This window comes from Triticum urartu, chromosome 1 (genome assembly GCF_003073215.2).
Source record: "Triticum urartu cultivar G1812 chromosome 1, Tu2.1, whole genome shotgun sequence".
NCBI lineage: Eukaryota > Viridiplantae > Streptophyta > Magnoliopsida > Poales > Poaceae > Triticum > Triticum urartu.
In genome coordinates, this window is record NC_053022.1 from 375,951,390 (window position 1) to 376,023,478 (window position 72,089).

Genomic DNA, 72,089 nt, shown 5'->3' on the forward strand with positions numbered 1-72,089 from the left:
TTATTTTGAAAGTTCTATTTAGTTAATTATTTTTGCAGATGATTAATAGATAAATTCCTCACGTCCAGCAATTTATTTTAGAATTTTTTGGGGTTCCAGATCTTGCGCTAGCTATAGATTACTACAGACTGTTCTGTTTTTGACAGATTCTGTTTTTCGTGTGTTGTTTGCTTATTTTGATGAATCTATGGCTAGTAAAATAGTTTATAAACCATAGAGAAGTTGGAATACAGTAGGTATAACACCAATATAAATAAATAATGATTTAATTACAGTACCTTGAAGTGTTCTTTTATTTTCTTTCGCTAACGGAGCTCACGAGATTTTCTACTTTAAGTTTTGTGTTGTGAAGTTTTCAAGTTTTGGGTAAAGATTTGATGGATTATGGAACAAGGAGTGGCAAGAGCCTAAGCTTGGGGATGCCCATGGAACACCCAAGATAATCTAAGTACACCTAAAAGCCAAAGCTTGGGGATGCCCCGGAAGGCATCCCCTCTTTCGTCTACTTCTATCGGTAATTTTACTTGGAGCTATATTTTTATTCACCACATGATATGTGTTTTACTTGCAGCGTCTTGTATTATTTGAGTCTTTAATTTTTAGTTTACCACAATAATCCTTGATTTACACATCTTTTGAGAGAGCCATACATGATTTGGAATTTTTTAGAATACTCTATGTGCTTCGCTTATATCTTTTGAGTTATGTAATTTTGCTCTAGTACTTCACTTATATCTTTTAGAGCACGGTGGTGGATTTGTTTTATAAAAACTATTGATCTCTCATGCTTCACTTAGATTATTTTGAGAGCCTTAATAGGATGGTAATTTTCTTAAAATCCTAATATGCTAGGTATTCAAGAATAATAAAATTCTCTTATGAGTGTGTTGAATACTATGAGAAGTTTGATACTTGATAATTGTTTTGAGATATAAAGATGGTGATATTAAAGTTGTGATAGTTGAGTAGTTGTGAATTTGAGAAATATACTTGTGTTGAAGCTTGTGATTCCCGTAGCATGCACGTATGGTGAACCATTATGTGATGAAGTCGGAGCATGATTTATTTATTGATTGTCTTCCTTATGAGTGGCGGTCAGGGACGAGCGATGGTCTTTTCCTACCAATCTATCCCCCTAGGAGCATGCTCGTAATACTTTGCTTTGATAACTTGTAGATTTTTGCAATAAGTATATGAGTTCTTTATGACTAATGTTGAGTCCACGGATTATACGCACTCTCACCCTTCCATCTTTGCTAGCCTCTCTAATATCGCGCACCTTTCGCTGGTATCATACAACCACCATATACCTTCCTCAAAACAGCCACCATACCTACCTATTATGGCATTTCCATAGCCATTCCGAGATATATTGCCATGCAACTTTCCAACGTTCCACTCCATCATTGTCATATTGCTTAGCATGATCATGTAGTTGACATCGTATTTGTGGCAAAGCCACCGTTCGTAATCCTTTCATACATGTCACTCTTGATTCATTGCATATCCCGGTACACCCCCGGAGGCATTCATATAGAGTCATATTTTGTTCTAAGTATTGAGTTGTAATTGTTGAGTTGTAAGAAAAATAAAAAATGTGATGATCATCATTTTTAGAGCATTGTCCCAAGTGAGGAAAGGATGATGGAGACTATGATTCCCCCACAAGTCGGGATAAGACTCCGGATGAAAAAAAAAGAGGCCATAAAAAAGGAGAAGGCCCAAAAAATGAGAGAAAAAGAGAGAAGGGACAATGTTACTATCCTTTTACCACACTAGTGCTTCAAAGTAGCACCATGATCTTCATGATAGAGAGTCTCTCATTCTGTCACTTTCATATACTAGTGGGAATTTTTCATTATAGAACTTGGCTTGTATATTCCAATGATGGGCTTCCTCAAAATGCCCTAGGTCTTCGTGAGCAAGCGAATTGGATGCACACCCACTTAGTTTCTTTTGTTGAGCTTTCATATACTTATAGCTCTAGTGCATCCGTTGCATGGCAATCCCTACTCACTCACATTGATATCTATTGATGGGCATCTCCATAGCCCGTTGATATGCCTAGTTGATGTGAGACTATCTTCTCCCTTTTTGTCTTCTCCACAACCACCATTCTATTCCACATATAGTGCTATATCCATGGCTCACGCTCATGTATTGCGTGAAGATCGAAAAAGTTTTAAAAATGTCAAAAGTATGAAACAATTGCTTGGCTTGTCATCGGGGTTGTGCATGATTTAAATACTTTGTTTGGTGAAGATAGAGCATAGCCAGACTATATGATTTTGTAGGGATAACTTTCTTTGGCCATGTTATTTTGAGAAGACATAATTGCTTTGTTAGTATGCTTGAAGTATTATTATTTTTATGTTAACATTAAACTTTTGTCTTGAATATTTCGGATCTGAATATTCATACCACAATTAAGAAGAATTACACTAAAATTATGCCAAGTAGCACTCCGCATCAAAAATTCTGTTTTTATCATTTACCTACTCGAGGACGAGCAGGAATTAAGCTTGGGGATGCTTGATACCTCTCCAACGTATCTATAATTTTTGATTGCTCCATGCTATATTATCTACTGTTTTGGACATTATTGGGCTTTATTATCCACTTTTATATTATTTTTGTGACTAACCTATTAACCGAAGGCCTAGCCCAGAATTGCTGTTTTTTGCCTGTTTTAGGGTTTTGAAGAAAAGGAATATCAAATGGAGTCCAAACGGAACGAAACCTTCAGGAACGTGATTTTCTCAACAAACAAGACCCGGGAGACTTGGACCCTACGTCAAGACACGAAAGAGGAGGCCACGAGGTAGGGGGCACGCCCACCCCCACCAGGCGCGCCCTCCACCCTCGTGGCCCCCCTGTAGCTCCACCGACGTACACCTTCCTCCTATATATACCTACATACCCCCAAACGATCAGATATGGAGCCAAAACCCTAATCCCACCGCCACAACTTTCTGTATCCACGAGATCCCATCTTGGGGCCTGTTCCGGAGCTCCGTCGGAGGGGGCATCGATCACAGAGGGCTTCTACATCAAAACCTTAGCCTCTCTGATGAAGTGTGAGTAGTTTACCTCAGACCTACGGGTCCATAGTTAGTAGCTAGATGGCTTCTTCTCTCTTTTTGGATCTCAATACAACGTTCTCCCCCTCTCTTGTGGAGAACTATTCGATGTAATCTTCTTTTTTGCGGTGTGTTTGTTGAGACCGATGAATTGTGGGTTTATGATCAAGTTTATCTATGAACAATATTTGAATCTTCTCTGAATTCTTTTATGTATGATTGGTTATCTTTGCAAGTCTCTTTGAATTATCAGTTTGGTTTGGCCTACTAGATTGATCTTTCTTGCAATGGGAGAAGTGCTTAGCTTTGGGTTCAAACTTGTGGTGTCCTTTCCCAGTGACAGTAGGGGCAGCAAGGAACGTATTGTATTGTTGCCATCGAGGATAACAAGATGGGGTTTTCTTGATATTGCATGAGTCTATCCCTCTACATCATGTCATCTTGCTTAAGGTGTTACTTTGTTTTTAACTTAATACTCTAGATGCATGCTGGATAGCGGTCGATGAGTGGAGTAATAGTAGTAGATGCAGGCAGGAGTCGGTCTACTTGTCTCGGACATGATGCCTATATACATGATCATACCTAGATATTCTCATAACTATGCTCAATTCTGTCAATTGCTCAACACTAATTTGTTCACCCACCGTAGAATACTTATGCTCTCGAGAGAAGCCACTAGTGAAACCTATGGCCCCGGGGTCTATCTTCATCATATTAATCTCCTACTACTTAGTTATTTCCTTTGCTTTTTACTTTGCCTTTATTTTACTTTGCATCTTTATCACAAAAATACCAAAAATATTATCTTATCATATCTATCAGATTTCACTCTCGTAAGTGGCCGTGTAGGGATTGACAGCCCCTATTCGCGTTGGTTGCGATGATTTATTTGTTTTGTGCAGGTACTAGGGACTTGCGCGTAGCCTCCTACTGGATTGATACCTTGGTTCTCAAAAACTGAGGGAAATACTTACGCTACTTTGCTGCAGCATCCCTTCCTCTTCGGGGAAAACCAACGCAGTGCTCAAGAGGTAGCATGCCTTAAGCAAGATGACATGATGTAGAGGGATAAACTCATGCAATATGATGAAAATCCCATCTTGTTATCCTCGATGGCAACAATACAATACGTGCCTTGCTGCCCCTACTGTCACTGGGAAAGGACACCGCAAGATTGAACCCAAAGCTAAGCACTTCTCCCATTGCAAGAAAGATCAATCTAGTAGGCCAAACCAAACTGATAATTCGAAGAGACTTGCAAATATAACCAATCATACATAAAAGAATTCAGAGAAGATTCAAATATTGTTCATAGATAGACTTGATCATAAACCCACAATTCATCGATCTTAACAAACACACCGCAAAAAGAAGATTACATCGAATAGATCTCCACAAGAGAGGGGGAGAACATTGTATTAAGATCCAAAAAGAGAGAAGAAGCCATCTAGCTAATAACTATGGACCCGTAGGTCTGAGGTGAACTACTCACACTTCATTGGAGGGGCTATGGTGTTGATGTAGAAGCCCTCCGTGATGGATACCCCCTCCGGCGGAGCTCCGGAACAGGCCCCGAGATGGGATCTCGTGGATACAGAAAGTTGCGACGGTGGAATTAGGGTTTTGGCTCCGTATCCGATCATTTGGGGGTACGTAGGTATATATAGGAGGAAGGAGTACGTCGGTGGAGCAACAAGGGGGCCACGAGGGTGGAGGGCACGCCTGGGGGGTAGGCGCAGGCGCGCCCCCTACCTCGTGGCCTCCTCCTTTGTTTCTTGACGTAGGGTCCAAGTCTCCTGGATCATGTTCGGTGAGAAAATCATGTTCCCGAAGGTTTCATTCCGTTTGGACTCCGTTTGATATTCCTTTTCTTTGAAACCCTAAAATAGAAAAAAAAAACAATTCTGGGTTGGGCCTCTGGTTAATAGGTTAGTCCCAAAAATAATATAAAAGTGGATAATAAAGCCCAATAATATCCAAACAGTAGATAATATAGCATGGAGCAATCAAAAATTATAGATACGTTGGAGACGTATCACAATACAAAGTGGCATTGTACTTTTTTGTCAAATTTGAGACCAGTTTTGATGTAATCTTTATCTAATTACAGACGGGAGATTATTAATAATTGGGAACCAATATCCCAAACGGATTATTTATTCGAACCGTGAGCGTTAGACCAACAATGGATATGTGGCATGCTTCAGTTAAGCAATAAAGCGGCAACATTAATCATCCAAATAGAAAAACAATATATGTGCCGCCACGCGACCCGTGTGGCGTGCGAGCAGGCGTGAGTTGACGGGACGCATGCGTGAAGTCCGCCGCGCAGGCAGACGGGGAGGCGTGCGTGCAGGTGTGTGAATTGACGGAGGCGTGCTCGCTGTGCAGTGTCATCTGGAGGCGTGCGAGTAGCTGTGTGAAACTTTGGTAGGCATGCTAGCAGTCCGGTGCGCAGGCTCACCAGGAGGCGAGCCATCGGTTTGACCTCCGCCCGCCTCTCTCCCATAACTCCCACTACTCCATATTAATGGTGCGCCCGAGCAGCCGTACCCCCCATCCTCTCTACGCACACACAATCCTCTCTCTCCGCTTGCATCCTCGACGCCGCTCTCAGTCCTCAAAACCGTCAGTGTATGAGGATGCCGCCGAAGCGCCCCATCGGAGGGAGTGGCAACGCCGGGGCTGCTAATGCACTGGAGCACGGCGTGGAGATGGCGACAGAGGTTGCCGTCACCGCCGGCGAGTTATCGCTGCACCCTGACGTCGTCGACGGCGTCGAGCTTCCATAGCCGAAGGCGGAGTTCCACACCGACTCCGATGACCACTCCGGCGATGACTCCGACGACCACTCCGGCGATGATTCCGACGACCACTCCGGCGACGACTCCGACGACGACGGACAGCTGGTTAGTCATCTATACCCATTTATGTGTCAAATAGATCATAGGGTTTCTCTGGTTACTCCTGCCTCCCCCTTTTTGTAATAGAAATCATGTGGTTATGTTCTCCCAATCCATGAAATCTGAGTAAGTTTCACTAGAGCTGTGTAGCGTATTGATTGTTTGAATGGTACAGGTCTGTGTAAATGATTGCTGCTAATAATCCGACTAGGGTTAGTGTTCGTGCTAATAATTCCTAGCCAGGACTTGACAATTGATTTTGAATGACCTACCTATGTTTGTGCCATTATTTTCTTCAAGATTGGACTGTACATTGACGACTGTGCTTAAAAATCGAACCATAATCTCTGGATATGTATAAATAAATAGTCATAAATTCCAAAACCTACTTCACGGCATGTAATCAGTGATTTGATGCCAAATTTATTTTACTATTTGTATAGGTGCTGTCTGACGATGTGGACGGCGAGGATGAAGATGCCCAGAGGAGGTATAAGAGGCGAATCCTTTGGGAGCTTTATGCAAGAATGCATAATAGGCGTATTAGGACCTGGAACAACGGCTATGGATGCCCATTTTGCCACCACAAGATTCATGACGCGTATCTAAGTGTTCTGGCGCAAGCAAGAGGACGGGCCATTGGCTCCTTCAAGCAGAAGTATTCTCGCAGGGTGGCGCACGGCGCGTATGCCGAGTACCTGGAGAAGCTTCAAGATCGTGTCGGCCGCATGTGAGATGAGATGTGGGATGGATCAAACTATGTACGCTTGAGTATGCTTAATGACGGTTGAACTATGTACTTATGGTTGAACTATGCTTATGTACGTGTACGCTTATTGTTTATGTCTAAGTATGTTAAATATTTTGCCAAATTTTGGTAAAAAATATAACGGGGGACCAATAAACCAGGATGGAGGTAGTACGTCAATCACACACGGTTCCCAAAATTGGAACCGTGTGCAATGACTTTCATTTTTCCTGCTACGTCAATCACACACGGTTCGCTCTAGCAAACCGTCGCCCCCAAAATTCTTTGTGGGACAGAAAACCTTCACCACCCAATTCAAAAAAGAAAAAAGAAAACCCTCACCATCCCCATGTCATAAAAACCCTCACCCCGCCCGCCACCCCCTCGGCCCCTCTGGTACGTTCCCCATTCACACCTGCACAAGCTCCTCCGCGTCTATGCCATGGCACCGCCTATCGTGGCGGTAAATACTTAGCTCGGCGCCTGTCGCCGCCGTCAGGCTGCTGGCAAAGCCCACTGCATTTCGCCACTTCCGCTTGCCGCCGTCTATCGCCATCGACTTTCTCGACGCTGCTCACGGTCGACCCAGCTCCGCTTGGTTGGGGAATCTGCCGTACTGAGGGTTCTTTCTCATGGACGACAAGGTAACTAATTTAACGAGATATTATCTCATCTCTTATCTCAGTTCATCTGCCTCCTTTAATCACCTGGCGGAAATCGCCATGAATTCATTTTTATTCGAGATGATTTGAGGGTTTTCTTTCATTCGTAGAATGTACAGTGCGCCGACACTTCAGGACTTGGCGACCGCCGCCAGAGATTCCATCTCATCGTACCAGATAACTTGAGGACGCACGCGGTATGTTCAATTTCACCCTAAATCGGTTGGCATGGCCTGCTTTCCTGAACACATTCTAAATATTGCTACATTTGGATAAAAGGTGCCACATGCACCATATACGTCAAAGGGGATTTTCCCCCTCTTCTTTCTGTATTAGGCAAATTAATGATGTATTGTTCTTTCGATTACTCTCATATTTCCATGACATCATGTTTACCCTATCTGTTTAATTATAGAATTTTGTCCTTCAATTTCAACTGATGTACAGTTCTTCCAATTTGGGCCCATATTTGCATGTTACCATATTTTCTTTAACAATCCTACCATTTTCTGCAGGACATCCCTCTCTATGCAACAGATTATGTAGTGCACAATTTTTCCCTTTACATACAGCAATGCTCCACGAATGTCGTACTGCACACAAATCATGGATTTACAATCGTTGCTACTGTAAGACTTGATGAACGTGGTGACTCCTATTTTTGCACTGGCTTTTGGAATGAAATTGCAAAGTTTTATGTACTGAAAGCTGGCACTAAAATTGCACTGCACATAGAAGGGCCTGGTCATGAGATATATGCTAACTTCCCCGACAAAATCATCCGTCCAGACTTTGTTTGGAGTAAGTTTTCTTTTCAATTATCTGCATATGTTGACTTACCCAGCAATGTCAAATGAATTGTGTAGTATTTAAGCAACCAATTGTTATTCCCTTTTCTTACTATATCCCTACCTAATAACTTCTGGTTACCAATACACTTTTCTATTGCCATGTTTTAACTAAATATTCCCTGTACTCCCATTTCTATCACAAAGCGCCGCTGACAAGGAGACTTCGGAGGTGGAGAATGGGGCTGCCAACAAGCGGAGGCGGGGCGAGCTAGAACCGCAAGCGACTCCAACAGGCCTAGACTTAATTAGTAGCCTCCCCGATGATATGTTGAGAGTCATCATCTCCCTCCTCCAAATCAAATATGGGGCGCGGACAACCCTCCTTTCCCGGCGGTGGCGCCCCCTATGGAACTCCAGCCCTGTCGACCTCATCGACACCCACGAGCTCTGCCATGGCTATCGCAAAAGCTTGGATGCGTTCTCCAAGATTCTTGGCAGTCACCTTGGCCCAACCAAAGGCCTTAGAATGGGCAAGTTACGTTCCAACAGCAAGGACCGAGCCAAGCTTGACGACTGGTTCCGAGCCCCCGCCCTAGATCAGCTCGAGGAGCTCACTTTTGAGGATGGGCATATGCGGTCCCTGCCAACGTCCACACTCCGCCTCGCGCCCATGCTGCGCGTCGCCAAGTTCAGGAACTACCATTTCTCACCCGTTAATGACACACTTGCTCTTATTCTACCACGACTGAAGCACCTCGAGCTCCGTCGCCATCTGCCTCTCAAAGGGTGACATGGAGCGCCTGCCCCTCTCTGGTACTTCTTTCGCCCAATATTTTTTATATATTCTGAAACGTGCTCCTGTGAAATTTCAGGACTTTTGGAGATGTGCAGAATAGGTCTCTAACATTTGCTCCTTTTCCAGCCCAGAATTCCAGTTGTCGGCATTCTCCCTCTTCATGTAAACCTTATAAAATAAGAGAGAATAGGCATAAGTATTGTGACATAATGTGTAATAACAGCCCATAATGCAATAAATATTGATATAAAAGCATGATGCAAAATGGACGTATCAACTCCCCCAAGCTTAGACCTCGCTTGTCCTCAAGCGGAAGCCGATATCGAAAAATATGTCCACAGGTTTAGAGATAGAGGTGTCGATAAAATAAAATACGGACATGAGGGCATCATGATCATTAATATAACAGCAACATATATATATATATATATTGTCATATGATCTCTTATGCTAAAGTATCAATTCATTCACAGTTTCAAGTATGAATTATAAACTTCATTGAAAACTAACAAACTATAATCTCAGTCATTGAAGCAATTGCAATTTATCATAACATCAGAAAGAGTCAATATAAGAGCTTTTCAGCAAGTCCACATACTCAACTATCATTTAGTCTTTCACAATTGCTAACACTCACACAATACTTATGGGTATGAAGTTTTAATCGGATACAGAGAAAGATAGGGGCTTATAGTTTTTCCTCCCAACCTTTTACCTCAAGGGTAATGTCAACAATAATAGTTCATGAAAACTCACATCCAATTAGCTATGTATATCAGGATCTTTCCAACACATTGTGCTTGCCAAAGGATAAAATGTAAAAAGGAAAGGTGAAAATCACCATGACTCTTGTATGAAGTATAAGACAAGAATAAAAGAAAGGCCCTTCACAGAGGGAAGCAGAGGTTGTCATGTGCTTTTATGGTTGAATGCACAAAATCTTAATGCGAAAGAACGTCATATTGCCACTTGTGATATGGACCTTTATTATGCAGTCCATCGCTTTTATTTCTTCCACATCACAAGATCGTACAAAGCTTATTTTCTCCACACTAATAAGTCATACATATTTAGAGTGCAATTTTTATTGCTTGCAACGATGACAACTTACTTGAAGGATCTTACACGATCCATAGGTAGATATGGTGGACACTTATGGCAAAACTGGGTTTAAGGATATTTGGAAGCACAAGTAGTATCTCTACTTGGTGCAAAGAATTTGGCTAGCATGAGAGGGAAAGGCAACCTCAACATGTTGAATGATCCATGACAATATAATTTATTTCGGATATAAGAAAAACATAAGCCATTAAGTTGTCTTCCTTTTCTAACATCAACTCTTTAGCATGTCATATTTTAATGAGTGCTCACAATCATAAAAGATGTCCAAGATAGTATATTTATATGTGAAAACCTCTCTTTCTTTATTACTTCTTATTAATTCCAACGATGACCAAAACTATGTTTGTCAACTTTCAACAACTTTTATTCATCATACTCTTTATATGTGAAGTCATTACTCTCCATAAGATCCATATGATCTCTTTATTTCTTTTTATTCTTTCTCTTCTCTTTTATTTTTATACCCTCAAGATCATCGCAAGATGGCAAAGCCCTTGACTCATCACTAATCTTTATTATATATAGCTCACGGACTCGATTACATAGAAGGATCATAAAGCAAAACTCAAAACTAGATCATACTAAAACTTTATTCTACTAGATCAAGATATTACCAAAAGGATCGAACTAAGAAAACGGTAAAGATAAAAGTGTGATGGTGAGACGATACCGGGCACTCCCCCAAGCTTGGCAGTTGCCAAGGGGAGTGCCCATACCCATGTGTTTATGTCTCTTTCTTCGGGGGTGGTGATGTGATATTCTTGGCGATGATGCCCCTTAGGATATGATTCTCTTCTTCGAGCTTATTCACTTGCTGCTTGAGGTCCATTATTTCTTTATGGAGCTTGCCCGTGACGGCTACAGCTCCTTTCACCCAAGGATGTTGCATAGCTGCGGGAGAACAAGTAACACTCTTTTTCATATTTTCATAAGAAAGAAATCTAACATTGGAAGGGATGACCGAGTTTGGAATAGTTGAGCTCTGTAGCTCCCCCATCGTGAATCCGGCTCGGAAACAAGAAGTAACTTCTTGATCTTCCTCCATGGCATCTATCATTTTCAAGTCGACCTCCATCTCTTCCTTAGTTGATGGCCCAAAGTGGTCAACATCGCTGTTTGCTCTTGGCCCCGGTATCGGATGAGACACCCGACTCTCCCTGACTAACTCTTGAGAAGACATCTTGCTCTAGATCTGCAGCAGAAACAACTCGAAACAAAAACAGAGGATATTTGTGTGGTACAATGGTCAAAACCTCCGGGAGATTATATAATGAAGTTTTACCAACCAAAAGAAGTATCGTGCAATAAAACGGAGTCCGGAGGGCACACGAGGTGCCCACGAGGTAGGGGGCGCGCCCTCCACCCTTGTGGAAGCCTCGTGGCTTTCCCAGACTGCTTCTTATTTCCCTATTTTCTTAAATATTCCAAAACGGGGGAAAATTGCTATTAGAACTGTTTTGGAGTCGGTTTACTTACCGTACCTCATACCTATTCCTTTTCGGAGTCTGAAACGTTCTGGAAAGTGTCCTTTATCTATTCCTCCGGGGTTACGGTTTCAATAACATTAGTTTCAACATTTATGGGGTTACCTGAGATATAATGTTTGATTCTTTGATCGTTCACCACCCTCGGATTTGTGCCTTCGAAGTTGTTGATTTTTATAGCACCGGAACGATAGACCTCCTCAATGACGTAAGGGCCTTCCCATTTAGAAAGGAGTTTGCCTGCAAAGAATCTTAAACAAGAGTTGTATAACAATACATAATCACCTACATTAAACTCACCTTTTTGTATCCTTTTGTCATGCCATCTTTTAACCTTTTCTTTAAACAGTTTGGCATTCTCATAGGCCTGGGTTCTCCATTCATCAAGTGAGCTAATGTCAAAAAGCCTCTTCTCACTGGCAAGTTTGAAATCATAATTGAGCTCTTTAATGGCCCAATATGTCTTATGTTCTAGTTCTAGAGGTAAGTGACATGCTTTTCCGTAAACCATTTTATATGGAGACATACCCATAGGATTTTTGTATGCAATTCTATAAGCCCATAATGCATTTTCAAGTTTCTTGGACCAATTCTTTCTAGATCTATTAACAGTCTTTTGCAAAATTAATTTAAGCTCTCTATTACTCAGTTCTACTTGACCACTAGACTGTGGGTGATATGGAGATGCAATTCTATGATTAACATCATATTTAGCAAGCATTTTACGAAAGGCGCCATGAATAAAATGTGAACCACCATCAGTCATTAAGTATCTAGGGACTCCAAACCTTAGAAAAATAACTTTTTTAAGCATCTTAATAGAGGTGTTATGATCAGCACTACTAGTTGGAATAGCTTCTACCCACTTAGTAACATAATCAACGACAACTAAAATATGTGTATACCCATTAGAGGAAGGAAACGGTCCCATATAATCAGAGCCCCAAAAATCAAATGGTTCAATAACAAGTGAATAATACATAGGCATTTCTTGACGTCTACTAATGTTACCAATTCTTTGACATTCATCACAAGATAAGACAAACTTACGGGAATCTTTGAAGAGAGTAGGCCAATAAAAACCGGATTGCAATACCTTATGTGCAGTTCTATCTCCAACATGGTGTCCTCCATAAGCCTCAGAGTGACACTTGCATAGGATCTGTTCATGTTCATGCTCGGGTACACAACGTCTAATAACACCATCTACTCCTTCTTTATAAAGGTGTGGGTCATCCCAAAAGTAATGTCTTAAGTTATAGAAGAACTTTTTCTTTTGCTGGTATGTGAAACTAGGTGGTATAAATTTAGCAACAATATAATTAGCATAATCAGCATACCATGGAGCAGTACAAGAAGCATTTATGAAAGCTAATTGTTCATCAGGAAAGCTATCATCAATAGGTAGTGGGTCATCAAGAACATTCTCTAACCTAGACAAGTTGTCTGCAACGGGGTTCTCAGCTCCCTTTCTATCAAGAATATGCAAATCAAATTCTTGAAGCAAGAGAACCCATCTAATAAGTCTAGGTTTAGCATCTTTCTTTTCCATAAGATATTTAATAGCAGCATGATTAGTGTGAACAGTTACTTTAGAATCAACAATATAAGGTTTGAACTTATCACAATCAAATACAACTGCTAAAAATTCTTTTTCAGTAGTAGCGTAATTTCTCTGGGCACTGTCTAGAGTTTTACTAGCATATTGGATAACATTTAATTTATTATCAACTCTTTGTCCTAGAACAGCACCTACAACATAATCACTAGCATCCCACATAATTTCAAAGGGTAAATTCCAATCAGGTGGTTGAATAATAGGTGCAGAAATCAAAGCTTTCTTAAGTACTTCAAATGCTTCTACACAATCATCATCAAAGACAAAAGGAACATCTTTTTGTAAGAGATTAGTCAGAGGCCTAGAAATTTTTGAGAAGTCCTTAATGAACCTCCTATAAAAGCCGGCATGACCAAGGAAACTTCTTATACCTTTAATGTCCTTAGAACACGGCATCTTCTCAATAGCATCAACCTTAGCTTTATCAACTTTAATACCTCTTTCAAAAAATTTATGCCCCAAGACAATACCTTCATTAACCATAAAGTGGCACTTCTCCCAATTCAAGACAAGATTAGTTTCTTCACATCTCTGCAAAACTCGATCAAGGTTGCTTAAGCAATCATCAAAAGAAGTTCCACATACAGAAAAATCATCCATGAATACCTCAACAATCTTTTTCACAAAAGTTAGAGAATATAGCAGTCATACATCTTTGAAAGGTAGCAGGTGCATTGCATAAACCAAAAGGCATACGTCTATAAGAAAAGGTACCGAAAGGGCAAGTAAAAGTTGTCTTTTCTTGATCCTCTTTTGACATGGGTATTTGAGAGAAACCAGAATAACCATCTAGAAAGCAAAAATGTGTATGTTTGGATAATATTTCTAGCATTTGATCAATAAAAGGTAAAGGGTAATGATCCTTTTTAGTAGCTTTATTTAATTTGCAAAAATCAATTACCATTCGATAACCCGTGACAATTCTTTGTGGGATCAGTTCATCTTTATCATTAGGAACAACAGTAATACCTCCCTTCTTAGGGACACAATGGACATGACTTACCCACTGACTAACAGCAATGGGATAAATTATACCTGCCTCCAGAAGCTTTAGTATTTCTTTTCTTACTACTTCTTTCATCTTAGGATTTAACCGTCGTTGGTGATCAACAACCGGTTTCGCGTCTTTCTCCAATTTTATTTTGTGCTGGCATAGAGTGAGACTAATGCCCTTAAGATCATCAAGTGTATATCCAATGGCAGCACGATGCTTCTTCAGAGTTTTCAATAGTTTCTTTTCTTCTTGCTCTGAGAGGTTAGCATTAATAATAATAGGATATATCTCTTTCTCATCAAGATAAGCATATTTAAGAGTATCAGGTAAAGGTTTAAGCTCAAACACGGGATCACCCTTGGGTGGAGGAGGATCCCCTAGGATTTCAACAGGCAAGTTGTGTTTCAAAATAGGTCCCTGTTTGAAGAATACTTCACCTATTTCCCTTCTTTCATTCATAAACATATCATCTTCATGGTCGAGCAAATATTGTTCTAAAGGATCACTAGGAGGCACGGCAATAGAAGCAAGACCAATAGTTTCATCTTTACTAGGAAATTCTTTATCATGGGGTTGTCTATGAAATTTAGCAAAATTAAAATCATGAGACATATCCCCCAAACCAATAGTAACAACATCCTTTTTGCAGTCTATCTTAGCATTAACAGTATTCAAGAAGGGTCTACCAAATATAATGGGCCAAAAGTCATCTTGTGGGGAACCAAGAACAACAAAATCAGCAGGATATTTAACTTTCCCACACAAGACTTCAACATCTCTAAAAATCCCAACTGGTGAAATAGTGTCTCTATTGGCAAGCTTAATTGTAACATCAATTTCCTCTATCTCATCAGGTGCAATATCATGCATAATTTCTTTATATAAGGAATGAGGTATTGCACTTGCACTAGCACCCATATCACACAAGCCATGATAGCAATGATCTCCTATTTTAACAGAAATAACAGGCATGCCTACAACAGGTCTATGTTTATTTTTAGTATCGGGTCTAGCAATTCTAGCAGCTTCATCACAGAAGTAAATAACATGCCCATCAATATTATCGGCCAAGAGATCCTTAATGGTAACAAATAGTTTTGTGATAAGGTAATTTGTAACGGGTAACAAGTAATAAAAGTAAATAAGGTGCAGCAAGATGGCCCAATCCTTTTTGTAGCAAAGGACAAGCCTGGACAAACACTTATATAAAGGAAAGCTCTCCCGAGGACACATGGGAATTATCGTCAAGCTAGTTTTCATCACGTTCATATGATTCACATTCGGTACTTTGATAATTTGATATGTGGGTGGACCGGTGCTTGGGTACTACCCTTCCTTGGACAAGCATCCCACTTATGATTAACCGCTCTTGCAAGCATCCGCAACTACAAAATAAGTATTAAGGCAAACCTAACCAGATCATGAAACATATGGATCCAAATCAGCCCCTTACGAAGCAACTCATAAACTAGGGTTTAAGCTTCTGTCACTCTAGCAACCCATCATCTACTTATTACTCCCCAATTCCTTCCTCTAGGCCCAAACAATGGTGAAATGCCATGTAGTCGACGTTTACATGACACCACTAGAGGAAAGACAACATACATCTCATCAAAATATCGAACGAATACCAAATTCACATGACTACTTATAGCAAGACTTCTCCCATGTCCTCAGGAACAAACATAACTACTCACAAATCATATTCATGTTCAGAATCAGAGGGTTATTAATATGCATAAAGGATCTGAACATACGATCTTCCACCGAATAAACCAACTAGCATCAACTACAAGGAGTAATCAACACTACTAGCAACCCACAGGTACCAATCTGAGGTTTTGAGACAAAGATTGGATACAAGAGATGAACTAGGGTTTGAGATGAGATGGTGCTGGTGAAGATGTTGATGGAGATTGACCGACTCCCGATGAGAGAAACTCGACAAAGCGCACGTCGTGTACGTGGCCAAGGAGGCGTACACGAACTACGACATGTACAGGCGGATCGTTGACATGAGGAAGTCCCTCCTTCCCCAAAACGGTCAGGGATCCAGCCGGAAGCAGAGCAATGGCAAGCGTCATTGCAATAATCCAGCCGGAAGCAGAGCAATGGCAAGCGCCGTCGCAACAATAAGTAGATGATTAGATCCTCGTTTCTCCTACTTTAGTATGCATGTAATTGCTTTCTTTGGTGTGTGGAAATATTATGTGTGTAGTCACTTGTGTAATTGTATGCTTAATTTGGTTATGCAATGTTGTCTTTTTAAGTATATATGTTGATGCTGTAGACAGAGCGTAGATATTGTGCGGACAAAGAAAATCACATCGCACATGGACTAAACAATGGAACCCGTCAGTGATGTTTTCATCAATCACTCACAATTGTATACCAGCAATCGTTTGCTCACAACACACACAGCTTGTTAGCAGTGATCGTCTGTGTTGTTATCGGTCTTCCACACGTCTCCGATTACAGACCTATTTGCCTCGTATCACACACATCTTGTTCATTTGAACCGTTTCTGTTCTCATGTCTCAACGCAAACAGTTCATCCGAGTGAACCGCATGCCGTATACCACACACACCTTTGATCTGGCTGACCATTCCTTTTGTGTTTCCTAATCACAAACAGTTCATCCGAGTGAACCGTATGCTGTGTATCACACACGCCTTCATCTGGCTGCCTGTTTCTTTTGTTCCTCCTCATCGCAAACAGTTCATTGAACTGAACCGTATGCCCTTCATCGCACACGCAAATAAAACCTGAACCGTGTTTGATGCATCCTTCATCGCAAACGTTTTACACATTTTTGACGGTTTTCATATAGCACCGTTTGCGATTATTGCATCGCACACAGTTTCTCGAAGGGTCTCTGATCATAGTGTCGCGTTAGCAGCATCCTGTAGTAGTGTTGTGTTGATTCTTCTTCCCCAAAATCACATATGATCCAAAATAAATCTCTGTAAATTTTTATCATGTGGACTTCGTTTGATATGGATATTCTACAAAACAAAAAACATGCAACAAACATGAACTGTCACTGGGCACTGGATCAATATGTTAGTCCCAAAAATAATATAAAATGTTTCCAAAAGTATATGAAAGTTGTAGAATATTGGCATGAAACAATAAAAAATTATAGATACGACAGAGACATATAACACACCTTTGTCATACAAAGTCCGGTTTCGATGATCTTGTGCTCGTTTTAAAGCTTTGGGAAAACACAAGATCCTCACATAGAGAACCAACCAAGATAAAAAAACAATTTTGAAAAACATGCAAAGGTTTGAGCTCTCTACATGCGACGTGATCCAACTACTTGCCCGAAACTCCCTCTTGATAGTGCGACTATCAAACCTATAATCCGGTCTCCCACCAAGAACCATGAGACCGGAAAATCTAGGAAAACCTAGCTAAGTTACATCTTTGCCTTGCACATTCCACTTGAGCTTATTGATGACGTTAATGCTTGCCTCTAGTTGGAATCCTGTTCTTGACCACAAACACTTGGTGAAGATATTTGAATTACTTCCCCATATTGCAACGAGGGAAGCCTTCACTTAAGCACATATTCACATGTACATAATCACAATTTGGACCACAAGCTTCAAAGCATATAACCTCCGGCTTTTCATCCTGCACTTGCACACCTCAAAAACAATGACCATCACCACTTGATGTCACCGTCACATAGCCTACTCAACATCTTTCTTTTGATGCAAGCCCCTGAGAAACAACTAACCCACATAGACAAAGCAAACACATAGCATGGGTTACTACACAAAACACAATTCACAATTACTTATCATACCACTAGATCACTTGATCCCACAAGGTACATTGTTTGCGCTTGTGTGTTGACAATCTAGATACAATCTTCAAGCTTCATCTTGGTCAACCAACATCTCTTCATGCTCCATATCGGTTTCTTGAAAGCCATAATGAACTCTTCATTTTACTTCATTGCTTCAAGGCTAGATCACCAAAGACTCTTTCATGACCATATCAAGTTTCATCATGAACATCATATTGTTCATCACTTGCTCTTCTAAATGCCCCATTACAAACTCTTGAGAGGCACAACTCTAGTTTCTTGTTTCAAGACATGATCAACCAAAACCCAACACATTAGCTCATCATGATCTTCTCTTGATACCATAGCTTGAATTCTTCTCTTTAATTATACTCTCAAGACCTTGATACTTATAAGCCCAAATGTGTCAACCTTTGAGATCCTCTGGTGAACTTCACCTTGAACATATTTGGTTAGACATTGAGATAAATCTTGATGACTCCATTAGATACATCCAAAGACCAAGTCGTATCCTCACTAGGCAAGAGACCCCTGAGAGTCAAACCCTAGGCCCTGTGGCACAAGGGGCATAGACCCCATGCACACGGGGTATCCCGAGAGTTTAACACCCCTGACCCCGTGTGCACGGGGGTTAGGAAGCCCGTGTGCAAGGGGTGTCCAGAAAGATTTCCATGGACACCGTGGGCACGACCCCTAGACCCCGTGTGCATGGGGTAAGCAAAGAGGATGCCATGCGGACTTCTTCCAGAGGCTTTTGATTCCACTCTTCCCAAATAAATCCAACATGCTTCATGCATAACTATGGAACATTTCTTCATATAAGATACAATGACCTTGATGCTCCATAGGAATTGCCATTCAATACCAAAACTTAGAGAAAATCTTCTTCTTTATGGCAATCAACCTTGAGGCACCACACATGTAATATTCCTTCAAATATATCTGAGTGAAAGTATTAGTCCATAGAGATTGTCATTAATTACCACAACACACATAGGGGCTACATGCCCTTTCACATAGCACTTAAGTGGCAAGAGTAAAATTCTTGGGGATTCTGGTTGAGAATCTGTAACGATTGTCCCTAAACTCAATGTGACTCTTGGATTCACCAAAATACCTATAAAGTATAAACTAAGATATCAAAGGAGCAAACCACTTAAAGATATAAAATTAGGGATCAATATTGATCTTTCCACTCACAAATGGGATGCATTTCTCAAAATAAACTTTATAAACTATTAATCCTTTCAATGTCCTTGTCGTTTGATCATCAAAACCCAACAAAGGGACATAAGATGCACTCTCACTCATGGAGGGGTTCGACTTTGGTGTCACGCTGCACAACAGAGCGGTATGGTGTCACTCTAGCGGTGTTGTCGCCATGATCAGGTCTGAGGACCCTCGCCACCCTCGCTCTGCCACGCGCGTCAAGGGGCATCAAGAAAAACACTACACACTTGATGAGAGAACATTGAGCTGGGATGATGGAAACAAGACCTCTCCCGACGAATACCTATTGACATCTCATCGCAAACAGAGAAGATCGGTGAGTGTGATACGTACCGTATAGCTTTGAACATGTGCGTACTTGTCTCACATAATGAGAGTCACAGACAGTGGTTATGTCAGTTGTTCTGGTTATTGCGAGTACAAATAGGAATGAAGCACGTATCTGTAGGCAAGATTCCCAGAATGAGGTCCAGGGGTGACGATGCATCAGGAGAAAATCGAGTTAAGACTAGATGGGTGCCTACCGACTGTTAAGGTATGATGGCTAAAAAAAACGCGGTTTTGTCATGTTTCACTACACAAATAACCACTTCACCTTTAGACGTCGGGTTCGGGGTATGGTACTTTCTCCAAAATAAATGACCTATTAGGGGTGTCTGACTCCGGCCTAAACCAAAAAGGGAAGTATAACCAAAAGAGCTCATGACACTTTTAATCTTCGGATAAACGCCGACAAAGCAAGAGTCTTGTCCATAAGTAATGGTCTGACCATCTGTGTCTATGGTCATTCAGCGACGAAATCTAGAGTTAGAGAAACTGTGGGAAGTTTGGATGGTTCCACACCCTACCCCGCGACCTCACGAGGTCAGAGCGCGTTGCGGAGTACGCGCTGTAGTTTCACATTTGTTTCTTTTAGAACCGATCGAGTCAACCCCCTCCCCGCGTCGTCGACTGGGTAGAGGATCCATTTCTTTTTTCACCTTCGTTATTTTGAGAACTGGCGGAGTCCACCCCCTCCCCTTTCCTTCGGCAGAGTAGAGGCTATGTTTCCTTTTCACGACCGGTTGGTGAAAGGGTTCGTTTCCCTTTTTTCACGCACGTTCTTTTAGAACAAAAGGCGTACAAAAATAAGATCCGCAATTTATTGAGCACGTAATGATTTTGCTATTCCTAAATCGACCGAGAAAATTAATAGAAAAATCACCGGTTAAATACCATCCGATCTAGACACGAGATACATGCAAGTGTAGACGTGTACAGAAATGTTTTTAACGGTTAAATACCATCCGATCTAGACACGAGGATCTATACTCACTTCACTTGCAACGAATAAAACCGAACGGAGAGATGAGAGGAGGGTGATTCCGTAACGCTAGACGGAACAGCACCGGTGCCTTGGAATAGATAGAGTAGACCAGGGTGCGGCCGGGGCCGTACCGCACCGCACCGTCCCAAATAAATCCATCCGTCCGTCCGGGCATTACAGCATCGCCCAACCACTCCTCCAGTCCCGTCCTCCCTCTCCCTCTCGAGCGAGCGAGCCAACCAAGGCGACAAAAATCCAAGCTGCAGCGCACGCTCCAGCAATCCGAACCCACCCAACCACCGCACGCTCCGCGGATCCTCCTCGTGCCCCGCCCGCGATCTGCCTCCGCGAGCCCAACCGCCCCTCGCCGGAGATGCGCGCCTGGTGATCCGGCGAGGAGGGGAGGGCCGATGAGGTGCAAGCTCCACCCGTACGCGAACGCGCTGGGCGTCTGCGCGCCCTGCCTCCGCGACCGCCTCCTCGTGCTCGCCGCCGAGCGCGACCGGGCCGGGGCCGGGGCCAGCAGCGGCGCCGACTGCAGCAGCAGCAGCAGCCGGGGCAACTCGCCCCCGCGCGCGTCGCCCTTCGCCGCCGCTCCGGTGGCGCAGCAGCACCGGCGCTCCGACGCCTGCGCGTACACGTCGTCCCGCCACAGCCACAGCCACCGCCCCGAGCTCCTCTTCTTCAGCACGCCGCAGGTCGGCCCCGCCACCCGCGCCGCCGACGACGAGCCCCGGGAGAGCGAGCGGAAGAAGTCCTTCCACCGGAGGCGGTCCTTCCTCGCAACCCTCTTCGGCGGCGGGCGGCGCGGCGGCCGGGAGGAGGAGAGCGAGAGCAAGAAGGACTCGCCCCGGCGGTCCACCTCGTGGCTCTCCGCCATAGTCCGGCGCAAGCGGAGGCCGGACGCGTCATCCTCATCTCTGCCGCGGCCGGTGGACGAGGAGCCGGAGTCCCCAGGAGGCAGCACGAGCAGCAGCTGGTGGTTCCCGTCGCCCTCCCCGGCCAGGCACCATCACCACCCCCAGCGACGCGGCAGGCCGGGCGGATCAGGCGCGAGCGGCGACGGGATCTCGGGGTTCGCGGTGTGCCTGAGCCCGCTGGTCCGCCCCAGCACGGGCGGTCCTCGGCGGCGGTGCCAGCAGCCGGAGCCGTCGGCCCTGGGCGAGAGCCACCGGCGGCACCTGTCGGCCAGCAGCGCGGCGTCCTTCGGGCGCAACACCTCCCGGAAGCTGGCCGACATGGGCAGGTTCCGGTGACGTGGCCGCCGCTCCGCTCCGGCCGGCAAACCGCCTCCTCTTTTCCCCCGTCGGAAATCGTCACCTTGTCCTCCTCCCGCAAAATTTGACCTTCTGCTGATGCGCCGTGCGCTGTCACTGCTCGCTGAGAGACGACGAGAGAAAGATAATCAAATGAAGCTGTTTTGTTTTTGAGTTTCTTGTTTGAACGGGGGCAGAGCAGTTCAGCTGCGGTAGCTTGTGTGAATTACGACGAGACGACCTGGGCTGGGCTGGGGCTCACAGGTCACCTCATTTCTTTTGTTTGAACGTGTGTTCTCTGACCTCTGACGCCTACGACTTCAATTTTGTTCCGCTCTGCCCTCCCATTTATTTACGTGCGGCTGTATCGCTTCGAGAGCTCGTGAGCTGCTGCCGTGCCTGTGGCTGTGTTTTTCCATTCATGTTTCGAATTCTTGGAAGACGAAAGACGACTGTCAGCGGCATTGTTTAGCTGAGTAAGAAGAAGAAGCTTCTCCCGGGCAATGCATGTGTCTGTCAGTATGTTTTATTGTTTTCTAAAAAGTGGATAAAGCATTGTCCTGGACATTGGCGAGGCGAGGGCGGTGATTAGCACTCCTCCTCCCTTGGGAACTGAGATGGCATCGAGCTCGAGTGAGAGAAGCTGGAGAGGGGGAGATGATGAAGGCGCGCGCACGCGCTGCCGGCGGTGCGATCATGAGCATACATAAAGGATACTAAACAGGATGAAAAGGAAAGCAATGGGCGCATCACATCACCATTAGGATGATAATGCGATGCGACGCCATGGCTGGCCGTAACAAAAAGAAAACGCATATCCCTTCTCCTCCGCGACGCGCTACAACGACGTCTCCTCTGTGCTTCCCATTTGTAGTACCCACGTAGCACTATTACTACGTTGTGTGTGTGTGTGTGCGCTCCGGTCATCTAGGCAAGGCAGCACAAAACACCACAAAAGCGGGGGCGCCTCTTTCCTCGCAGCCAGGACTGCAAATTCCCACGCCTTTCTTTGTTTGATCGGACAGCCATGCCAAAAAGAGCCCGTAGAGCACGCGTCCTTGGCCTAGGAACAAGGTCCCCGATTCCTACTCATCACAAAACTACAGCTACACCACTCCAGTAAAAAGACACCAACCAAGCGCATCACAGCACCACTCGAGTGCTATCATCCATGATAATATATCTGCCGCAACGGGCCGAGTAAAAAAAATACTCCCTCCGTCTGAAAAAGATTGTCCCTCAAATGGATGTATCTATAGTGCTAGATACATCCACTTAAGGAACAAGCTTGCGGCAAGCTTTTTCGGACGGAGTATACGGTAACGCTAACTGGCAAATGTTTGATGGGAAGGAACTCCCAACGAACACTCTCTCGGCAGTTTTGGGTGAAAAAATTGTCTTCTCTACGAAGAAATTGTCATGCTAGTCTCAAGAAATTGCCACCCCCCTACTCAAAATAAATAGATTCAGGCAGCACAACAACAAGAGTAGCAAGCAGTGAATAATTCCAACCGTTCAAGCAAAAAAAAAAGAATTAGACCAAAACCATGAGACCCATCCATGACTGCCGACTGCCTCACCGTAAAAAAAATAGACGACCGTTTCACCAAAGATACGCCAGCATCGGAACGCAAAGGATAGATGACCCGGCCATCAAGTACTCTATATGTTTACGCTTTCCCTCTGGAGAATGCGAACATATTCAAAAGCAGATGTGTGAAGTGCGTGGTGTGTTTTCTACGCCCTCCCCACAAAATGTCCTTGTCAGGAAAATCAGTGGGAAGGGAAATGCCCGGCAACTGGCTCATCTTGTTAGGGCCTTTATTTCCTTTCAGTATTGTTATAACAAGGCACATAAGTCAACTACCCAGTGCAGACAGTGTGCACTGAGCATGCAGCGAACGCAACGGCCAGGCGCTCAGCTTTTCGGCGCTGAAAGAAACTTCCATCCAGCACAAGAGGGCCTACCGTGAAACAACTGCTAGTGGCCGGTGCTCGATGGCCGGCATGCCGGGCAATGGAGCTTTGCTCCTCCATTCTACAGGCTACCCAGTGTGAAAATCATTCGCCCAAAAGATGACTGAGAAATGAACGAAATATTTAATAGCAGGAGACTGAAAATGAAATGAACAGATGCAGGCATCTTCTCTTGTCAAAAGGAATATTATAGCGGCTGATTGCCATCTTTCCACACGGGGAACCACCCTTCGTACACACGCAAAAGCGCGGGGCCGAAAGACTGATTTCATATAGCTGGTGATGGTCAGATACCAAATTTTAGAGGGGCTACAGGGCTACAGGCTAATCTATCAGTGGCGGTTCGACTGTGACGACTCTAGATGGATCAAGCGAGCAGACTGCCAACTGCTGAAAGCTCCGCTTGGGGTCCTAGTATGGTCAGTCAAGGCGGTGCAGCATCTTGATGTTGTCACTTGCCTCTTTGTTAGGTTGCAAACTTGATTCCAAAATATTATAAAGAAATCAATCTAGGGGTCCCACCGCTAGCTGTGGAGACGCAAATTTCCTCTCAGAATATTAAAGAATTATTAAAGAATTTTAGCCGACACCTTAACTGCTTCTGGTTAGAGTTAGCATCCTAGGATATGTGGTAGCCGCTCAATGGCAAGTGGTCCGAAACAGTGCACTGATCCCAAATGCAACAGCAGTGAAGCATAGTTCAGACCAGGGCTTGGCTCACAATGGCGTGCAGGTTTCAGCTTGCATTGCTGTTAAGAGTAGCTTAACACTGCTGTGTGTTATATGAAAATCTGGCCCGGATTCGTTGACCTATATAAGATAATTCTTGCAGGAACTAAACAGAAACAATAGCGAAAAGGTACGACATGAGGTCTCTCAATTAGGACATACCTGAAAGCCTTGGGCCTATGTGTCAGGACTCCGCGAGTGCTTCTCGTCGGCCTTTAGTGGGGAACAAAATCATGCCTACCATATCCATTGGCATAACAGAAGGTTAGTGGTGCTAAATGATTGGCATACCTCAATGTGCTCCACGGGGCCCATACTTAGCGTCGAGATGCATATTTCCATTCAGATCTGAAAGCAGTCATGAGATCGATGTGAGGCAGATTTTCATACAGGCATAGAGCACTAGGATACTCTGTACTCTGGCACAAAAAGAACCAAAAAAAAAGAACAATAACTGGAAACGGCAACAGGAAGAACAAACATGGGTATGCAGGGACCAGCTTCATGTAGCGTGGAATTCAATATACGGAAGAAGATAATGATAAACAGGACTTATTTTTCATGAAAAACGAATCATCAATCTTGCTAACTCCAGGAGGCCATACGGGAAAAAAAGTTAAACCTGGTTGCTGCACCTATTATTCAGACTCATTTAGTTCCTATAAATCTAAAGCTTGATTGATTCTGCTCAGGTGTTTCAGTTTACCTAGATGGTAGCACTAAAGACTGATAGTTGAAGAAAGCTGGAGCGCAAGAACTACTATGTCATACAGACAGAAGTCACAAAGTGAACTACCAGAACCATGCTTTTTGTGAGACTAAGAACAGATAATTAAACTTCTGCAGGCATAGTCTTAGACTATTTGTAGACTTCAACACAGGAAAAACATTAGGTTTTCATGAAGGTCATAGACAAGGAGACGGGCAATAGAGATGCAAAATGAGTACAAGCTTCATAGGTCTGGATGAAGAGTATATATGGTTGGGAATAACAATAGTCCGAATGTTAGACATACCTTAGAAAAGAATATTTAACATTAGTTGTACAACATCTTGTGCTTCGACTTCCACTTCTCTTCTCTCTTGCTCTCTTCCAATTACTATTATTGGGCATAGTCGAAGCATGAAGAAAGGGCCAGTCTACTTCTGACAGCAAAAGATACAAGAACACTAAAAAGACATTTGCAATCAAAATTCAGGGCAAGGATGGGAAAGTGAACGAGTTGGAACGTTAACATACAAGAACAGATCAACAGAGTACTCCAAATAGTGATGAGACTTAGTTGCCTGCAGTTGTTTCCAATGCTAAGACTACAAACAGTATCCCCAGCTACATCCTAGCAGAAACAGTGCCTTACGTTGACACATAATAGTGACGAGCCATCCATCATGCATGATAAGCAGAGTAGTTTGCATGATTAGCACATACCTTGCAACAGGGCTATTTGCAGAACCCAACATACGTAAGGATAAAAGCACAAGAAAACAATGACAAATTTATGTCAGAAAACTGTCTATCCTTTTCCCACTGCAAATGATGCTCCATCGTTAAATGTGTGTACTACATTAACATCGACTGTTTTCTTTTCCTTGAAGATCATGCCCTGCGCACTACAAGTGTCCAGGGGAAAACAAATAGAAAAGGAAACAATAAACTGAAACATACAGATTCTAGGACATGGATCAGTCGCAAAATATGGTTGAATGCCATTTTTTACTGAATCATTCAGGAAATAGTATGTCTTAATACATAAATTTATCGACAAATTATAGCATTTTGCTGTTGACAAAATTTTCTCCAAAATAGAAGAAAGTAGTACATATAGGCACAAACTGAACCAAAAAATGCAAATAAAATATGTGAGCAATTCAGGGGTTTCCGCATTTATCCTATGGCTCACACACTGCAATTGGCATCCAGTGAGCTACTCTCTCTGTATCAAAATATAATATGTTTTTTGATATTCCCTTTGCATCAAAAAACGTCTTATATTTTGATACAGAGGGGGTACTTCACATATGAGCGAAACAAGTATCATGAGCAACCTTCCACAAGGCCAAGGAAATTTATTATCCTTTAGTAGTAACTTCAGCAAGCTCTGTATCAGATAAAAGATTGTACAGATGACCATTTGAACAAGCAGGATATGCTCTCACAGAATGTGTGTTCAATAAATTTCCTACATAACTTTAAATACATAGGCTTGATAAAGTCTTACTAAAAGACATGAATGATGTATGAGCAGCTGGCCTTGATGCAGATGCACTGTTTGGAAGCAAAATGATCCTGGGTTGAATTATTGAAGTTCATGTTCTTGCACCATGCCCTGAGCATTTGAAAATGGTCCTGAAGGATAGAGCCGCACGATATGTCATGTCCTTGAGCAGGAAGTAACCATCTAGCTAGGCAGTTATGAACCAGCCAGCAAAATGCTAGAATCTGCTTGGCAGTAGTACACATTTACATAGTCTTTGTAGTCCATCGGTGAGTTGGTCTCTTGTAAATTCAGCGGCAGCAACCAACAGTTATCGTAATTAATCCTTGCTGATTTCACAGAAATTATTGACACTCAAGACATTTCAGTAGGTTGTGGAAAACCCTGATGGCCTCCATGCCTCAGCTCCTTGTTATTCAATTCATCTGTATCCGAACCAAGGTCTTCTATGGATTCTTGGACATCACTCTCTTTTGAAGAAGGTAGTAAAACTGCATTTTTCTTGTAGCTCCATACAAGCATTGAAATGTGGTCTTGTGGTGTTATAAGCCCCTCCTCTCTAATGCAACTCCGCTGCTCTTCCAATGTTTGTTGATCTGTGAGCTTTATATATTCTAGCAAAAACTTCTCGTGGTCTGGGCGCCACCCGCTTGGTAATGGTGTATAGTCAGGATCAGGAACCATTGACATCCTTGTATACTGAAGTCCATCAACTGAGTCTACAAGACCCATTCTCAGCAAATTGGTGTACTCTGGTGACTGCCCTTTCTTATCCTTCAGTGGTCGACTAAGATTCCTTGATGCAATCTTATAAACCTTTGCCCTTGACCGCAGCTTATACTTGGCGGCATATAACTTTGCCAAGGACCCCCTTATAATGTACGAGCAAAAGTTGACAACCTTTTTGCGGTTATCAGCATAGCGATACCATTCTGCCATCGTGGTTAAAAGCTTATTCATCTGCAAGTTAGTGTGAGCTTGCGTGGCATGGAACATCCGGAAACATGGCTGTGGGTCTGGCTCACGGTCTCCCTTTAAAAACTCTAGCTTCCGGAACTGCCTGATGCACTGCTTCAAACTGGCTGTAACCGAGAGCAGAGTACCAACCCCCTTCTCGCTAATGATCTTGCCTCCAGTGGCTGTGTAACGGAGGGTTGGGTACACGACACGACGACACAACACATGATCAAGAAACATGATCCCTTTAGTGATGTGTTCAATTGGGAGGCTCTCGTTGTCAAGCTTGATCCTGAACCGCTGATCACAAAATTCAATGAGCTGCTTTCGGATCACTGCAGCATCAGCCCTAGGCCCCCTCACCCCAATCAAGAAATGCCCGCCAAACCGAATATAGTCCACCTTCCTTGTTTTGTCAGGCCCGCTCGTGGGTACAAACTCCGGCCATGATGTATTCCCCTGCTCAATGCCATCCTCCCCTCCCACAACATCCGACTTGGACGGCTTGTAGAACTCCTTAATCTTCTCGTCCATCCATTTATCAAACTCATCCAGACAGACATTGGCGAGCAACGGGCTCAGCACCCCACAATGCCCCCAATCAGGCTGAGTCAGAGCCTCTTCTGGTGCAAACCCAAAGAATGTCTGCAGCCAGTAGGGGTCAGGCTTCGGCTCCCCTTCCGGCAGCACCTTCTTTTTCTGGTACTTCCTCTTCTTCTTCTTCTTTGATGCATCATCATCACCAGGCCTCGCGGTCACCACTGGAGTAAGCAGCGCAGAGCGGACTAAATCGACCACTTTCTTGTCGCGCACATCACGGATGAGCGCGCCGACCACGAGCACAGGGTCAGGGGAATCAAGCAGCGGGGAGAGGTCTCCCTTGATGTACCAGAGGTAGGGCGCCCAGCTCCGGCGGATGCTGCGGAGTGCGGCATGCGGGGATCGCCCAGGGCGGAAGGCGAAGGACTTGGGCGAGAACCGCGCCTCATACACTGGTTCGAGCAGCAGCAGGAGCAGCTCCTGCACGACGCGGTCCTGGAAGGGGGCCGGGCCCGGGGTGGTGAGGAGGGCGCGGAGCTTGCGCTTGGAGAGGGTGGCGGGGTCCGGGGCCGCCGCGGCGCGCGGGGAGTGGAGATAGGGTGTGAGGCGGTTGCCGAAGCGGAAGCGGGCGTCGATGACGGCGTTGCGGAGGGTGAGGATGGAGGTGAGCGTGGAGGCGGGGATGGAGGAGCGGGGTAGGTAGGAGCCGGTCTCGTCCGCGTAGGCCTTCTGGTAGGCGAGCACCCAGAGCTCGAGGCGAGTGAGGAAGGGGGCCAGCGTCGGCGGCGGTGGCGGAGTGGCGTCGCCAGGCGCGGCGGCGCGGAAGGAGGAGACCCACAGCGACGCGGTGATGGATACCGGGTCGTCGCGGAGGAGCTGGGTGGGGTCCAAGGGGTTTCCGCCGACGCTGCTCCGTCCCGTGCCGGCGGCGGCGATGGGGTCGGCGACGAACTGGTGGCGGCGCGAGGAGGGCGGCGGCGGCCGCGGTGGGTGGTGGGCAAGGGAGGAGCAGGCGCGGAGGCGGAGGAGGGAGGAGAGGAGCGCGCGGCGAGGCGGAGGCATCGGGCGGAGGCGGAGGCGGGGGCGGGGGCGGATGGCTAAAACCCTCTCGCGCCGCGCGGAGGTCGTCGGCGTCGCGGGTTTTGGCTGGGGAAGTGAGATGGTGGAGGCGGCCACGGCGGCGCGGCGAGAATGGAAGGGTTGGGCCACCACGCTCACAGTTGAAAGCCCATTGGGCTTTGTGGCACACATAGCGGTGCGGATTTTTGGAACCTGAGTGTAAGCGCACCCGATTATTAAGAAAATTAAATTAAATTAAACTTTGTCGGAATAAACATTGTCTAGTACTATATCACTCACGTGTAAAGTTTCGCGAAAAAATGACTTATGTAGTATTATTGGCAAAACGACAAAATTGCAACTACAAACTATGAATTTTAAGCTCCGCTTGATATATTATCAGTTAGTTTGTATCCATTAGAATACCACGCAAGTCATTTTGTCGTGAAATTTTACATGTGAGTGATACACTAGATTATGCTTGTTCCGACAAAGGTCAAAAATATTTTACCCTTTTCTAGTTTTCTTTTAATTTATTTATTTTTGCAATTCGGGTACATAGGCACCCATGTCTCAAGGTGTATTTTCGGCAAATAATTCTCAAAAATAAACAAACAATAGGCAAATTCTACACGTTATGGGCGGAACAGCGAGCACACACACACACGCATGCACCATGCATCTTCATGGACCTAGCGGTGAGGCGGGAGTGGAGTGACGATGGCGAGACGACGTCGAGCGAAGCAATGAGCCTGAGCTTGAGCCGCGACGACCAATGAGCGGTTCAGGTCACCTGTGTCGAAGAGGAGAGGGTTAGAGGGAAGGTCGAAGGGGGTGATGGCTCGATAAGGCGATACGAAAGGTGAAAGATCGTGGATGTCGCCTAGAGGGGGGTGAATAGGCATTTTAAAATAATTACGATTTAGGCTTGAACAAATGCAGAATAAACCTAGCGGTTAATTTGTCAAGCACAAAATCTAAAACAACTAGGCTCACCTATGTGCACCAACAACTTATGCTAATCAAGATAAGCAACTATGTGATAGAAAGATATATGACAAGAAACAATATGGCTATCACAAAGTAAAGTGCATAAGTAAAGAGCTCGGGTAAGAGATAACCGAGGCACGCGGAGACGACGATGTATCCCGAAGTTCACACCCTTGCGGATGCTAATCTCCGTTTGGAGCAGTGTGGAGGCACAATGCTCCCCAAGAAGCCACTAGGGCCACCGTAATCTCCTCACACCCTCGCACAATGCAAGATATCGTGATTCCACTAAGGGACCCTTGAGGGCGGTCACCGGTACCCGTCAAATTGCTCGGGGCGATCTCCACAACCTAATTGGAGACCCCGACGCTTGCCCGGAGCTTTACACCACAATGATTGAGCTCTGAACAACACCAACCGTCTAGGGCGCCAAGGCACCCAAGAGGAACAAGCTCTAGGGTGCCCAAACACCCAAGAGTAATAAGCTTCTCAAACTTCAGTTCCACGTATCACCGTGGAGAACTCAAATTGATGCACCAAATGCAATGGCAAGGGCACACGGAGTGCCCAAGTCCTTCTCTCTCAAATATCACCGGAGCAACTAATGCTAGGGAGGAAAATAAGAGGAAGAACAAGAAGGAGAACACTAAGAACTCCAAGATCTAGATCCAAGGGGTTCTCCTCACATAGAGGAGAAAGTGATTGGTGGAAATGTGGATCTAGATCTCCTCTCTCTTTTCCCTCAAAAACTAGCAAGAATCCATGGAGGGATTGAGAGTTAGCAAGCTCAAAGAAGGTCAACAAAGGGGGAAGAACACGAGCTCAAAGGGTTAGGGTCAATGGGGAAGAAGACCCCCTTTTATAGGGGGGGGGGGAATCCAACCGTTATGTGCTCAGCCCGCAAACGAGCGGTACTACCGCTCCTAGTCCCGGTACAACCGGGACTCATAGTATACGTGCAGAACCCTACCAGGCGGTTCAACCGGGCGACCAGGAGGTAGCACCGGTTGAGAAGAACAACCGGACCAACCGCCCAGCCACCGCTCAACCACCGCATAGGAACAGAAGGGAGTCACCCCTGAGTGCGGTAGTCGAGCGGTACCGGGCCGGTGCAACCGCATGGCCTTGAGCGCTCGGGCGGCTAAGTCCTGAGCGGTAGAACCGCTCCGGACACCGGTGGTACCGGTATGACCGGACCAACCGGGCCACCACCGCCCGAGTACCGCATCAAAACAGAGGCCTGACTGGTACTTGGGCGGTGCCTGGCCGGAACAACCGCCCAAGACTTTGCTGAGCAAGTTGGCGGTACCACCGCCCGGAAGCAGCGGTACAACGGCTGAGAGCTCCAAGCGGTACTACCGCTGGGGCACGCGGTACTACCGCTGGGACCAGACAAAAACCACTCTCAAGAAAACCAGAACTGCCATAACTTCTGCATATGAGCTCCGAATTGAGCAAACTCAAGCTTGTTGGAAACAAGACGACGAGTAGCATCAAAACCTCCAACAAATAGAGGAGTGAAACCTCCAACCGAGAAGAACCGGCAAAACCTCCAACATCGAAAACATCATAGAAGATGCATGTGAACTCCGTTTTCGATGAACTCAAGCTTGTCATCAAGATGACCATAAGCTCTAAGACTCACAAAGAGAACCAAGCAAGAACCAAGAAAGATGATGCAAGGATGCAATGGTTTGAGCTCTCTACGAACGATACGATCAAGCTACTCATCGAGAGCCCCCCCCCCCCTTGATAGAACGGCAATCGATCCTATAACCCAGTCTCCCAACTACCATCATGAGACCGGTAAAATAGAAAACCTATCAAGGGCAAACCTTTGCCTTGCACATGGTCCACTTGAGCTAGATGATGACAATCTTGACTCCCTCAAGTTGGACCACCTTTCTTGATTGTGTTGACTCGATGAAGACTAGTTGATTGCTCCCCATACTCCACTATGGGTGAGCCACTCTTCCGCACATCTTTACAAGTCCATTATCACCACAAAGGACTGCAAGCTTCAAGCATTTGATCTCTTCGTGATGCTCCACTTGAACTTGCACACCGCAACCTAACCCCACAAAGAACTCTCACGAAGACCATGGGTTAGTACACAAAGCGTAATTGACAATTCTTACCATACCATGGGATCACTTGATCCCTCTCGGTACATTTTCTGCGCTTTGTGAGTTGATCAACTTGATTCACTCTTGACTTAGTCTTGATCATCCTTGAACCTTTCCAATTCTCTTCATTTGAATGATGTCTTGAAGGTAGACATGAATGATCACACAATCTTCTTCTTCAAGACATGCTTGCAATAAGCTCAACTCTCACATGACCAATCTTTGGATAATTCCTTGAATAACACCTTGGTCGACACAAACTCTCCTTGAAACCAACACATGTACTCCAAGAAAAGCCTATGGACAAAACCTTCAAATATAACTCAAGGCAACCATTAGTCCATAGAGATTGTCATCAATTACCAAAACCAAACATGGGGGCACCGCATGTTCTTTCAAAAGGGACGTCGACCAACTTGCAAGCACCACGCGTCTTCTTGGGCCTGATCCAATTAGGGAATGACATCGTCGAGGCGGGGGTGGAAGGACAATGATGAAACGGCAGCGAGCGAGGCACTGAGCCTGAGCCGGCGATGACCAAACTTGAGCGACGCGGGTTACCGACTTTTCCCTGTATAGTACTAAATGTGGTTGCCGTGATATATAAACTATGCACTCAACGAAAATAGCACATATATTCAAATCATTTCATTGTTGGCACAATTATGAATATGATATGTACAATTCATAATTTTGAAAGATATAAAGGTACTAACCGCATCGAGATACTACGCCCCAACCAACAACAATATAACAGAGAGTTGACTAATATATTTGTCCAAAAATGTATGCAAGCACTAGCTGCTATTTACATACTTCCTCGGTTCCAAAAAAAGTGTCTCATATTAAAGTTGAGACACTTATTTCAGATGGAGGGAGTACCTTTTATGTTTGAGAATTTTTCTGATTTGGTGAATAAGGAGTTCTGGATTCCCTTCTCCGGCATGATCTTGATCTTGTTTGAGCAATTGTGTAAAATAGAACTCTTTTCGTAATACCAGGGCTTATGAGATCGACAAAAAAGCTTGATAATCTAAGTCCGGTCCAAGCTTGTTAGAGACCTGTCTAGTAAGGGTCATCTTACCTACCCCCACCCTTTCCAAGAATAGAGATAACTCTTAGCTGATTTGTCAATTCATCTCCCTTGTCATTCAGCAACTTCACAAGCTCATCTCTCGGGGCATCGATGCCAACAAACTCTTATGCATCTTCATATACCGCCCGGAAAGTCGTGGGTCACAAGGCATGGAGAGCCATCGACCTTGTCCCTTTAGTGATTAGGAAGCAAGAATTAGATATAAGTAACAAAGTTTAAGGGGTAACCATATGTGCTATGGTGGAGCTTACTGTTCGGGGTGGGGGGGTGCCCCCCCCCCCCCCCGCCTTACATCATTGGCGATCCTATGGCAAGTGTTGATGTCCAATATTTTTTTTATTTTGCCACGAATCTCCTTGAAGCTTTTCGACTTGGAAGCGGAATCATGGTTCACAAGTAACATGAACTTGTTGATGCTGTCCTCAATATCATATGACAGCTCTCACACAACATCTGCATGAAGCTTGTCTTGGTGGTCAGGCTCCTCCACATCTGCCATCATGGCAGGAATGCTTGCATGGCCTTGAGCTCATCCTTGAGGAGCTTGATTGCATGACTCATGATGGACATCCTTGAGAAGCTTGTGCTCATTGGCAGCATGGTTCCCAACTTCCCCAAGAGGGATGTCATCGCTCCGGTCGTCGCGCTAACCAAAACTCTTTCCATGGTTATTGCGGAGAATCAAACTAACCATCATTGCATCATATTTCTCAACGTGCTACAAGATCTGCTCATCCTATGCTTGTTCTCCTGCGACGACGAGGGGTTCTTTTTGTTGGAGACGACAGCCACCGACCGGAAGGGTACCGGTAATGGGCGAGTAACTTCAGTACTTGAGTGGGAGTGGGAGTGGGGGCAAGAGTGCTCAATAATGGAGAGACACCCCTCACAAAACTACGTCGGTTAAGGGCAGCCATAGTGTGTGCCAAATAGCATTGCCAAATTGAGTTTTGGCTTTTGGAAACCTCATTAGACTAGTACCATAGTGATACGTCTGCAACATATCTATAATTTTTGTATGTTTCGTAGCTTTTATCTATCATTTTTTTTGCAAAGTTTTAAAGTTATTGGATTAACACATTAATAAAGTGCCCATCGCCAGTCTCTATTTGTCAGTGTTTGTGTTTTTTTAAGGAAAATAGGTATTTTAAACTTTCGAGAAAATTCCAGAAAAATAGAAGAGTAGTTTCAAGTCAGTAGGGGCACCATGGGCCACACCAGCTAGCCAGGTGGGCAATACGACCCCTAGGTGCCATATGTAGGCTCCATGGGCCTGAGTGTGCCTAGGCACCCTAGGGCCGCCTCTGGTGACCTCCGATGCCCGATGACTTATATATACCCCAGCACACACACCCCTCGATTTATGATGGATTTTTTATGATGCTGCCACTCCCTAGTTTTATGTATCTTTATTTTAGCCCTAATATGGCACTCTATGGGAGGGGGAACCTTCATCTTTAACCTCTTCATCAACCCTTACCGCTCCCATGGCAATGCGGGAGTAGTACCTTCGAGGTTGAGGGTTTGTGGTAGTAGCTATGTGGCATGTATCTCTTTTTCTTGATCATAAGAATTGCGACCATAATTGTGATCTAGGGAATTGATGATTGGTTGAATTATATAATGTACCTCTTGTGATGAGTACCTCTATGGACTAAATCTTGTTCATGTTATATTGAACTTTAGGAGTTAACGAAACTGCATGATACATATCTAGTATAATTTCTGGAGACACATGTGGCACATTGGGGTAACTCGATAGATTAAGATTAGAACGATAAGGATCATATGGTGTTGTTGTAGTATAATTTCTGTGGTTGCTTGTGCTGATATTGGAGTGGCTTAGTATATTAAGATTAGGAAGACAACTTTGAGGTTGTTAGCACTCTGCACACCTGACAGATCTCATCCAGGTTTGATCCAATGAGGGACTTTGTGATGGTGTATCATGTATTTTAATGAATTTTTCATGTTGAGAATTGACACTAGTGAACCTATGAACCATATGCCTTGTTTCCAACCATTGCAAACCTCGTTTCAATCATGTTTTCATCTTGTTTGATAAAATGTCAATGGCTTTAACTACCATTTTTTTATTTTAATCTTTAGCCGTCTGTAGTGATGGCTGTCTGCTCAATTCAAGTACCCCCCCTATTCAAATTAATTGCCGCAGCTTTAGTACAACTTCAGTACTAAAGCATAAAGTTGTACCATAATTGCATCAATTAATTTAGATCAGAAGGATTAACTTGCAAATCCAGTCAAGTCCAGTATAGTTGTCATGGAATTTGTTTATTTTAACAAGTTGGTTTCAGGGTGTACTCTTGGCATCTGTACGCAACAAATTAGTTGAACCCTATGTTTTACCAGCACGTAATCTTTACGTCGACCATGCGCATGTGCCTTGCAAACAGCTTAATTTAGAACATTTCCGCTGCCCCACGGAGCATTTTTCTACTTTTATCAATAAGAAACTTCGAAATGGGGAAACTAGAATGGGATGTGCAAGAAACTACTTGCAAAAAGGAAAATCTGCATTCCAAAATTTCAGTTTATATACACGAACTGAACAAACTGGACCGTCTGGTTTGACTAGCGTAATGTCTAATTGTACACTAGGGTCATCTATTTCTGCTAAGTAAATCGCTTGGTTTACAAAATTATACAGGGCAACAGCCTATCAGAAAATCGACTAACTACTCCCATGGCTGCCTTTGGGAAGCATGCCATGAACTCTTCATCTTCTCTGGCTTGTGATGAACTTCAGTTTGCTGCATTGCCTCTTATAGCACACTGCATTAATATTTCATGGCAGTCGGTAGGCGATCAACCCTGCATTCAAGTTGAGCCAGAATGAGAATGGTGATAGCTTCAACTATTTATTCAGAAAGGGTTCGCTGAATGGAGGTTCAGTGTGCTTGCCTGCCTAACTGGAGTAGTTCAGGCTCCTGCAGCAGCAAATCTTGTAGACTCCCAGCCCTAGCATCGCTGCATCCAGCAGAAAAAAAATGGATTTCACTTTCAGTAACCGAACTTGAGTATGGGATAAAAAGTATCACCAAACGAGGTCGCTGATAGGAGCGCACCTGACATCCAGGGAGAGAAGTCTGTGGTGAATTGAGTTATCGGAGCCAACATAGGTGACAACGAGGCTTCCAGCATCTGGATGTGGCCAGCTTCGTGTGGTAGGGAATCTGAGAACGAATGTTCCCGGCTTCTTGAGCAGTTCCCTGGAGCTTCTTAGCGCATTCTCGGCTTCCTCTGTTGTAATCAATCCCTCTATCCACGCAGGTGCAGTGCAACCCCATAGGCTGTTGATTTTATCTTTCGACAGAGAAACGGCCACTGGGTATAGCCAATACCATAGCCTATCAAATTCGTTCCTTCCAAGATCAGCCCCACAGCCAGCAATTCCTTTTAAAACCTCCAGATCCTATAATAAATAGTATGTGTTATGGAATCAAACATCTATTCTTGTGCTACTCACAAATAATTGACAACAGAACCCTCCTACTGAGTTAATGTATACCCCTCTCAAAAAATGAGGGGTAAAGGTGTTGAGACCTCATACAGAAGTAAGTGGATCTACCTGTTCTGACAAACCTCTGTTCGTAGAATGCGCGATGTCCATAAATTTTGACATGATTTCAGGAACTGCAGATGACCAAAGAGCACGCTCCTTGTTCTTTGAGATTATGCTCCAAGTTACAGCACCCTCTTCAAGCAATTGCTTTGAAATTAATATTTGGTTTCTTTAGAGAAAAATGCAAATGCATGTTATTGTTAGTGATAAAGAGGGAGAGGAACCTCCTTATCTTATAAAATACATAAAACAAAAAAAATATAAGACTACCTGTGATGGGAGCATCCACTATACAAAGAGACCTCATTTGCAAGTGTGATCAAATCGTCCACATTGATGGAAGAAGCTGCACTTTTAAGAAATGTTGACCGCTCATACGTTCCTTCTAGACAATATCTGAAGATCATAGCATCTGAAAGAGTTTCAGCTTCATCCTTATCTGATCCACTCCAAGAACTTCTCGCATCAATGCTGTCGGAGTCTGACATCGTAGATTCAGTTCTGACACTTTGTGCTTCCACTACCATCTTTCTAGCCTGCTTACTCTGCAAACAAACCATTAACTACGAAGTTCAAGTGAAATTAAGCACAATTTCAGAAGTACCACAATCTAGCAGATTGACTACCTGGGATACCATTTTGTGAGTCTCTGTTCCATCGCCTTCTACCTTGAGAAACTTGGATGGATGCAAACACGCCACTGAACTTTGATCATGAGACAGTGAGCAAGAATTTGCTTTGCCATCACGATCAAGACCTTGTCCATTGTTAAACAAATGAATTTCATCGACTGTTGCAGAACTTGTCCGCTTTGCAGCACTCAATGGACGGCTGGGGCGGCCTCGGGATATACAGCGAATTGGCTTGGAAGATGCCTCCAGAAAAGGATATTTGCGTGTGTGAAGTGTTGAGAAATAAACGCGGAACAGCTTATTGTCACATTTAGAAGAGAGCTGCAACAATTGGATCAAATGTCATGAACGAAGATCAACCAAGCAAAATCATAGCATAAAATCCAGTTAAAAAAATCATAAAATCGTATATGTAGGTTCATTGAGACAAACATGGTACTTCTGACAGTATAAGCCTTCACTTGTACATACTATATAGCACCTGCGCAAATCCAGGGCCATACTGGGCCACAACGAAAGCTTCTATAGACATTTCAGCCTTTTCTTTCTTTTTGGCAGATATGTATTTCAGATTCAAGTTGCCGAACATTTTGTTACACCTTTAACTCAAGTGAATTTAATGAACAAAATATTCAAGGCACATGGCATAAATAGCAACCTTTTTTTTTCCTTCCTGCTGGAAAACTGGGGGGGGGGGGTGCAAAACAAGATGCTATTGTAAAGCGTTTAACTAAGATGGAGCATTGTGTAGCAGTCTGCTTCAGGATCACAATGGCTGCAGTGTTACAGATACGGCCTCATACCACTATGTTGCTGCTACAGAGCAATAACCAAACTGAAGCAATCAATATTTGTAGGAATTCAGCATATGGAGAAACCCACCTGAGATATCTTGAGCTTAAATAGTGCACGCCCACGAAGAATTGGAAGAGGCCTGCTTTCAGCTGGGTATTCAAGTCCTTCGCAAGCAATCAGTAGGGGAGGTTCTGCATCATCCCTTGATTTCTCGACTAATGCTCCATTGTCAGCATAGACAAGTGAAGCAACAATCTAGAAGACGATTCATTTCTTAAGTCAGCAAACAAACAAGTAGCACACTTGCTAAAATGTACCAAAAAGAAGATAATCAAAAACCTGTGTATCCTTGTTCATATGTTCACCAAAAGCGTTCGTTAGTACTACTTCCAACATGAAGTTCCTCCGACAAGAAGCCTACAGAAACCAATTTCGACCATTAAAACAACAGTCAGGGTTATTTAGAATATTATGTGATTTGTACATAGAATAAACATAGCTCAGCATTATCTTCTGCAACTCACTGCAGCTCTCAGGTTATCTTTCACATTTTTACAGGTTAAACATAATAGAAATGCAGAAACATTTCTTGCTGTGCGTAAAATAGTTGAAATAAAGATAGGATAAATAGTTTGTGCCAGGAGACGGAATTTGGTCTACCTTCCCACCGACAATGCACCAAATGCCATCATCGCCTTCCTCAATTCCGTCGCAGCACGAGTAGTCAATAGATAGCTTAGACGGTGGATTCTGCAAAAAATAATTGTAAGTTTTCACCTTTACAGAAGAAGAAAAAAATAATGTCTTACTATTAGCTAAGCTGCATCACCTCTGTGTATTGCTCCTGTATGGCTCCTAGCATAGATAGCACTTGGACATTGTAGACATAGCCGTCGACCTTGCCATTGTTTCCAAGTAAGCAAACTTGGTATGCATCATCTTGATTGTCTAGCTGGCTAGATAGTGAACAAAGATGAGCCTCGGCAACTAGATCGCCATCAATGTGAAGGCGCATAACATTTTCAGTAACCTGACATGGGGGCACAGTTTTGCAAAACATATTAAATAAAGCAATGGTTGTAAACGTAAAGGAAGATTGCCATTTGGAGCCTGTCAGTGTGTTGCACATAAGTGAAAAACAAGTATATGCAGGAGAAAAATAGGAAGTGTGGAAAAACATTAAATGGATACTTCTGCTGACTCAACCAATCCAAGGATATTCAGCAACACAAAAGGCATGTTACAGACATTCATGCTTGCAGCATACCTCGCATCCAATGTGTATCCAGTGCTCAAGAGGGCATTCATTTACAGCCGATATATAGGTCGTGTCAGTCCATGGAGAGGAATTAGAGGAACTAGGAGCTTGCTTGTGCAAACTCAGCAATGGGAAGAGAAGCAGCTTATTTCCTTCACTTAAAGCAAGAAATGGCAACTTATTGCCATCTCCTGCAGTTATCTGCAAAAAATTGAGAATTCCCATCAGTTCAATACAAATCTTGGGAGAAGTACACATGGAAACCTAGAATTGCAGTTTAGTTCTTATCGCCGAACAAAAAAAAAATCTTCTTACACCCATCCAAAAAAGAGATGTGACGAGAACAGAGTATCGCTCCGTTGGCAAGGCGTGCAAGTGCACAACCAGCCCGCCCAAGTTTGAGTCTCGGACTCCCCGAGGTGCTCAGGGTTATTTCTAATATTAAAATGTGCCGCCAAGGGCTAGTCCTGACTTGTCTCGATTAAAAAGAGATGTAGAACCCATTCCTAATGGCCCAATGAAGATTTTGCATACTGCTCAGTGTGCGACATAACGGGGGCCAACCTCTCACACAGATCGACCAATGAATCCGTATAATTGAAATGCACCAACGACCTACCAATTGCAGGCTGCAGCATCCACAGCACAACCATAAGCACGCGTCACAGCAGACCGATAAACTCCCCTCCCTAAGGTATAATTTGCTCCTCGTGCGCAATCACAAAATCAAATTTCTATCAGTTCAATACAAGTCTTGGCAGGCTACACATGGAAACCTAGGATTGCATTTCAGGTCTAATCGCCGAACAAAAAACATTCTTATTGCACCCATCCTAAATAAATTACTACGAAACTTCCCGCGCTAAAAAAGAGATGTCCATCCTAAATAAATTACTACAAAACTTCCCGCGGTAAAAAAGAGATGTGATAACCGTTGGTAAGGCGTGCGAGTGCGCGATCAGCCCGCCCATGTTTGAGCCCTGGAGTCCGGGAGGTGCTCAGGGTTGTTTCTTTTACTAAAATATATGCTGCCAAGGGCCAGTCCTGGCTAGTCTCTCGATTAAAAAGAGATGTATAGCAGCACCCATTCTTAATGGTCCTATCAAGATTTTTGCCATACTGCTCAGTGTGCCACAGGATGGGCCTGTGAACCCATCACATGGACCGACTGATGAATCCTAGTATAATGTAAATGCACCAACCACCTACCAATTGCAGGATGTAGTATCCACGGGACAACCATAAGCACGCGTTACAGCAGACCGAGAAACTCCCCTCCCCCAAAAAAGACAGAATCCGCTCTTCGCGCGCACTCACAAGTCAGAAAATCAAAATTCCTACAGCAACGTAACGCCTAACGATCTCCTAAAACTGGGGAACAACCAAATGACTCGAATCTAGTCGAACCTGGTGAAGGATAACCGGGGAAGGCCTCGCGGAGCCGGAGAGGTAGAGCCAGAAGCAGACGGCGAATCCTCCCCCCGCGCCCTCGCCTCCTTCTCCCCCGCCTCGGGCCTTACCCAGGTCCAGCTCGACCCGCACGTCGCGGAGGCCGAGGTAGCCCTCGATTCCACCGGGTTCTGCCGGCGCCGCCATCCCGGGACCGCCGCACCGTAGTTCGGCGGAGGCAAGGGTTTTATTGGTCCCGCTTCCGCTACGAAATGGTTAACGGTATGTTCGGTGACGGCCGGGGGAGTGGGATACTGCTATCTGAAGCCGTTGGATATGAAAACTTGGGTTGCTCCTTGCCGTCAGATGCCAAGCGTTGATTCCACGTTTTTTTCATCTCGAAGGCTCTAGATTAGAAACGGAAAACGTAGGATTGAGATGTCTTATCATCATCTAATTCACTATGCTTCTTGATTTTGAAGCCCTCCCATCCATTCAGTTGAGATTTTTAATTTGAATTTGGTTCATGATTTTTATCGGGTCAACTATTTCTTAAAGGCTTCTCTCTTTCATTTGAGGTGCTTAATATTAGATTTGATTCATGATTTTGACTCTATCAACAATTAATCAACAGGAACGAGCCTGTAAAAACATATCAGTTCCATGAACCCACTAGAAAACACATGATTTATCATAGCATCTTTTTTTTTTGAATCATCTAATTCACCGTGTTTCCTAATTTTGGAGCCCACCCATTTAAAATGAGGTGTTCAATTTTAAATTTGATTCATGATCTTAACTAGATCAGCTATTTCTTAACGAGCTCTCTCATTTAGTTGAGATATTAAGTTTAGATTTGATCATGATTTTGACTAGATCGACGATCTCATAAATTAATCAGCAACAACCACTTTGTAAAACACATTAGTATTGTGCACCCTCTCATAATCTAAAGAAACATACTAGTCTTCATAACATCTATTTTTCTCGGAATCATATTACATACACCACGCTTCCTAATTTTCAAGGGCGGGCTCATAATCAATTGAGGTCTTCAATTTGAAATTGGGTCATCCAATTTTAACTGGGTCAATAATTTCTCAAGGAGCTTTGTCATTTAATTATTTTAATTTAGTATGTTCTCTAATTTGCTTCCGTTCGATTAAGCTATACAATTTTAGACTTGGTTCATGAAAGTGCGTTAAGTCGACTACAGGGGGGTGAATAGGCGATGTTTATGAATTCTTTACTGACGAATTTCAGGATGGGGAAATTTCTAAGCGAAGAACTACTTGCAGCGGAATAAGTACTCAGATGCAGACATGACATAACATAAGCATGGACATCATGATGAATAGAAAACAAACACAGAGTACAGAAAGCGTAAGCACATGATAAAACAGAATGAAGACAAACAGACTGAAGAAATTGAACTAAGGAAATTGAGAATGTCTTCAATCAAAGTCTTCAAACAGATATGAACAGGTACACAACACAGTAATAAAGGAATGAAAGGGTTGAGGAAATAGAACCGGTTAGCTCGGTGAAGACAAAGATTTGATAGACCAGTTCCAACTGCTGTGACAGTTGTACGTCTAGTTAGAGCGGCTAGGTATTTAAACCTGAGGACACACAGTTCCGGACACACAGTCATCACCGTATTCTCCTTGAACTAAGGTCACACAGACCTCGTCCAAACACTCATGGTAAGTCTTCAGGTGACTTCCAAACCTTCACAAACTCGGTCACTTGTCGATCCACAATTTCCTCTTGGATGCTCTAGACCATGACGCCTAAACGTCTCGAGGATGCACAATCCTCAAAAGTAACAAGCGTCGGTTCCACACAAGAACAATCTCTTCAGTGATGCTCAATCACTTTGGGTTTGTAGGTGTTTGGTTTGGGGTTTTGTGTTTTTCTCTCTTTTGATAATTTTTACTCAAAGTCCTCGGAGGATGGGATGCTCTCAATGACAAGTGTCAGTTTCTCGCGGAGCAGCCAACCAGCTAGTGATTGTAGGGGGCGGTTATTTATAGCCTAGGGACCAGCCCGACATGATAAGACATAAATGCCCTTCAATGATATGACCGTTAGGTGGATAAGATATTTTGGGACAGCTGACGCATAGCACAACAACGGTCAGAAATTTGAGATTCAAATTTCTCAGGGCTATCATGTTCCTCACTTGTAGGCAATCCGCATTGGCGAATTCCTAACTCCTCAGTCAGGACAAATTCCTCAGAGACCAGAAGATCTTCGTCTCTGTCACTAAAGAAATTGACTGAACTGTATGAGATTTTCAATGGCTTCACTCAAAGGGATTGGTAGGTGTAGAATTTTGAGATGAGCATCACCTGGAAAGTTTTCATTAGTTTTACCTCGACCCCCTTTAACAGTACGGTGTTTTCTATGACTTAAGAAAGAGAAAATGAAACTACGAAAACAAAAGTCTTCACGCTTCATGTTCCTCACATGAATATCAAGTCTTCACGGTCACACCAATTTCTTCACTTTCAAAGTCTTCAGAAAGTCTTCAGAAATCCAATGTCTTCAGTTGAAGACATTCATTTTTAGGGGTCGACTTTCTTTGTAAATATCAAACTCCGCATAGACTTATAGTCCTATGTACACTCACAAACCCATTAGTCCCTTAATCTATAAGTCTTCAGTACACCAAAATCACTAAGGGGCACTAGATGCACTTACAATCTCCCACTTTTTGATGATTGGTGACAATATAGGTTAAGTTTTCAACGGGGATAAACATATGAAGTGTAAATACTGATATTGAGGAATTTGATTGCAAGATATAAAAGAACCCCCCTGAAGATGTGCATAGTGAGGAATTTGCTTTTGAAGCAATGCACATTTGAATAGTAGAATCATGGAGATCTCCCCCTATATCTTGTAATTCATACACGCATTTAACATATGATATGAAGAATTTGAAATGCATGATGAAATATGATGGCTGATGTAATTCAGCATGCGTGCATTATTATACATGAGGAAATAGCATGCAGAAGAACATATCAAAAGTATCAGACCACCATTGGACTTAAGTTTACAACTCGATCCAATAAATCTTCAGAAGAACGAGAGTTGTAACTTAGCAAAAAAAATGCCCATATAAATAGACTCGCTTGAAGACTAACTCAAAATTTCTCCCCTTTTGTCATCGAATGACCAAAAGGGATGAAAAGTGAGGAGTAACACCCCTGAAGAATATCAGCACTGAGTCGATGGAGGAGCGCCAACATTGTTGGGGTCGGTTGTTGAAGTAGGGCCTGCCGCAGTGTCGTCCAAATCTTCATGCTCATCCGTCTCGCGCGATGAAGAATAAGAGCTGGCCACCAAATGAGGAACTTTAACCTTCTTGAAATTCTTCGAAGGTGGCTGAGACCAGTCAAAGTCCTGCTTGAAGCCCATCTTGTTGAGATCATCTTCACCATAGAGATGAGACATAACAGCCCAGGTGCGATCAAATACTTCATGGAGGTAGTAATGGTTCTTCTTCACTGAATTCTGAGTGATGGTCATGTTCTGAAGAATTGAACCAAATTGACGCTTGACCCATTCGTAGCTGCGATCGACCTTCTGGTGAAGACTGAGGAGAAGCTCACGATCAGTCAATACCCTTGGAGCTGTGGCTTGAGGATGTTGCTTTGAAGCATTGGCGGTAGAGTCATGAGTGGCAGAGTCATCATTGGTGGAGTAAGATGCAACTTTGCGGAACTGACCATCCAATGGACGAATGCCTTCATCGATAACAGTAGGTGCCTTGCCCTTCTCATCAGATGAGGAAATAGTCGCTTGAAGACTTCAATTGGGGGCAAATAGCTGACGTGATTCTGCAAATCAGCCTTGTAATTGATTAAAGACCTTGATCTGAGGAATCTCATAATCCAAGGAGCACAAGGCTTCAACTCAAAAGGCGATAATGCAACATTTGCCAGAGTCCTCATGAAGAAATCATGGTAGTTGATTGGAACTCCATGGATGATATTAAAAAAGCAAATTCTTCATGATGCCAGCGACCTCTTCGTCATTCGAGTCGTGGCCTTTGATTGGACTCAACGTCTTGGTCAGAATGCGATAGACAGTCTGTGGCACATACAACAATTCCTTCACGAGGAATTTGGTCCTTGGGGCTTGACCAGGCTTCAGCGGTTTCATCAGCACTTGCATGTAGTGATCTAAAAGCTCAGGTTCATGATAGATCAGCTGCGCACCTTCAAGGGGAGGACTGACAAGCAAGGCATGAAGCAATTCAGAGGTCGGTGCTTTGAAGTGAGTGTTATCGGTCATCCAGTCCAACACCCAAGAATTCACATCTTGAGCATTTCTTGTGATGTGCAGCATCGGTAGAACTGAAGAATTAGCTCTTCATTCCAGTCTACGATGTCGGTGCAGAAGTTCAGCAGCCCAGCTTCATGAAGCACACTGAGAACTGGTGCGAAGTAAGACAGTGATTCCATGTCCACATGTATGCGCATGATCAAATACTTTGTCCTTATCGAAAAGCAGTGAAGAATAGAAGTTGGCTTGGCTTGCAGTCCAGAAGCGCTTCCTTCGCAGACGAGCAGTGTCATATGGATTGTAATCTGTGAAGAATACATGCTCATGAAAGAAGTCATCAGCCTTGAATTTTTTGCTTCTTGGAGAAGGGATTCTTCGGCTTGGGCTGAGGAGTGTCAGTCAAGGTCATCATAGCCTCAGGAATCACATTCTCCGGAACCACAGGCTGAGGAATTTCAGTTTCTGCTTCAGTAGCAGCCTGGGTCTTCAATTCTTCATCAACATTAACATCAGCACTAGTGGCTGGAATTTCTTCATGAATGGAAGGAGTGAAGTGATGATCTGCAGAACCCATTTGAACTTTAGTGTGCACTGGGGACTGAGGGATTTGTTGCAGTGGCGTGAAGAGCGGGGAGTTGGGGTGCTGACTATCCCAATAATCATCATTCAGCACTGGAGTGGAGCACCCAATGTTCACATCTTCATCTTCTTCATTCAATTCTTCAACACATGCCTCTTCAGCTGTGAATTAAGGCATAGGCGATGAGATGACTAAGGTTGAAGGGATATTATCTGCTTTAATTTCTTCGTCCAACTGCTCTGAAGAAGCAGCAGAAGGAACATCTTCATCAGATCCGCTAGGGATCACATAATCCTCACCAAAGGGAACGAGTTCCTTTAATGGCATGCTTGAAACTGGAATAGCATCAATTGGATTCTCAAAAGAGCTTGTCAATTTCTTCATCTTCTTCGGTGCTGAAGAATCTGATGAAGTAGATGCTTTCCTTTTCTTCACTGCTCCTCGCTCCACAGCCTTGGTTTTCTTCGTTTCTGAGGCAGAAGGAAGAACTGGACTTGCTGTTGGTGTAGGAGGAGCAGAGGAAATATGTTCATTCACCTCAGGCACAACTGATGTAGTTGGCCTGGTTGGTTCAATTTATTCAAGCTCAGCGGTTGATATCTCAGCTGGCCTGGATTGTTCCTCAGGTGCAACACTAGTGGTTGCCCTGGCAATTTCATCAGCGGCTGGAATGAAGTCATCAGCCCTGGTACTAGCAGTTTCATCAGCAGCCTGATTTTCATCAGCGGTGCTGACATGTTCTTTAGTGGGCTGAGCAGATGCTTCACGCTGAGGAGATTCAGCTTTTGAAGTAAATTTCTCAGCCAACTTCATAAATCTGACTTTGGCTCCAAGCCAGTCTGCGCGGTAGACGTTGAATTCATCACTGAGTCCTTTGATCTCAATTTGGATAGCCACAAGTTCATCAGTTGTCATGTTGACAACATTTTTCTTCAGAAAATGCTCCTTCTTGTACTGTGCTTTCTTCAACTGCCTGGCCTTCTCAAATTTCCACTTTTCTTCGCCAATGAATGCGGTCAGCATGTGACTTTGGCCAGGAGTGAGATTGAAGTCGGGCAAAGGTGTGTTAGAATCCTTGTGCCAGAGATCAATATACTCAAGGATCAGCTTGGAATCCAACATCAATGGCACATTTGTGCCTTTGGCTCTAGCAGCCCTCTGTTGTCTGTCTCTGATGATTTCAGCGAGTTCATCATCATCAGCTTCGTCATCAGTGGATGGTACTTGAAAGGCGACCTGCTTCTTGTGAGGACTTGGTCTAGTGCCTCGTCCAACAGTGGCCTTAGTCTTCAGCAATGTGGGGCCTGTTGAGGAATGCGGAGGAGCTGAAGAACTTGCAGAGGCTCCTGAGGCAATTGATTTGCCCGTGGTCCTTTGACACAAGGCGATATGCACAGGTGCTGAGGACTTTGCCAGAGGAGCTGAGGGTTTTGAAGCTTGAGGAACTGGGGCAGCTTGAGGAATTGGCCCCGAGGGCTTTACAGAACTGGGTCGTGAGGGCATAGGTGAGGAGCTTGGTCGTGAGGGCATTGAAGAAGAAGCACTGGGCTTATGTGTGAGCTTCTTTGGCATGGCCTTCTTGGACTTGCTAGCAGAGGCCTCAGTAGAGGCAGCAACAGTATCTTCATTGAATTTCTTCACTGCATCTTTTGCCATTTTGGCCACTTTAGCTTGATGCTTGGCCCATTCAGCGGGAAATTCCTCACCTCGTATGATGCTAGAGGGATCAGCAACTTGGCCTGGTGCCAGTGGAGGTCCTGGGCATGGAGGGTGTACAGCGAATTTCTTCATGTACTTGGGAGTGACATAGCGATATTCCCTCCATTCTCTAGCCCATCTTTTTTCAATCTTTTGAATGCGCACCTTGCGCTCATTCTTCGTTTCCTTTCCATGAATTGCCTCATGTAGAGTGCAATACCCTGCATAGATGTCATCAGGGATTTCAAAGGCAGTGTTGACTTCCAATTTCTTGCCTTCATTCTGAGGTTTCTTGCCATCTGCCATTTTCTCCAGCTGAGGATTTTGAACTATTGAGTTCTCTGAAGAGGTATGCAGTCTTTCTTCGAGGAACGCTGCAAATGAGTTAAGTTGACGAGAACCTAGTGATTCATCAGTGGACATGAGTACCTGTAAACAGAGTATAGGTGCGAAGAATTTTGAGAGGTCATATGCGTTCTCAGAAGTTTTTTGCAAATAAGAACAAGTTTGAGGAATTTGACCAGATGAGTCTTGAGGAATTTCACTAAGCATTCTTTGTCTTAGGTTCCAGAGTTGTATAGATTGAAAATCCACATGATTGAGGAATCTTGAAGAAAAATATGGCTTAGGTAAATAGATCAAGAACATATGTTTGTGTGAGGTGTTTAGAGTGAAGATTGAAGATTGAAGAATAAACACCTTTTGAAGATTTTGAAGAAATCACTGGAATCAATAAGGGCAGTAAAAGTAGCTTTTAATTACCCTTGACGAAGAACACGACGAACTGGGAATGTAGATTGGAAGTTCATCAGTCCAGATCTTCCACACCCTAACTTGGCAGAGGAAGACAGCTACGGCGGCGGCGGAGTGAAGAAATCTGTGGCCGACGCGAGTACGACGGCGATGAGGTCGAGGCAGCGAAGCTCTTCCTCACCGGCGATGATGGAAGTAGCGGTGGCGCTAGGTTTTGCGAGATTGAGCGACGGAGTGAGGTCGAGCGGAGTAAAAACAGACTGAGGAAGGGAAGGGGGTATTTATAGCCACGGTGAAAAACAGCTCGCCCGAGGAAAATGGACGAACGTGCCCCTGCCCTTTCTCATCCTTGTGACATGTGTCACCCACATACAGAGAGGTGGAGATCGTGAGTGATCGTGGGTGAATAGATAAGTATTATCGTGGGATGTGGAACGGTTTAGGCGGCAACAACCGAAAATTCAGATTAGAATAGTTTAAGGTTTCGCTCGCAGAATCTTCAGCTGACAAGGACACAATGAAGATTTTGAACGGGTTTCAAATAGAACACACATGAAGAATTTTTGAACAGACTGGGTTGAGTGTAGCATAGAGGGGGAAGGGTCCGATCACATTCACTTAGCAGAAAGATCAATTTGAAGAAATAGCTATAAGTGAATGTTGTAGAGGACATAAACTCATATATAATATGTATAGTCAATGAAGAAAAACAACGGAGAGAGTAAAGACATTGCAAAGTTGACGAAATCAACTGAGGAATTTCAAGACTGAAGAAAAACTCAAATTGAAGATTTTCAACTTTTGTTGGTGGAGTGACCCATCGTATAAGAATGTTGATTTCAGACGCCGCGTACAATTGTCGTAGGGCTCTGAGAATCAAATTCTTCACACTTAGAGGGTCAGTCTTCATTGATCGAAGAAAAACGTTACTTTGTGTGTTGCACATCTAAGTCATCAATTTGTGTAAGTGTTAGGATGTGTGTCCTTTTCAAAGGACATTCGAAGATTCTAAAATGTTTAGTTCACACCGCAACTTGCTAAATCTCTTTTCATCCAAGGGCTTTGTGAAGATATCGGCTAGTTGTTCTTCAGTCTTCACATGCTTGATGGAGATATTGCCCTTCAACACATGATCACGAAGAAAATGATGACGGATCTGAATGTGCTTTGTCTTCGAGTGCTGAACTGGGTTATGAGCAATCTTGATAGCACTCTCATTGTCACAATAGAGTGGCACATTCTTCACATTGATGCCGTAGTCCTTGAGAGTTTGCTTCATCCATAGCAATTGAGCAGAGCACGAACCAGAAGCAATGTACTCAGCTTCAGCAGTAGAAAGTGATACGCAGTTCTGTTTCTTCGAAGACCAATAGACCAAGGATCGTCCGAGGGAATGGCATGTGCCTGATGCTGACTTGCGGTCCACACGATCACCAACATAGTCAGAATCTGAATATCCAATGAGATCAAAAGCCGAGCCCTTGGGATACCATAATCCAAGTGTTGGAGTGTGAACTAGATATCGAAGAATATGCTTCACAGTCTTATGGTGTGATTCCTTCGGTGTAGCTTGAAAACGGGCACACATGCAAACACTAAGCATAATATCTGGCCTAGATGCACATAAATACAATAAAGAGCCAATCATGGAGCGGTATACCTTTTGATTGAAGTCAATACCATTTTCATCAGTGCATAGATGGCCATTTGTGGGCATAGGGATTTTGACGCCTTTGCAATCTTGCATGCCGAATTTCCTCAACACATCCTTGAGGTATTTCTCCTGAGATATGAAGATACCATTTCGTTGTTGACGAATCTAAAGACCTAAGAAGAATTTAAATTCTCCCATCATGGACATTTGATATTCTTCACTCATCATATAGGCAAATTGATCACTGTAACGTTGGCCAGTATAGCCAAAAATGATATCATCAACATATATTTGACACACGAATAATTCATCATCATAAGCTTTGGTGAAAAGAGTGTTGGTATCGTTGCAGAAATTAAAAAAATTCTACGCATCACCAAGATCAATCTATGGAGTAACTAGCAATGAGAGAGAAGGGAGTGCATCTTCATACCCTTGAAGATCGCGAGTCGGAAGCGTTGCAGGAACGCGGTTGGAGGAGTCGTACACGTAGCGATTCAGATCGCGGCCGAATCCGATCTAAGCACCGAACAACGACGCCTCCACGTTCAACACACGTGCAGCCCGGTGACGTCTCCCGCGCCTTGATCCAGCAAGGAGGAGGGAGAGGTTGAGGAAGAAGGCTCCAACAGCAGCACGACGACGTGGTGGTGATGGAGTGGCACTTCTCCGACAGGGCTTCGCCAAGCTCACGCGGAGGAGGAGAGGTGTTGGGGAGGGGAGGGGCTGCGCCTTGGATGTGGTGCTGCTGCCCTCCCCTCGCCCCTCTATTTATAGGGAGAAGGGGGAAGGGGGGCCGGCCCCTCTAGATGAGATCTAGAGGGGGGGGGGCGGCCAAGGGGGAGGGGGCTTGCCCCCCAAGCAAGAGTGGCGCCCCCCTTTAGGGTTCCCCCCAAACCCTAGGCGCATGGGCCCTAGGGTAGGATGGCGCCCAGCCCACTAGGGGCTGGTTCCCTTCCACCTACAGCCCATAAGGCCCTCCGGGGCAGGTGGACCCTCCCGGTGGACCCCCGGAACCCCTCCGGTGGTCCCGGTACAATACCGACATACCCCCGAATATTTCCGGTGACCGTATGATGACTTCCCATATATAAATCTTCACATCCGGACTATTCCGGAACTCCTCGTGATGTCCGGGATCTCATCCGGGACTCCTAACAACATTCATTAATCACATACAAAACTTCCTAATAACCCTAGCATCATCAAACCTTAAGTGTGTAGACCCTATGGGTTCGGGAACCATGCAGACATGACGAGACAACTCTCCGGCCAATAAACAATAGCGGGATCTGGATACCCATGTTGGCTCCCACATGTTCCACGATGATCTCATCGGATGAACCACGATGTCGAGGATTCAAGCAATCCCGTATACAATTCCCTTTGTCAATCGGTACGTTACTTGCCCGAGATTCGATGGTCGGTATACCGATACCTCGTTCAATCTCGTTACGGCAAGTCTCTTTACTCATTCCATAACACATCATCCCGTGACCAACCCCTTAGTCACGTTGAGCTCATTATGATGATGTCTTACCGAGTGGGCCCAGAGATACCTTTCCGTCATACGGAGTGACAAATCCCAGTCTCGATTCGTGCCAACCCAACAGACACTTTTGGAGATACCCGTAGTGTACCTTTATAGCCACCCAGTTACGTTGTGATGTTTGGCACACGCAAAGCACTCCTACGCTATCCGGGAGTTGCACAATCTCATGGTCTAAGGAAATGATACTGACATTAGAAAAGCTCTAGCAGACGAACTACACGATCTTGTGCTAGGCTTAGGATTGGGTCTTGTCCATCACATCATTCTCCTAATGATGTGATCCCGTTATCAATGACATCCAATGTCCATGGTCAGGAAACTGTAACCATCTATTGATCAACGAGCTAGTCAACTAGAGGCTTACTAGGGACATGTCGTGGTCTATGTATTCACACATGTATTACGATTTCTGGATAACACAATTATAGCATGAACAATAGACAATTATTATGAACAAGGAAATATAATAATAACCATTTTATTATTGCCTCTAGGGCATATTTCCAACAGTCTCCCACTTGCACTAGAGTCAATAATCTAGTTACAATGTGATGAATCCAACACCCATAGAGTTCTGGTGTTGATCATGTTTTGCTCGAGGAAGAGGTTTAGTCAACGGATCTGCGATATTCAGGTCCATATGCACTCTACAAATATCTATGTCTCCATTTTGAACATTTTCACGAATGGAGTTGAAGCAACGCTTGATATGCCTGGTCTTCCTGTGAAACCTCGGCTCCTTGGCAATGGAAATAGCTCCAGTGTTGTCACAGAAGAGAGTCATCAGGCCCGACGCATTGGGAATAACTCGTAGGTCGGTAATGAACTCCTTCATCCAGATTGCTTCTTGTGCTGCCTCCGAGGCTGCCATGTACCCTGCTTCACATGTAGATCCCGCCACGACGCTTTGCTTGCAACTACACCAGCTGACTGCCCCACCATTCAAAATATACACGTATCCGGTTTGTGACTTGGAGTCATCCAGATCTGTGTCGAAGCTAGAATCGACGTAACCCTTTACGATGAGCTCTTCGTCACCTCCATAAACGAGAAACATATCCTTAGTCCTTTTCAGGTACTTAAGGATATTCTTGACCGCCGTCCAGTGTTCCATGCCGGGATTACTTTGGTACCTTCCTACCAAACTTACGACAAGGTTTACATCAGGTCTGGTACACAGCATGGCATACATAATAGACCCTATGGCCGAGGCATAGGGTACGACACTCATCTTTTCTCTATCTTCTGCTGTGGTCGGACATTGAGCCGTGCTCAATCTCATACCTTGCAATACAGGCAAGAACCCCTTCTTGGACTGACCCATATTGAACTTCTTCAATATCTTGTCAAGGTACGTACTTTGTGAAAGACCAATGAGGCATCTCGATCTATATCTATAGATCTTGATGCCTAATATATAAGCAGCTTCTCTAAGATCCTTCATTGAAAAACACTTGTTCAAGTAGGCTTTTATGCTTTCCAAGAATTCTATATCATTTCTCATCAATAGTATGCCATCCACATATAATATGAGAAATGCTACAGAGCTCCCACTCACTTTCTTGTAAACACAGGCTTCTCCACAAGTCTGCGTAAACCCAAACGCTTTGATCATCTCATCAAATTGAATGTTCCAACTCCGAAATGCTTGCACCAGCCCATAGATTGAGCGTTGGAGCTTGCACACCTTGTCAGCATTCTTAGGATTGACAAAACCTTCTGGCTGCATCATATACAATTTTTCCTTAAGGAAACCATTAAGGAATGCCGTTTTGACATCCATTTGCCATATCTCATAATCATAGAATGCGGCAATTGCTAACATGATTCGGACAGACTTCAGCTTCGCTACGGGTGAGAAAGTCTCATCGTAGTCAACCCCTTGAACTTGTCGATAACCCCTAGCGACAAGCCGAGCCTTATAGATGGTCACATTGCCATCCGCGTCTGTCTTCTTCTTAAAGATCCATTTATTTTCTATGGCTCACCGATCATCGGGCAAGTCAGTCAAAGTCCATACTTCGTTTTCATACATGGATCCTATCTCGGATTTCATGGCTTCCAGCCATTTGTCGGAATCTGGGCCCGCCATTGCTTCTTCATAGTTTGAAGGTTCACCATTGTCTAACAACATGATTTCCAGGACAGGGTTGTCGTACCACTCTGGTGCGGAACGTGTCCTTGTGGACCTACGAAGTTCAGTAGCAACATGATCTGAAGTTTCATGATCATCATCATTAACTTCCTCTCTAGTTGGTGCAGGCACCTCCGAAACATTTTCTTGAGCTGCGCCACTCTCCGGTTCAAGAGGTAATACTTCATCAAGTTCTACTTTCCTCCCACTTACTTCTTTTGAGAGAAACTCTTTCTCTAGAAAGGATCCATTCTTGGCAACAAAGATCTTGCCTTCGGATCTGAGGTATAAGGTATACCCAATAGTTTCCTTAGGGTATCCTATGAAGACGCATTTTTCCGATTTGGGTTCGAGCTTTTTAGGTTGAAGTTTCTTGACATAAGCATCGCATCCCCAAACTTTCAGAAATGACAGCTTAGGTTTCTTACCAAACCACAATTCACATGGTGTCGTCTCAACGAAATTTGACGGAGCCCTATTTAAAGTGAATGCGGCAGTCTCTATAGCATAACCCCAAAATGACAACGGTAGATCGGCAAGAGACATCATAGATCGTACCATATCCAATAGAGTGCGATTATGACGTTCGGACACACCATTACACTGAGGGGTTCCAGGCGGCATGAGTTGTGGAACAATTCCGCATTTCCTTAAGTGCGTGCCAAATTCATGACTCAAATATTCCCCCCCACGATTTGATCGTAAGAACTTGATTTTCCTGTCACGTTGATTCTCAACCTCACTCTGAAATTCCTTAAACTTTTCAAAGGTCTCAGACTTGTGTTTCATTAAGTAGACATACCCATATCTACTCAAGTCATCAGTGAGGGTGAGAACATAACGATAGCCTCCGCGAGCCTCAACACTCATTGGACCGCACACATCAGTATGTATGATTTCCAATAAGTTGGTTGCTCGCTCCATTGTTCCGGAGAACGGAGTCTTGGTCATTTTGCCCATGAGGCATGGTTCGCACGTGTCAAATGATTCATAATCAAGAGACTCCAAAAGTCCATCTGCATGGAGTTTCTTCATGCATTTGACACCAATGTGACCAAGGCGGCAGTGCCACAAGTATGTGGGACTATCATTATCAACCTTACATCTTTTGGCATTCACACTATGAATATGTGTAATATCACGTTTGAGATTAAATAAGAATAAACCATTGACCAGCGGGGGCTGACCATAAAACATGTCTCTCATATAAATAGAACAACCATTATTCGCAGATTTAAATGAGTAGCCATCTCGCATTAAACGAGATCCAGATACAATGTTCATGCTCAAAGCTAGTACTAAATAACAATTATTGAGGTTTAAAACTAATCCCGTAGGTAAATGTAGAGGTAGCGTGCCGACGGCGATCACATCGACCTTGGAACCATTCCCGACGCGCATCGTCACCTCGTCCTTCGCCAGTCTCCGTTTATTCTGCAGCTCCTATTTTGAGTTACAAATATGAGCAACCGCACCGGTATCAAATACCCAGGAGGTACTACGAGCGCTGGTTAGGTACACATCAATAACATGTATATCACATATACCTTTGACATTGCCGGCCTTCTTATCTGCTAAGTACTTGGGGCAGTTACGCTTCCAGTGACCGTTTCCCTTGCAATAAAAGCACTCAGTCTCAGGCTTGGGTCCATTCTTTGTCTTCTTCTCGGCAGCTTGCTTACCGGGCGCGGCAACTCCCTTGCTGTCCTTCTTGAAGTTCTGTTTACCCTTGCCTTTCTTGAACTTAGTGGTTTTATTCACCATCAACACTTGATGTTCCTTTTTGATTTCCACCTCCGCTGATTTCAACATTGAATATACCTCAGGAATGGTCTTTTCCATCCCCTACATATTGAAGTTCGTCACAAAGCTCTTGTAGCTAGGTGGGAGCGACTGAAGGATTCTGTCAACGACCGCATCATCCGGGAGGTTAACTCCCAGCTGAGAAAGCGGTTGTGCAACCCAGACATTTTGAGTATGTGCTCGATGACGGAACTATTCTCCTCCATCTTACAACTATAGAAATTGTCGGAGACTTCATATCTCTCAACCCGGGCATGAGCTTGGAAGACCATTTTAAGCTCTTGGAACATCTCATATGCTCCGTGTTGCTCAAAACGCTTTTGGAGCCCCGGTTCTAAGCTGTAAAGCATGCCACACTGAACCAGGGAGTAATCATCACTGCGCGTCTGCCAGGCGTTCATAAAGTCTTGATCTGCTGGGAAAATAGGTGCTTCACCTAGCGGTGCATCAAGGACATATGATTTCTTGGCAGCTATGAGGATAATCCTCAGGTTACGGACCCAGTCCATGTAGTTGCTGCCATCGTCTTTCAGCTTGGTTTTCTCTAGGAACGCGTCAAAGTTGAGGGCAACATTAGCGTGGGCTATTTGATCTACAAGACATATTGCAAAGATTTTTAGACTATGTTCATGATAATTAAGTTCGTCTAATCAAATTATTTAATGAACTCCCACTCAGATAGACATCCCTCTAGTCATCTAAGTGATACATGATCCGAGTCAACTAGGCCGTGTCCGATCATCACGTGAGACGGACTAGTCATCATCGGTGAACATCTTCATGTTGATCATATCTTCTATACGACTCATGTTCGACCTTTCGGTCTTCCGTGTTCCGAGGCCATGTCTGTACATGCTAGGCTCGTCAAGTCAACCTAACTGTATTGCGTGTGTAAATCTGGCTTACACCCGTTGTATGCGAACATTAGAACCTATCACACCGATCATCACGTGGTGCTTCGGAACAACGGACCTTAGCAACGGTGCACAGTTAGGGGGAACACTTTCTTGAAATTATTGCGAGGGATCATCTTATTTATTCTACCGTCGTTCTAAGAAAATAAGATGTAAAACATGATAAACATCACATGTAATCAAATAGTGACATGATATGGCCAATATCATTTTGCTCCTTTTGATATCCATCTTCGGGGCGCCATGATCATCGTTGTCACCGGCATGACACCATGACCTCCATCATCATGATCTCCATCATCGTGTCTTCATGAAGTTTTCTCGCCAACTATTACTTCTACTACTATGGCTAATAGTTAGCGATAAAGTAAAGTAATTACATGATGTTTATGTTGACACGCAAGTCATAAATAAATTAAGACAACTCCTATGGCTCCTGCCGGTTGTCATACTCATTGACATGCAAGCCGTGATTCCTATTACAAGAACATGATCAATCTCATACATCACATATATCATTCATCACATCCTTTTGGCCATATCACATCACAGGACATATGCTGCAAGAACAAGTTAGACGTCCTCTAATTGTTGTTGCAAGTTTTTACGTGGCTCCTATAGGTTTCTAGCAAGAACGTTTCTTACCTACGCCAAAACCACAACGTGATATGCCAATTTCTACTTACCCTTCATAAGGACCCTTTTCATCGAATCCGATCCGACTAAAGTGGGAGAGACAGACACCCGCTAACCACCTTATGCAACTAGTCCATGTCAGTCGGTGGAACCAGTCTCACGTAGGCGTACGTGTAAGGTCGGTCCGGGCCGCTTCATCCCACGATGTCGCCGAATCAAGATAAGACTAGTAACGGCAAGTAAATTGACAAAATTGACGCCCACAACAACTTGTGTTCTACTCGTGCATAGAAACGACGCATAGACCTAGCTCATGATGCCACTGTTGGGTATCATTGCAGAAATTAAAATTTTTCTACGCATCACCAAGATCAATCTATGGAGTAACTGGCAATGAGAGAGAAGGGAGTGCATCTTCATACCCTTGAAGATCGCGAGTCGGAAGCGTTGCAAGAACGCAGTTGGAGGAGTCGTACACGTAGCGATTCAAATCGCGGCCGAATCCGATCTAAGCACCGAACAACGGCGCCTCCGCGTTCAACACACGTGCAACCCGGTGACGTCTCCCGCGCCTCGATCCAGCAAGGAGGAGGGAGAGGTTGAGGAAGAAGGCTCCAACAGCAGCACGACGGCGTGGTGGTGATGGAGTGACAGTTCTCCGGCAGGGCTTCGCCAAGCTCACGCGGAGGAGGAGAGGTGTTGGGGAGGGGAGGGGCTGCGCCTTGGATGTGGTGCTGCTGCCCTCCCCTCGCCCCTCTATTTATAGGGAGAAGGGGGAAGGGGGGCCGGCCCCTCTAGATGAGATCTAGAGGGGGGCGGCGGCCAAGGGGGAGGGGGCTTGCCCCCCAAGCAAGGGTGGCGCCCCCCTTTAGGGTTCCCCCCAAACCCTAGGCGCATGGGCCCTAGGGTGGGATGGCGCCCAACCCACTAGGGGCTGGTTCCCTTCCACCTACAGCCCATAAGGCCCTCCGGGGCAGGTGGACCCTCCCGGTGGACCCCCGGAACCCCTCTGATGGTCCCGGTACAATACCGGCATACCCCCGAATATTTCTGGTGACCGTATGATGACTTCCCATATATAAATCTTCACCTCCGGACTATTCCAGAACTCCTCATGACGTCCCGGATCTCATCCGGGACTCCGAACAACATTCGGTCATCACATACAAATCTTCCTAATAACCCTAGCATCATCGAACCTTAAGTGTGTAGACCCTACGGGTTCGGGAACCATGCAGACATGACCGAGACAACTCTCCGACCAATAACCAACAGCGGGATCTGGATACCCATGTTGGCTCCCACATGTTCCATGATGATATCATCGGATGAACCACGATGTCGAGGATTCAAGCAATCCCGTATACAATTCCCTTTGTCAATCGGTACGTTACTTTCCCGAGATTCGATCGTCGGTATATCGATACCTCGTTCAATCTCGTTACGGCAAGTCCCTTTACTCGTTCCATAACACATCATCCCGTGACCAACCCCTTAGTCACATTGAGCTCATTACGATGATGTCTTACCGAGTGGGCCCATAGATACCTTTCCGTCATACAGAGTGACAAATCCCAGTCTCGATTCGTGCCAACCCAACAGACACTTTCGGAGATACCCATAGTGTACCTTTATAGCCACCCAGTTACGTTGTGACGTTTGGCACACCCAAAGCACTCCTACGGTATCCGGGAGTTGCATAATTTCATGGTCTAAGGAAATGATACTGACATTAGAAAAGCTCTAGCAGACGAACTACGCGATCTTGTGCTAGGCTTAGGATTGGGTCTTGTCCATCACATCATTCTCCTAATGATGTGATCCCGTTATCAATGACATCCAATGTCCATGGTCAGGAAACTGTAACCATCTATTAATCAATGAGCTAGTCAACTAGAGGCTTACTAGGGACATGTTGTGGTCTATCTATTCACACATGTATCACGATTTCCGGATAACACAATTATAGCATGAACAATAGACAATTATTATGAACAAGGAAATATAATAATAACCATTTTATTATTGCCTCTAGGGCATATTCCAACAAAGAGTTGGGTCAAGTGAACCGGGTTTGATGCCTTTCTTCATGAGGAATTCCTTCGAAGTGTCATACCACGCCCGAGGGGCCTGCTTGAGGCAATAGAGGGCCTTATTGAGTCTGAAGACTTTGTTGGGATGCTTTGGATCCTCAAAACCTGGGGGTTGAGCAACATATACTTCTTCCTCAAGCTTACCATTGAGGAATGCACTTTTCACATCCATTTGATATAAGATGATATTATGATGGTTAGCATAAGCAAGTAATGTGCGAATAACCTCAAGTCTAGCAACAGGTGCAAAAGTTTCATCGAAATCAATTCCTTCAACCTGTGTGTAGCCTTGAGCTACAAGCCATGCCTTATTCCTCACCACAAGGCCATTTTCATCTTGCTTGTTGCGGTAGATCCATTTTGTGCTGATGATATTGTGCTTGCGAGGGTCTGGTCGCTTGACAAGTTCCCACACATTGTTGAGATCGAACTGATGTAATTCCTCTTGCATCGCTTGAATCCACCCAGGCTCCAGAAATGCTTCATCTAGCTTAGTGGGTGAGGGAGTCCTGGACTAAGGGGTCCTCGGGTGTCCGACCTGTTAGCTATGGGCCGGACTGATGGGTTGTGAAGAACACGAAGACCGAAGACTACACCCGTGTCTGGATGGGACTCTCCTTGGCGTGGAAGGCAAGCTTGGTGACCAAATAAGTAGATTCCTTTCTTTGTAACCGATCTTGTGTAACCCTAGATCCTCCCGGTGTCTTATATAAACTGGAGGACTTAGTCCGGAGGGGAGGGGGAGATAGATATTCATTACCATAGCCATACAAGCTAGGCCTCTAGGATTTAGCCATTACGATCTCGAGGGAGATCAACTCTTGTAATACTCATATTCATCAATATCAATCAAGCATGACGTAGGGTATTACCTCCATAGAGAGGGCCCGAACCTGGGTAAACATCATGTCCCCTGTCTCCTGTTACCATCGACCTAAGACGCACAGTTCGAGACCCCCTACCTGAGTTCCACCGGTTTTGACACCGACATTGGTGCTTTCATTGAGAGTTCCACTGTGCCATCCTCAAAAGGTTCGATGGTCCCTTCAATCGGCAACAATGACGCTGTCCAAGGAGAAACCTTCCTTCCCGGACAGATTTTCATGTTCGGCGGCGTCGCACTGCGGGCCAACTCGTTTGGCCATCTAGAGCAGATCGATAGCTACGCCCCTGGCCATCATGTCAGATTTGGGAGCTTGAACTACGTCGCAGACATCCATGGAGATTTGATCTTCGTTGGATTCGAAACCGCGGCGACCGCTCCTGGTCACCTTGATGAACATGACCTAAATCTGTCATCGGACCACATTCAGGAGATAGCTCCTGTAACTGCTCTGGCCTTAGATCCGGAGCATACGGCGCCATCTAAGGACTGGTGGTTCAACCCCACCACGGAGGCCACAGATTCCCCGATGTTGGAGCTGCACATGGACTTAAACTCACACAATATTTGTGTCACCGGAACCCCAGACTCATCTCTGGGTGTAAGTTCTGAACCATGTGAGTCCACGTATGCCGAACCTAATCGTTTATCGATCTTCAAATTCAGTGCCGCAGACATCTTCCAGCACCCGTCCTTGGGCGACATGCTAAACTCATTAAAGAACTTGTCCTTGGCGGAGGACTTACAACCGAATTATATCCGGTTCGAAATAGGGGCTGATGATGGAGAATTTTTCTTACCACCCGCCACCCACTCCATAGCCACTGTCGAGGACTTAACCGACGTGCTCGATTACGGCTCCGAAGACCTCGACGGTATAGACGACGATGCCGATGAGGAGCAGGGCCAAAACCCATCGTTTACCGGACATTGGACGGCCACTTCTTCATATGACGTATACATGGTGGATACACCTAAAGAAACTAACGACGATGACAAAGATGATCCGGTCGAGGATAAACCTTCTGAGACACAGCCTAGATGCCGGCATCAGCGCCGCCGCTCTAAGTCACGTCATGCAAAAGACAGCAACGCCGGCACCGGAGAAAACAACACCCCGGACGATGCCGGAGACAATGAAGACCCTGTTGAGGCAACGTCCGAACAGGATGAACGGGAAGACGGGCACGATAGCCCTGATGAACAGGCCATACATGAAGACTCGGAGGACAGTAATTATCTTCGGCTCTCCGAGGATGAGGAGAGCCTCGGCGATGAGGATTTCATCGTGCCTGAGGAACCTCTCGAGCAGGAGCACTTTAAACGCCGGCTATTGGCCACTGCAAGGAGCCTGAAAAAGAAGCAGTAGCAGCTCCAAGCTGGCCAAGACCTGCTCAATGATAGATGGACAGACATCCTAATAGACGAAGAATACAACCTCAAGTGCACAACCAAGGGTTACCTGAAGCGCAGATTGCTACCTCAGTTCGATGAGGAGGCGCCGGAACCTGTACCACACGGTCGGGACAATGTGGTTAACCGACCACCATGCGGTCGGGATAAAGCGGTAGCTCGAGCCGAACAACAGCCTGCCTCAACCCAAAGAAAAAACAGAGATAAAACAGCTCGGGATCATACATACGACCCTCGCCAGGACCTGTACAGTAGAGAAGAACATACCAAATCGATCTACGGATCGCGAGGACGTGCCTCGACGCGCAACGACGGCTACCTATTCGGACGTGACAAGTCTAGTCATGACCGGGCCGAAAACCGCAGATGGACTCCATATAAGCTACATCGTGACGTGGCCCAATATAGAGGCGCCGCACACCCACTCTGCTTCACTGAAGAAGTAATGGAGCATGAATTCCCAGAAGGGTTTAAACCCGTGAATATCGAATCATACGACAGAACAACAGATCCCACGGTGTGGATTGAGGATTTCCTTCTCCATATCCACATGGCCCGCGGAGACGACCTTCATGCCATCAAATACCTCCGTTAAAACTCAAAGGACCAGCTCGGCACTGGTTAAATAGTCTGCCTGAAAACTCAATTGGCAGCTGGGAGGAGTTGGAAGATGCCTTCCGTGATAACTTTCAAGGTACATATGTCCGGCCACCGGATGCTGATGACCCACAAGTGTAGGGTATCTATTGTAGCCTTTTCGATAAGTAAGAGTGTCGAACCCAACGAGGAGCAGAAGGAAATGATAAGCAGTTTTCAGTAAGGTATTCTCTGCAAGCATTGAAATTATCGGTAACAGATAGTTTTGTGACAAGGTAATTTGTAACGAGTAGCAAGTAATAAAAGTAAATAAGGTGCAGCAAGATGGCCCAATCCTTTTTGTAGCAAAGGACAAGCCTGGACAAACTCTTATATGAAGGAAAGCGCTCCCGAGGACACATGGGAATTATCGTCAAGCTAGTTTTCATCACGTTCATATGATTCACGTTCAGTACTTTGATAATTTGATATGTGGGTGGACCGGTGCTTGGGTACTGTCCTTACTTGGACAAGCATCCCACTTATGATTAACTCCTATTGCAAGCATCCGCAACTACAACAAAAGTATTAAGGTAAACCTAACCATAGAATGAAACACATGGATCCAAATCAGCCCCTTATGAAGCAACGCATAAACTAGGGTTTAAGCTTCTGTCACTCTAGCAACCCATCATCTACTTATTACTTCCCAATGCCTCCCTATAGGCCCAAACAATGGTGAAGTGTCATGTAGTCGACGTTCACATGACACCACTAGAGGGATGACAACATACATCTCATCAAAATATCGAACGAATACCAAATTCACATGACTACTAATAGCAAGACTTCTCCCATGTCCTCAGGAACAAACGTAACTGTAAGTGCATCTAGTGCCCCTTAGTGATTTTGGTGTATTGAAGACTTATAGGTTAAGGGACTAATGTGTTTATGAGTGTACATAGGCCCATAAGTCTATGAGGAGTTTGATATTTACAGAGAAAGTCAACCCCTAAAAATGAAGTTCTTCGACTGAAGACTTTGGATTTCTGAAGACTTTGAAGATGAAGAAATTGGTGCAATCCTGAAGACTTGGTATTCATTCGAGGAACATGAAGCATGCAGACTTTTGTTTTCATAGTTTCAATTTCTCTTTCTTGAGTCATAGGAAACACCGTACTGTTAAAGGGGGTCGAGGAAATACTAAGGAAAAATTTCCATGTGATACTCAACTCAAATCCTACACCTACCAATCCCTTTGAGTGAAGCCATTGGAAATCTCATACAGCTCAGTCAATTTATTCAGTGACAGAGACGAAGTTCTTCTGGTCTCCGAGGAATTTGTTTTGACTGAGGAGTTAGGAATTTGCCAGTGCGGATTGCCTACACAGTAAGGAACATGATAGCCCTGAGGATTTTGCTACCCAAAATTCCGACCGTTGCTGTGCTATGCGCTAGCTGTCCCAAAATATCTACCCACCTAACGGTCATATCATTGAAGGGCATTTATGTCTTATCATGTCGGGCTGCTCCCTAGGCTATAAATAGCCGCCCCCTACAACCACTAGCTGGTTGGCTCCTCCGAGAGAAACTGACACTTTTCATTTGAGAGCATCCCATCCTCCGAGGACTTTGAGTGAAAATCATCAAGTGAGGAAAACCCAAACCCAAACACCTACAAACCCCAAGTGATTGAGCATCACTGAAGAGATTGATCCTGCGTGGATCCAACGCTTGTTACCTTTGAAGACCTCGCATCTTCCAGACGGTTAGGCGTCATGGTCTAGAGCATCCAAGAGGAAATTGTGGATCACCGAGTGACCAAGTCTGTGAAGGTTTGGAAGTCACCTGAAGACTTACCACGAGTGATTGGGCGAGGTCTGTGTGACCTTAGCTCAAGGGGAATACAGTGAGGACCGAGTATTCTGGACTGCGTGTTCAGAACTGGGTGTCCGGGACTGTGTGTCCTCAGGTTTAAATACCTAGCCGCCCTAACCAGGCGTACAACTGTCACAGCAGTTGGAACTAGTCTACCAAATCATTATCTTCACCAAGCTACCTGGTTCCATTTCCTCAACCCTTTCATTTCCTCATTTCTGTGTTGTGTGCTTGTTCATATCTGTTCGAAGACTTTGACTGAGACTTTCTCAATTTCCTCAGTTCAATTTCTTCAGTCTGTTTGTCTTCATCCTGTGTTATCCTGTGTTTACGCTTTCTGTACTCTGTGCTTGTTTTTCATTTCATCATGAAGACCATGCTCATGTTGTGTTATGTTTAATTCTGAGTACTTATTCCGCTGCAAGTAGTTCTTCACTCAGGAATTTCCTCACCCTGAAATTCCTCAGTGAGGATTTCATAAGAATCTCCTATTCACCCCCTCTAGTCGATATAACGCACTTTCAATTGGTATCAGAGCAAGGTACTCCCTTGTTCTGTGTGATTTTGGTTTAACCACATGGAGTTTTAGTTATGTCAATCGCATGTATGATCAAGGTTTCTGCTGGGTGTCGTACCTTCGATGGGACAGACTACCCCTACTGGAAGAATAAGATGCGCATGCATCTTGAGGGAACTGATAACGATCTCTAGTACGTCGTGGAGAATGGTGTTCCCTCTGTCACTCCCACCATCAACACTGCTGATGTGAAGAGATTCAAGCAACTCGACTCTCAAGCGAAGAATACCACATGTGGCCATCTGAGCAAAGGGCAGTATGGCAGAGTGAGTGCTCTGGAGACAGCTAAGCTTATCTGGGACAGGCTGTCCAAGGTCAATGAGGGAGTCTCAACACAGTGTGACTCTCGAGTTGACATTCTTCGAAATCTCTTCAACTGCTTCAAAAGACTCGACAATGAAAATGTTCAGCAAACCTTCGATCGCCTCACTGACATCTCAAATGAGCTTCAAGCACTTGGTGCCGCTGACATCACCGACCATGAGGTGGTGAAGAAATTGCTGAGATCGCTTGATTGCTCATTTGATACCTTGGCATTGATGATACAAGAACGTGAAGACTATAAGTCACTTGATCCCGCTGATATCCTCGAGAGACTAAACACTCATGAGTTCCAGCTTGCTGAGAAGAGAGATCTCTATAGACCAAGTTATGGTAGATAACGGACTCTGAAGGCCAAGGCAGTATCCGAATCTGATGGTGAAGATTCTGACAGCAGCCTTGGTGAACCTGAAGAACTGAGCCAGGAGCTAGCAATGCTCATGAGGAAGTTTCAAAAGTTCTCAAGACATGGTCGTTTTGGTAAATCCTCAAGAGGTGGTGACTTGAGATCAGATTCCTCATCCCATGATTACAAGAAGAGACTCTGCCATAAATGCAAAAAACCTGGACACTACATTCAAGATTGTCCTCAGTGGGAAAAGGAATCGAAGAAGAAGAAGTACAAGGATTACAATTCTGATGATTCAAAGAAGAAGAAGAAATCTTCAAAGTCCTCGTCATTAAGACCCTCAAGGTCCTCATCTCACAAGAAGAGCAGCTCAAAGAAGGCTCAAGCATTCATTGGCAAGGAAATGGATTCTGAGGCTGAATCTGAGGAAAATGAGGAAGAGGAGGAATCTGAAGAGTCAGACTCTGGTGTGGCGAGCCTAGCCCTCGCTACCGCGTTCGTCAGCAAATCCATTCTTGATAACCCACAAGTATAGGGGATCGCAACAGTTTTTGATAAGTAAGAGTGTCGAACCCAACGAGCTAAAGGCAGAACAAATATTCCCTCAAGTTCTATCGACCACCGATACAACTCTACGCACGCTTGATGTTCGCTTTACCTAGAACAAGTATGAAACTAGAAGTACTTTGTAGGTGTTGTTGGATAGGTTTGCAAGATAATAAAGATTACATAAACAAAAAGTAGGGGCTGTTGTAAGTAAAGGAGCAATAAAGTAAGTATAGCGAGTGTGGAAAAGTGGTGGCAGGAGTTGTGAAATTGCCCCTAAGCAATTGACTACTTTACTAGACCGATAGCAAGTATTATGTGGGAGAGGCCACTGCTAGCATGTCATCCCTGACTTGGAATTCTATGCACTTATGATTGGAACTATTAGCAAGCGTCCGCAACTACTAACGTTCATTAAGGTAAAACCCAACCATAGCATTAAGATGTATTGGCCCCCTTAATCCCGTATGCATCAATTTCTATGCTAGGTTGAAGCTTCTGTCACTCTTGCCCTCTAATACATAGTCCTATCAACATACAACTAACCCTATGGTGTGATCCGTGCGCGCTCTCATATGATGGGCACCAAAGGACAGCAACATAACCACAAGCAAATTAAATCAATCATAGCAATTCAACAACCACCGATAGGACAACGAAAATCTACTCAGACATCATAGGGTGGCAACACATCATTGGATAATAATATGAAGCATAAAGCACCATGTTCAAGTAGAGGGTATAGCGGGTTGCGGGAGAGTGGACCGTTGTAGATAGAGGGGGGAAGGTGATGGAGATGTTGGTGAAGATGGCGGAGGTGTTGGTGAAGGGGAGAGGGGGCCCCTTCGTCTTCTTCTTCCTTGACCTCCTCCCTAGATGGGAGAAGGGTTTCCCCTCTGGTCCTCGGCCTCCATGGCATGGGAGGGGCGAGAGCCCCTCCGAGATTGGATCTGTCTCTCTCTGTTTCTGCGTTCTGGTGTGCTGCCCTTTCACCGTTTTGTATATATATGGAGATCCGTAACTCCGTTTGGACTGAAACCTTCACCGTGATTTTTTTTACCAAAAATTAGCTTTCTTGCGGCCGAAGAAGGGTGTTATGCCCCCGATTCAATCGTACACTAATCATACACGCAAACGTGTACGATCAAGATCAGGGACTCACGGGAAGATATCACAACACAACTCTACAAATAAAATAAGTCATACAAGCATCATATTACAAGCCAGGGGCCTCGAGGGCTCGAATACAAGAGCTCGATCATAGACGAGTCAGCGGAAGCAACAATATCTGAGTACAGACATAAGTTAAACAAGTTTGCCTTAAGAAGGCTAGCACAAACTGGGATACAGATCGAAAGAGGCGCAGGCCTACTGCCTGGGATCCTCCTAACTACTCCTGGTCGTCGTCAGCGGGCATCACGTAGTAGTAGGCACCTCCGGTGTAGTAGGAGTCGTCGTCGAAGGTGGCGTCTGGCTCCTGGGCTCCAACATCTGGTTGCGACAACCAGGTAGAAGGGATAGGGGGAAAAGAGGGAGAAAGCAACCGTGAGTACTCATCCAAAGTACTCGCAAGCAAGGAGCTACACTACATATGCATGGGTAAATGTGTAAAGGGCCATATCGGTGGGCTGAACTGCAAAAAGCCAGAATAAGAGGGGGGGATAGCTAATCCTTTCGAAGACTATGCTTCTGGCAGCCTCCGTCTTGCAGCATGTAGAAGAGAGTAGACTGAAGACCTCCAAGTATCATCGCATAGCATAAACCTAACCGATGATCCTCCACTCGCCGCCCTGTGAGAGAGCGAGCACCGGTGTTATCTGGCACTTGGAAGGGTGTGTTTTATTAAGTATCCGGTTCTAGTTGTCATAAGGTCAAGGTACAACTCCAAGTCGTCCTGTTACCGAAGATCACGGCTATTCGAATAGATTAACTTCCCTGCAGGGGTGCACCACATACCCCAACACGCTCGATCCCATTTGGCCGGACACACTTTCCTGGGTCATGCCCGGCCTCGGAAGATCAACACGTCGCAGCCCCACCTAGACCAACAGAGAGGTCAGCACGCCGGTCTAAACCTAAGCGCACAGGGGTCTGGGCCCATCGCCCTTAGCACACCTGCACGTTGTGAACGCGGCCGGAAGCAGAACTAGCCCCCTTAATACAAGAGCAGGCTTACGTTCCAATCCAGCGCACGCCACTCAGTCGTTGACGTCACGAAGGCTTCGGCTGATACCACGACGCCGGGATACCCATAACTACTCCCACGTAGATGGTTAGTGCGTATAGACCAAATGGCCAAACTCAGATCAAATACCCAGGTCTCGTTAAGCGTGTTAAGTATCCGCGAACGCCGACCAGGGCCAGGCCCACCTCTCTCCTAGGTGGTCGGAACCTGCCCTGTCGCTCCGCCTCAAAGATCCACTCGCGGGTGCTCCTCAAGCCGACCCGTCTTTAGTCACCACATGTATCATGTATAAAGTATATAGTATATACCCGTGATCAACTCCCGAGTGATCACGGCCCGATAGTATAGCATGGCAGACGGACAAGGATGTAGGGCCACTGATGAAAAACTAGCATCCTATACTAAGCATTAGGATTGCAGGTAAGGTAACAACAGTAGTAGCAAGGACAGGCTATGCATCAGTATAGGATTAACGGGAAGCAGTAACATGCTACACTACTCTAATGCAAGCAGTATAGAGAAGAGTAGGCGATATCTGGTGATCAAAGGGGGGGGCTTGCCTGGTTGCTCTGGCAAGAGAGAGGGATCGTCAACTCCGTAGTCGTACTGGGTAGCAGCGGCGTCGATCTCGGTGTCTATCGAGAGAAGAGGGGGGAGAAACAATAAATATATAAGCAAGCATATGCATAGTGATGCATGACATGACAAGTAACGACGTTAGAGGTGCCCTAACGCGGTATTAGGTGATACCGGTGAAGGGGGATAACATCCGGGAAAGTATCCCCGGTGTTTCGCGTTTTCGGACAGATGAACCGGAGGTGAAATGTTGCAGGTTCACTATGCTAGGGACGCGTGACGAACGAACAGACCACGTATCCAGATACGTCTCGTCGTTCTGAGCAACTTTCATGTATAAAACTTTTTCATCCGAGTTACGAATTAAAAGATATGATTTTCTAACGATTTTATTAATTTCTGGAATTTAATTAATTATTTAAATTAATTCGAAAAACAGATTAATGACATCAGCATGATGTCATGCTGACATCAGCAGTCAACAGGGTTGACTTGGTCAACCTGACCAGTGGGTCCAGTGGGACCCACCTGTCATACACTGTTTAGGTTAATTAGAGATTAGTTAACTTAAACATGATTAATTAACTTAATTAATTCACTAATTAAATAACTAATTAATTATTAATTTTATTAATTCATTTTTTTATAAAACGTTCTGGGCGCTGGGGCCCGCGTGTAAGTGGGCCAAAGGGCCATAGCGGGCGGGCGGGTGGTGGTTAACGGGGCCGTGGGGCGATGTTGCCCGAGCAGGCGCACGCCCAGGGGCAGCGGACCCGGCAGGGCGCCGGCGCAGGGGAGGTCAGTGGCCATGGCGAGGCCATGGCCGGAGCGAGGTCCGGCCAGCGAGCGGCGTCGGGACTGCAGAAGCGGGGTGGAGGGCTGTGGCCGGACGCGGCCACGACGGGCGCGCGCGGGCTGGCAAGTAGGGCCGTGGGAAGCGGGGTCGCGAGCAGGGAACGGCGAGGCACGCGTGCGCGCGTGGTGACCGGCGGGTGCGGGTGCCGGCGCGCTCCAGGGGAGTGCGGGCGCGGACAGAGCTGAGAGGGGGGGGGCTCGGAGTTGGCCGCGGGTGTAGTGGCGTCGCCGGCGCAGTGAGCGCGCATCGGACGCGGCCGGAGCGCGTCAACCGAGGGCGAGATCGGCGGGGACCGCGGCGACGAGCGCGAGCGCGCGAGGGAGAGGGAGGGAGCAAGGCGGGGCTTCACATCGGGAGGAGTAGGGCACGGGCAGTGGGGGCTCAGGGAGGAAGACGTGGACGCGAGGTCGTCGCGGCAACGGGCGACGGAATCGGGGGTGCAGGGCGACGCGGGATCGGGCCCCTCCCCGATCCAGAACCAGCCGAGCGTGGGGGGCGCTGGGAAGGAGGGTTGAGGAGGAGGGAGCTGGGCGGCGGTGGCGATGGTGAACGGCGGCGGGGCGATGGGGATCGACGGCGGCGTCGGGCCGATGGGATCGGGGGGTTCGCCCCGATCCAGATCGGGCAGAGGAGGGAGAGAGAGGAGTGCGAGGGGGGAATGGGGATCGTGCTAGGGTTCGGTGCCCCCACGGGGTTATAGGCCAGGGGAGGGAGTGGGCCGGCCTGGCAGGCCACTGGCTGGGCCGAGGCCCAGCTAGCCTGGGGGGTTTCTTTTTATTTCTATTTTTTTTGTCTTTTCTGTTTGCTTTTATTTATTTAATACTTTATAGTTTTACAAAAATAAAGCCCACACCCTAAATGGAGTTACAATTCCAACTACTGTCTTAAAAAGTTTTACCCCTGAACAAAATAGTTTAATATTTTATAAAATTTAAAAGGCATTTATTTAATTGTTTTAGCTACTGTTTTACTCATTTTAGTTTACTTAAACATTTTATAAAAGTGTGGTTTCTCAACAATAATTACCTAAGCATTATTTGGCACCAACCGAACATTTTAGTTTTAACTTTTGAAAACTTTTATTGTTATCATTAATTTGAATTTGAATTTCGAACGGTTTCGAATTATTGCGAGGATAGCAACAGTAACCGAGGTGTCATGGCACGATTAGCGTGGGATTACTGTAGCATGATTATCCGGGTGTTACAAATCTCCTTCACTACAAGAAATCTCGTCCCGAGATTTAGGAGCGGTTACAAGGGGAAGGGATCTGGTTACGAAATTCTAAAGATTCTTCTCAGTCATAGTTGCTCTTCTCGAAAAGGTCGATCCATTACATTGATGTCTTCGGTCCTCTGCTTCAGGTCGTCATGATGAAGTCACTGTCCTTCCTTCAGGACCATCACCGAACTTATGAAAGGGTGAGAAGGGAAAACTGTATATGGATGGATTCTAACAAGATCGAGCATCAGACGGTTAACTCAGGGAAGAAGCATAAGTTTCTCTCGATTTGAAACTTAAGAAGATATCGAGAGCAAAGTAAGAAGGTACCATGAGAAGTTTCAAACGGATAGGCAATCGTTCGATGCCTAATCAGAAGGTGAAAGGGTTTCAGGGCAACGAGAATAGGTATTGCGCCTCATATCAGAATAGATCACTAGACAGGTGGTCCGTGAATTACATACGAAGTCGAGCGTGAGGAACAACCTTAGGAACAAGTGTTGTATAGGAGAGTCAGGTTTCGATCCTGTGGAACTGTGGGTTATGGGCCCACCATGTGGGATAAAAGTAGGAGGGGTGACATCTTGCATGGTCAGATAGCAAGGCATGTCAGAGGCTAGTCTGTCAGTTATGTCGGCAACAACATCGATACCAAGGGCGAGGGACGAAGAGAACCATTCTCCTGCTCATTGAATGAGGCGGACCAATAGGCAAAGTTCTCATCCATCGGTGGTTACCGGAATGTCATCAACAATAGAAACAAGGTCTTACTGACAGAATTGTACACCGAGGTGTTTACCTAAGTAGGAGAAAACTACTGCTTACATCATATAGATCACAAGAAGGTTTAAACAATCCCAATGGAAAGGAAAAGTGATTGTCAGGTTTTAAGCAGAACAATGGAAAGGAAAATGTGTTTAAACACATATTTCAAGGGTATATCCTTCCCAAGGACAAGCAGAGTATGATATCCATGACAGGATATAATGTAGAAAACCCTTTAGAAACGGGGAGAGAAACTTCATGACATTACCCATATAGCGGTGTTTGGATAATTTAACAGGAAACATTTAGCATTGGCTTCAAATGTCCTTGTTGACAATCGGAGTACCACAAACATGCTTCGAGATAGCATTACATGGTCTTCAAGCAAGTTCAGACTTTGGAAACAAAAAGGGTCCATCAGGAAGAACTTATGGAATAAGTCTTACAATTTCCTCATGGAAGAAAGGATAGCCTGGCTGAAAAGGGAAACCATAACAATTGGGCCTCCAGCCAGGTGAGCTAGGCATGACATCACCTTACCAGGTCATATGAGGATCAATGTTATAACTCTTGAAAGTATGTTCCAACCATCATATCTGACCGAGATTCAGATCTGATCGGTGTTAGGAAACCTCAGACCCAAGATGCCTGAGAAGAAAAGGTGCAAGA

The 72,089-nt window shown here is 44.9% G+C and overlaps 3 protein-coding genes across 5 annotated transcripts; 1 reads left to right on the forward strand and 2 right to left on the reverse strand.

Moving 5' to 3' along the window:
* The first annotated feature begins 20,480 nt into the window (after positions 1 to 20,480).
* LOC125513454 lies at positions 20,481 to 22,185 on the forward strand. The gene has a single exon (XM_048678574.1). It carries the CDS (start codon positions 20,966 to 20,968, stop codon positions 21,809 to 21,811), a length of 846 nt encoding a protein of 281 aa, XP_048534531.1. The 5' UTR covers positions 20,481 to 20,965; the 3' UTR covers positions 21,812 to 22,185.
* Positions 22,186 to 26,555: 4,370 nt separating this feature from the next.
* Positions 26,556 to 29,430, reverse strand: LOC125513445 (nuclear intron maturase 2, mitochondrial-like). The gene has a single exon (XM_048678567.1). It carries the CDS (start codon positions 29,290 to 29,292, stop codon positions 27,088 to 27,090), a length of 2,205 nt encoding a protein of 734 aa, XP_048534524.1. The 5' UTR covers positions 29,293 to 29,430; the 3' UTR covers positions 26,556 to 27,087.
* A 6,567-nt stretch (positions 29,431 to 35,997) lies between these two features.
* Positions 35,998 to 41,450, reverse strand: LOC125513462 (SH2 domain-containing protein B-like). Of its 3 annotated transcripts, none has more exons than XM_048678601.1 (12): positions 41,177 to 41,450; positions 39,779 to 39,970; positions 39,341 to 39,541; positions 39,172 to 39,261; positions 38,851 to 38,928; positions 38,599 to 38,766; positions 37,711 to 38,037; positions 37,355 to 37,620; positions 37,091 to 37,253; positions 36,588 to 36,934; positions 36,424 to 36,489; positions 35,998 to 36,333 (listed from the first exon to the last, which is right to left on the reverse strand). In XM_048678601.1, exons 1-12 carry the CDS (start codon positions 41,363 to 41,365, stop codon positions 36,300 to 36,302), a joined length of 2,121 nt encoding a protein of 706 aa, XP_048534558.1. In that variant the 5' UTR covers positions 41,366 to 41,450; the 3' UTR covers positions 35,998 to 36,299. The 3 variants fall into 3 exon arrangements, with proteins under 3 accessions (XP_048534558.1, XP_048534549.1, XP_048534541.1); XM_048678592.1 differs by having other exon boundaries at positions 37,355 to 37,629; XM_048678584.1 differs by having other exon boundaries at positions 37,355 to 37,647.
* Positions 41,451 to 72,089: the final 30,639 nt, after the last annotated feature.

Coding starts and splice junctions, on each gene's coding strand:
- LOC125513454 (XM_048678574.1), top strand. CDS start 20,966: ATGAGGTGCAAGCTCCACCCGTACGCGAACGCGCTGGGCGTCTGCGCG.
- LOC125513445 (XM_048678567.1), bottom strand. CDS start 29,292: ATGCCTCCGCCTCGCCGCGCGCTCCTCTCCTCCCTCCTCCGCCTCCGC.
- LOC125513462 (XM_048678584.1), bottom strand. CDS start 41,365: ATGGCGGCGCCGGCAGAACCCGGTGGAATCGAGGGCTACCTCGGCCTC. Junction 37,254..37,354: donor AGTGGATGCTCCCATCACAG/GTAGTCTTATAT, acceptor TTTTCTCTAAAG/AAACCAAATATTAATTTCAA. Junction 36,490..36,587: donor CTTCTCTCCCTGGATGTCAG/GTGCGCTCCTAT, acceptor TGCTGGATGCAG/CGATGCTAGGGCTGGGAGTC.